This window comes from Callorhinus ursinus, unplaced genomic scaffold (genome assembly GCF_003265705.2).
Source record: "Callorhinus ursinus isolate GAN/ISIS: 27379988/994484 unplaced genomic scaffold, GSC_fseal_2.0 scaffold71, whole genome shotgun sequence".
NCBI classification, from domain to species: Eukaryota; Metazoa; Chordata; class Mammalia; order Carnivora; family Otariidae; genus Callorhinus; species Callorhinus ursinus.
In genome coordinates, this window is record NW_027397133.1 from 5231059 (window position 1) to 5302303 (window position 71245).

At 45.9% G+C, this 71245-nt stretch overlaps 2 protein-coding genes and 1 pseudogene across 4 annotated transcripts; 2 read left to right on the forward strand and 1 right to left on the reverse strand.

The window, feature by feature from the left end:
- Positions 1-1690: 1690 nt before the first annotated feature.
- LOC112807091 (phosphatidylinositol-3-phosphate phosphatase MTMR1 pseudogene) lies at positions 1691-3235 on the reverse strand (annotated as a pseudogene).
- Positions 3236-12421: 9186 nt separating this feature from the next.
- On the forward strand, positions 12422-32068 carry CEACAM20 (CEA cell adhesion molecule 20). Its single transcript, XM_073886512.1, is given in 13 exon segments — positions 12422-12554; positions 14682-14759; positions 15346-15624; positions 16089-16188; positions 16190-16368; positions 17390-17668; positions 20376-20654; positions 23156-23270; positions 23477-23562; positions 24320-24415; positions 24780-24808; positions 25303-25425; positions 29873-32068. Coding segments are annotated over 13 exon segments (1743 nt in total). The 5' UTR covers positions 12422-12502; the 3' UTR covers positions 29921-32068.
- A 2992-nt stretch (positions 32069-35060) lies between these two features.
- On the forward strand, positions 35061-57986 carry ZNF180 (zinc finger protein 180). Of its 3 annotated transcripts, XM_073886652.1 has the most exons (5): positions 35061-35798; positions 37766-37856; positions 44711-44785; positions 49131-49257; positions 50323-57986. In XM_073886652.1, exons 1-5 carry the CDS (start codon positions 35779-35781, stop codon positions 52062-52064), a joined length of 2055 nt encoding a protein of 684 aa, XP_073742753.1. In that variant the 5' UTR covers positions 35061-35778; the 3' UTR covers positions 52065-57986. The 3 variants fall into 3 exon arrangements, with proteins under 3 accessions (XP_073742753.1, XP_073742754.1, XP_025705361.2); XM_025849576.2 differs by lacking the exons at positions 35061-35798; positions 37766-37856 and adding an exon at positions 45037-45174 and having other exon boundaries at positions 44742-44785; XM_073886653.1 differs by lacking the exons at positions 35061-35798; positions 44711-44785; positions 49131-49257 and having other exon boundaries at positions 37791-37856.
- The last annotated feature ends 13259 nt before the right edge of the window (positions 57987-71245 follow it).

Sequence of the window (71245 nt, forward strand, 5' to 3'; positions counted from 1 at the left end):
CCCACCGTGACCTCACCAGACCCAGATTTTTTAAAAAAAGATTTTCTTTTTTTATTTGACAGAGAGACACACAACGAAAGAGGGAACACAAGCAGGGGGAGTGGGAGAGGGAGAAGCAGACTCCCCGCTGAGCAGGGAGCCCGATGCGGGGCTCGATCCTAGGACCCCGGGATCGTGACCTGAGCTGAAGGCAGACGCTTAACGATGAGCCACCCAGGTGCCCCATAGACCCAGGTTCTGTGATTTGTTCCAACCTCACCCTAGTCTGCTTGGCTGACTCCCAGCCCCCCTACCCAGTACATATGGAGCATGTACTGATGGCCAGACCCTCTTTATTCCCAGTCTCTCCAGGGCACATTCAGAGGTCTATACCTGCAAGGCCTCAAACTCCACTTCCAGCTTGCACAGCAGTGTGGATGCCAGCATCACTGTCTCAACTATTGCTATGGTCTGAATGTTTGTGTCCCCTGCAAATTTAGATGTTGAAATCCTAACCCCCAAAGTGATAGTGTTGGGAGGTGGGGCCTTTGGGAGGTAAGAAGGTCATGAGGTCGGAGCCTCGTGAATGGGATAAGTGCTTTTTATAAAAGAGGCTCCAGAGAGATTCCCTAGCCCCTTCCGCCATGTGAGGACACAGTGGGAACCAGGAAGAGGGCCCTCTCTAGAACCTGCCCATGGTGGCCAGGACCATGAGATATAAATTTTTGTTGCTTGTAAGCTACCTAGTCTGTGTTTTCTTACAGCAGCTCAAACGGACTAAGACAAGTATGATGCTAGGTTTGAGGGTTATTGGTTAAAAGGGAAACCCCCAAAATTAAAAATAGAGAAAGAAATCAAGAGAAAAATCATTCCCTGCCCCAGAACTTTATTGGTGGAGACTGGTTTTATTTTCTTTTTAGGATTCACTTCCTGGCTGTTGCACGTCTCTATACATCCAGCAAGATTTTTCTAACCCGTGTTAGGCAAAATGAGTTTTTACATTCTTAAACCAACAAACTGACTCTTAGTTGTAGGGACTGCTTTTTTAAAATATTGTATGCTACCTTTTCATGTATATATATATTTTTAAAAGGTTCTATTTATTTATTTGACAGAGAGATAAAGAGCACAAGTAGGCAGTGCAGCAGGAAGAGGCAGAGGGAGAAGCAGGCTTCCCGCCGAGCAGGGAGCCGACACCGGGCTTGATCCCAGGACCCTGGGATCATGACCTGAGCTTAACCATCTGAGCCACCCAGGCACGCCTTTTCATATATTTTTGAAATATTTATTTATTTGAGAGAACGTGCGAGAGAGTGCACAAGCATTGGGGAGGGGCAGAGGGAGAGGGAGAAGCAGACTCCCCGCTGAGCAGAAAGCCCAACACTGACACAGCCACTTAACCCACTGAGCCACCCAGGCGCCCTCTACCTTTTCATATTTTAAATAAATTTCACAATAGTTGTAGGAAAAGTAAAGTATACAGATAAGCAAGAAGGAGCAAAAACTTGTCTACAGTTAAGCCTCCCAAATACAATGATGTGGCTTTTCTAATTCCCTTATTTTAGTAACTATATTTAAATATATATATTTAAAGATTTTATTTATTTGAGAGAGAGTGAGCATGAGCAGGAGGGAGGGGCAGAGGGAGAGGGAGAAGCAGACTCCTTGCTAGCAGGGAGCCTGATGAGGGACTCAATCCCATCCTGAGCAGAAGGCAGACGTTTAAGCAACTGAGCCACCCAGGCACCCTAAATATATGGTTTTTTTTTTTTTTTTGGCAGTAAATGCAGTCGTTTATTACAGGGCCACAAAGTACATTCCAAACCTGATCTGACGCAAGCAGTATCCCTCAACAAAGACCACAGTCTGAATGTTGCCTGTGGAAACTATGAGAGCCTAGAATACTGCAAAGATGTGCTTCTTTACAGTGCTGAGAAACCACATGGAGACACAGATTTATGGCAGGTACACAGAGAAATCTTAACCAGAAAGCATGTCAAGGACCAGCCCCCTTTACCCTTATATACTCCAGCCAGTGCGTCCCATCCACGTTGGAGAGCCACCGCGCCTCATCTATCGAAGGGTACATGATCTCTTTCAATTTACGCAAGGACTCTCTCATCACGTGGATGTTGTGGATCTCCAAGAACACGAGCTCCGCGTTGGGGTAAGCACTTTCCCTCTCGTACCCTCCACCCTTGGCCTTGTTGGTATCAGCGACACTGTTTTGTCGGGCATCGAAGATGATAAGTTTGTGAGACTGTGCGTTAGCATCCATTATCGTTTGCAAGTATTTTTCATCTTCTTTGCAGCGTTTATCACTGGGACCCACAAGTAGCTGGCTGCAACGGGTAATTGTTGCCTGACTTTCTGGATGAATCCACGATAACACCGGGACTCTGCCTTTTGCTCGAAAGGCTGCCACTTTTGAAAGGTCAGCATCTTTCACACTAGTTGGCACGACAATGACAGCAGGGTAGGTGTCACAGAGCTCATAGTTACTGTTCACTTTGGATATTTTCCAGCTCTCATTTGGCAAGCCCTGTCTCTTATATTCAGATACAGGATCATAAACTTTCCACCCATTCGTTGGAAATTTTTCTTTGTAGTTGAATGCAAAGAGTGTCTGCCCATTGGAAAGAGGAAATGCAAGTTTGTTGAGGTTTTCAAATATCCCAAGTTTACTCTGTTCTTCCTGCTTATAAGCAAGTCGCAAGTTCCTCATATCCTTGCACACAATCTCTATGCCACAGGAACTGTCCCCGTGGCTCTGCGCTCCAGTCTTCTCAACTCTGCTAATCACCCCAAGGGGAACATCGAGGACAAACTTCGGGTCCCTTTCTACATTCTTGAAGTACACCTTAAAGTCAGTCACCGACAGGCTTCCACTCACTGCTCCCATAAATGGGCAGATGTACATGACGTCTTTCACAGTGGCCTTGATGGATTCTCCTGGAAAGAGTGGCGTTTCTTCCATCTGTGCCAGCTTATTTCCGTCTCTTAGAGCCTTGTAGTCTCTGGATATTTTCGGATGTCACTGAACCTGAAATCTGACTAGAAATTGTAGCAGCTATAAGCTGTTTACACCATTCAACATGTGATCCTGTAGGACTGTCCAGAGTCTCCACGCTGGGCTGCCAGGAGCCGGCGGCAGGAGGTCCCCAGCGCCCTGAGGGGGCCTCCTGCCGCCCGCTGGGCCGGGACCCAGGCCCCCGCCGCCCTCGCTGCCAGCCGCCGCCGCCACCGGCCTGTCCATGGCGCGCCGGGCCCGCCGCCACAAGTAAGCCGCAGCGAGAGGGGAGCGGCGCCCGGAAGGGCAATATATATATTTTAAACAAAAATAGTACCATACTCTATTTGCCATTCTTTTACCTGTTTTTAAACTTTAATCTAATCTTTAATATTCTTCTATGTTAATATAGAGCCACATTACATCCTACATTTGGGGTCTTTAATGAACGCAGGCTGTATATTTGGTGTTGAAAAATTAGACAGTGAAGATATTTTTTGAAAGGAAAATAAAAAAAACCCTGTAATTCCAGAGATGACCACAGTTAATATTTTGGTATATGCTCTTATAGAGTCATTCCTGTGCCTATTTATTATAAATTAATAAAAACGTGTGCATTTTCTCTTACACAAGGAGAATGTACTATGCGTGCTATTTTGCAACCAGTTTATCAGTTTAACAAAATTTCATGAATATTGATTGAGAACAACACACATCAATCCACAGTGCAGCCTTTAATGACCCCGTGTATCTGCTTTATGGATGTGGGGTAACCAGCTTGGCCAGTGTCCTGTGGCAGAGCATATAGGCCCCTCCTGTGGGCTTTGTCTGGTCTTTTCCCATTCACGCGAAAAATATTCCAAATACCTGGTTTTGAAAGGGACTTTCCAGTCCTAAGACTCAGGCCTAATCTGCTTTACCTCCAATTTTGTGTTTATTCAGTGTTTTTAAATTTCCAGGAAATATTTGCTTTTAAGAGTCATACCACTCTGATCTCTTAAAAATGTATTTACAATAGTAACATTGTATGTCAGCTATACTTCAATTAAAAAATGTAAAAAAGTACATAATTACATAAAATCTAGAAGAAATCATATCAGGTTCTAGACCTCTGTCTTCTTTGTGGAGTGGGGTTGACCATGCGTATACCAGGGGAGGACTAGAAACTACCAGAAGGAGATTTCTCTTATTTCCAGATCAGAAGTTTCCCATTCACCCTGTGGGTTTATTGGGAAAGAGATGGGGCATCTCAGACTTCTTGTAGGGTCAGCTGGTCTTGGAGTCTTTCTCTTTAGAAGGGAGGGACCCTAATGCAGAGCTGGGATTGGGGAAGGTAGCCAGGATTGTGATGGGCAGATTGGAGATGCAGACTCCAGAGCCTGAGAGGCTGACACAGTTTCACAGGTGAGTTTCGCAGACAGGTGAGGCAGTGGTGCAGAGAGAAGGGACCAGAGAACAGAGTTAATTAAAACATGGAACCCACAGGATTTGGTGACTGACTGGGTGTTGGAGGTGAGTTAGGGAAAGGAGGGCATCCAGGAGGATGTCTAGGTGTTTGAATTTTAGAGGGAAAAAAGAAAATGGAGGGAGGGAGGCCTGCTCACCCTGAGTGAGGAATTGGGTGTCTGTCCCACAGCCGGAGGAGGCTGAGGCATTTCTGGATTGTGGAAACTCCTTCTGTGGGTAGGGTTTGTCAAGGTTTCATTTTGTTTTTGTTTTCTTTTTCTTTTCTTTTCTTTTTTTTTTTTTTTACAGTGAGGGCAAGGATTTTATTAATAAATGATACTGATTAATTAGATCTCTATATGAAAAAAAATTCATCTCTACCTCACTGCACACAAAATTTTCAATTCCAGGTATATCATACATCCAAATGTGAAAGATAAAACAGGTAGCGACTTCTTTCTAGATACGTCTCCTGAGGCAAGGGGAACAAAAGCGAAAATAAACTACTGGGACTTGATCAAAATATCGTGTAATGCTTCTTCTGGCCAGTAATCTCCTTTAAGGTTTCTTATTTTTCAGGGAGGTGGAGGTGTCGTCCGCATCATAACAGCCTTCAAGACCCTGCCCAGAGGTGCCACATCCTTCCAAATCCAAGAGGAGAAACTGAGGCTTGTGGCAGAGGTCAGCTATTTCAACAGATGTGAGGTTATTTGCATAGTAAAGTAGAAGACTGCAATCATTCCCCGGTCACTTTCATTTAAAAAAAAAATGCGTTAGAGAAAGTCAATTATCATATGGTTTCACTTATTTGTGGAACATCAGGAATAGCAGGGAGGACATTAGGAGAAGGAAGGGAGAAATGAAGGGGGGGGAATCGGAGGGAGCGATGAACCATGAGAGACTATGGACTGAGAAACAAACAGGGTGTTAGAGGGGAGGGGCTGAGGGGCGGGTTAGCCCGGTGACGGGTAGTAAGGAGGGCGCGTGCTGCGTGGAGCGCTGGGGGTTAATGAAAACAACGAAGCGTGGATCACTACATCAAAAACTAATGACGTATGGTGACTAACATACATAATAAAATAAAATTAAAAAAAATTTAAAAATGCAGGGCGCCTGGGTGGCTCAGTTGGTTAAGCGACTGCCTTCCGCTCAGGTCATGATCCTGGAGTCCCGGGATCGAGTCCCGCATCGGGCTCCCTGCTCAGCAGGGAGTCTGCTTCTCCCTCTGACCCTCTTCCCTCTCGTGCTCTCTCTCTCTCATTCTCTCTCTCTCTCAAATAAATAAATAAAATCTTTAAAAAAATTTAAAAATGCATTAGAGATTTTCATGATGAGTAAGACTTCCATGTGGGTTAATAGACTACCTCCACAACATTTATCCAACAATTAAGGTGTGTTAGGATGAAGAACACCCTCTTCCGGGTTTCATGCTTTCTTTCCATACCATGGGTTACCCTATAGAAACCATGGCTTGTGTGGCTTGGTTCCAGAGTGGAATTGCATTGAAAAATTCATGGTCCAAATGGGAATTCCAGGCTTAATCCCCTTTCTCAAAGGACATACAGGGGTACGAACATGGTCCCTGGCAACTTTGGCCAGTGTCCTCACGTCATCAGTTTGTCTCTAACATCCTACCATTCCTGAGGGCCTCTCGCTTTCCACCACAGAGCTCTCCCTCTCCCTCATCCATGCTTTCCTGTCTCCACCACCTCCGTCAGATGGAGTTTTCATGGCTGGCCTGATTATGGAAGACTGGGAACTCTTTTCTTCCTTGTTGCTGGATAAGAGCGAGGTAACGTACAAAATTGTTGGTGCATGATCTGAAGGTGAACTTAAAGCATCCTCTAGGCAACAGGCTACATATAAAGAAGATCTGAAGCATTTTGCTATCTAATTGGTGGTGCCCCAGGTTCTAGAGGTCATGGCTCAGACTCAGTGTGGTGGGGTGCAGATTGTTATGGTGATAGAGGGGGTAGGACTGGGAGAGTGTTGGTGAGTTATCCTGGTGGCCAGGGGAGAATATCTCAGCTAGAGAAGCTTCTGGGAAGGTTTCCTCCTTTGAACTGTGGCTGAGAAGTGATGTGTCCATTCCTATGTTGCCTGTGGGCGTTGTAAGCTCAGTAAAATGCCTGAGTGTCTGTGGGCTAACCTTTTGTCTGTCATCTCTGTTGTCCTAAAAATTTACAGTCATGGCAACAAGTATGGTATAGTGGTCCTGGTGGTGCAGGATGATTGTGTGTGTGTGTGTGTGTGTGTAGAGGTTCTTAGGGATTTTTCCAATCATGTCTTTGAGATGTTGGGATGATATCACCTGGGCCCTTGTATACACTATCCTTTCCCTTCTCCTTTATACTTCTCCTGCTTTTCCTACACCATGGGCCCAAAGAGTCAATGGTACAAAATTGAGTTTCCCAGGTGCTCCAAGAAGACTCAGCGCTATGACCCTGGAGAAAAACTTCACCTTCTCCTCTGGGCCTCAGTTTCTCCATGTAGAATAGAAGGGAACTAGATAGAAATCTCTTTTTAAATGGAGTAATAGTGTTGAGTAGACTCCTCAAAGTGAGTTTTACAAGTTTTACTATCCTTTAAGACAAAGGACACAAACCCCATTAAAGTTTCTAAAAGATCAGGGTTCTGATCCCAAGGTAAGCAATTCAAATAAACATTTCCAATGGTGATGGAACAAGATACCAACTGGGGGGCATTAAGCTACAAAAACCATAACTGTTACTTTACAAGGTGCCCCAGGCTTATTTCATGGCTCAGCGAAATCCTTCTGCCCATCCCTCCATCCTTAATTTATTGAATATCTTCCCCAGGATTCTACCTCATGGTCTCAAGATGGCTGCCTCAACTCTAGATATCCGGCCCTCGTACCACATCATGGTGATAAGCAGAAGAGATGCCCATGCTCCAATCTGTAAATATGTTACAAATCTGTGGATATGTTACGTGACATAGCAAGAGGAACTTTGCAGACGTAATTAGGGTTGCGTACTTCAAGATAGGCAGGTAGCCTGGATTATCCAGGTGGGCCCAGTTGAACAACACCACCCTTCAAAGCAAAGAACTTGTTCCAGCTGGGAGCAATAGAGAGATGCAGCAGAAAGAGAAGCCAGAGAAATTCCAAGCATGAGACAGATTTGTCGTGCGTTGCCGGCCCTGAGATGCAGGGCTCTTGTGCTAGGACTGGGTGGGGGGAGGCAGGAGCCAAGGGTGGCCCTCTGCTGGGTCACCAGCAAGGGAACAGGGACCTCAGTCTTACAACTCCAAGGAACTGGGTCCTGCCAACACCCTGAATGAGCTTGCGAGTGGATTCTTCCCACTCACAAGGGGGCCCAGCCGGGGACACCTTGATGTCAGTGGTGAAACTTGCAGAGCCAGGCTGGACTTCTGACCCACAGATCTGTGACATAATGAATTTATGTTGTTATAAACCACTGAGTTTGTGGTGGTTTGTTATGATCTGTTATGGCAGCAATAGGGAACTCACACAGTTATTCATTCATTCATTCATTCATTCATACATTTGATAGAGAGCACAAGTGGGGGGGGAGCAGGAGAGGGAAAAGCAGACTCCCTGCTGAGCAAGGAGCCCCATGCAGGGCTCGATCCCAGGACCCTGAGATCACGACCTGAGCCCAAAGCAGACGCTTCACTGACTGAGCCACCCAGGCGCACCACACAGTTATTTAATTACAGGAAGCAGGTGATGGCTCTTTGGGACACCGCCTCTGTTTTTTCAGAAGTGAATGAATTCCCAGGAGCCCCCAGACACGTGCTTGATTCACCTTGTCACTTCCTTCAAGTTGTTGCTTGAGACTCGGTGAGTCTCCCAGGGTTGTCCTGCGTCCTGCATGTCCGTCCATCCGGTGGCCCCTTGCCCTGACCCCTCATGTCATGCAGCACTTTCTAACATAGATGATTCAGTTTTTTAATCACATGTCCTGCCTGTTGTCTGTCTCCCTCTGCCTCTGCCCATCCTTGCATCAAAGGTGATTTCTTTTGTTTGTTTGTTTTGGTTTGGTTTTTTAAATTTTATTATGTTAATTGCCATACATTACATCATTAGTTTTTGATGTAGTGTTCCATGATTCATTGTTTGCATATAACACCCAGTGCTCCATGCAGTACGTGCCGTCCTTAATACCCGTCACCAGGCTAACCCATCCCCCCACCCCCTCCCCTCTAGAACCCTCCGTTTGTTTCTCAGAGCCCATCGTCTCTTATGGTTCCTCTCCCCCTCCAATTCTCCCCCTTCATTTTTCCCTTCCTACTATCTTCTTTTTTTAAAAAACATATAATGTATTATTTGTTTCAGAGGTACAGGTCTGTGATTCATCAGTCTTACACAACTCACAGCGCTCGCCATAGCACACACCCTCCCCAATGTCCATCACCCAGCCACCCCATCCCTCCCGCCCCCAACCACTCCAGCAACCCTCAGACTGTTTCCTGAGATTAAGAGTGTCTTACGGTTTGTCTCCCTCTCTGGTTCCATCTTGTTTCATTTTTTCCTCCCTTCCCCCATGCTCCTCTGTCTTGTTTCTCAAATTCCTCATATCAATGAGATCATATGATACTTGTTAAAAGGTGATTTCTTTAAGGGCAGAGGTCTGTATTTGTTTCCTTTGCTGGTGTGCTTTAAGCACCTAAAACAGTGCCTGGCACAGAGTAGGGCCAAATAAATCTTTGCTGAGTGAAGTGGGGTGGGGGAGGGCAGCCATCGGGAGGCAGTATGGGTTGGGACGTCAGTGGAGGCCATGCCTGGCAAGACACGGCCTTGAACCAGCCTGCATGAGGCTGGTAGGTGAGGGTGTGCGGGCAGGAGGGCCCTGGGTTTATTTTCACCTGTCAGAAACAAAGCGAAAGTTGTACGACAGGGAGGGGCCTGGAAGTTCCTCTTTCTTGTTGGGGCAAGAAAACACAGAACCTGCCCTGGGGAGGGTGAGGAGGGGATTTTGGGAGAGAAAACCCCGCTCTTGTGTGAAGGGGCAGATTTGAGGAGAAGTCCACTGCAGTGGCGGCTCTCTCCTCTTGGGTGGGGTGGAGGGGAGGCAGGGGGAGGGCCTCGGGATGGGAGCAGGACTGAGCAGAGGGGTCAGGAGGGAAGCCCAGCTGAGGGGTGGGTGGGTGGTCAGAAGACCCAGAAACCCCAGGAAGAACAAGATGGGAAACAGAGGGGGTGCCTGGGTGGCTCAGTCGTTAGGCGTCTGCCTTCGGCTCGGGTCATGATCCCGAGGGCCTGGGATCGAGCCCCGCATCGGGCTCCCTGATCTGCGGGGAAGCCTGCTTCTCCCTCTCCCACTCCCACTGCTTGTGTTCCCTCTCTCGCTGTGTCTCTCTCTGTCAAATAAATAAAATCTTTAAAAAAAAAAAAAAAAGATGGGAAACAGAGGCCTTGAGTGCCAGGTGCGCCTGGCACAGGGAGCTGCAGACAGTGGGAGCGTGGTGGGCTGATGTGGCCACAGGTGTTAATTGAGTTGGGGGTGCTGAGGAGATGAGGCTGGGGGTAGCCAGAAGCCACATTAGGACCTTGGAAGGCAGGACAGATGGCGGTTGAGAGCCAGGTAGACCAGAACCTGTGGCCTGACCTTAGGCAAGTCATCTCCCCTCCCTGAGCTTTGGTGTTTTTAACTACGAGATGGAATAAAACTATCCCCTAACCTACTTGACTTTTCATTTTTCTTTATAAAGATTTTTCTTTTTTTTAATAATTTTTTATTGTTATGTTAATCACCATACATTACATCATTAGTTTTGGATGTAGTGTTCCATGATTCATTGTTTGTGCATAACCCCCAGTGCTCCACGCAGAACGTGCCCTCCTTAATACCTGTCACCAGGCTAACCCATCCCCCCACCCCCCTCCCCTCTAGAACCCTCCGTTTGTTTCTCAGAGTCCATCGTCTCTAATGGTTCGTCTTCTTTATAAAGATTTTATTAATTTATTTGACAGAGAGCAGGAGCAGAGGCAGAGGGAGAAGCAGGCTCCCCACTGATCAGGGAGCCCAACATGGGGCTCGATCCCAGGACCCCGAGATCATGACCTGAGCCAAAGGCAGATGCTCAACCAACTGAGCCACCCAGGTGCCCGACTTGTCATTTTTCCTTAGCCTGTATCACTTGATATTTCACATAGCTTACCTACTTATTACGCTCATTGTTTATCATCTCTCTCCGCCCTGGAACCAGGTTTTCTGTCCATTTTGTCCCGAGCACCTGGAGCAGGCCCAGGAGGTGCTCAGGACGTGTGTGTTGAATGACTGAGTGAGGGCGCACGTCCTCCCAGGGGCTGCTGTCATCACAGTCCCACCGCCTAGTGGAGATTCACACGGACTGAACGCTTACTCCGGGCCAGGCACTTTCCCAGCATTAAGTCATTTCATCCTCACAGACGTCTTGTTTGTCCCCGTCTGCAGATGGGACAAGGAAGCTCACAGGTGACGTAACCTTCCCGACAAACCACAGCTGGGGCATGGCGAACTCAGACACAGCCTCGCTCTCATAGCTGTAGAGCCTCTGAAGAGCCAAAAACATCCCCACCCCATCTTAGAACCGAGGAAAGTGGTCACGAGGGAGGCAGATTGACATGCCCAGGGCCACACGGCTGGCAAGTGGAGGGGCCAGGGTTTGCATCCCTGCAGTTTGTCTCCAGAGCCGGTTTGCTCAGCCTCATGTGTCCCTGAAGCAGGTACTTGGTGACTGCCTGCGGCACGAAGGAGACCCAGACAAGCAGAAAGCTGAGGCAGCTGGGTGACCGAGTTCTCCTCGTGATGCCGAGGTGCCTCTCTTGCCCTAGGTAATCATTTTAGAGTTTTCTCAGCCTTCCCTTGAACCACCCACCCTCTCACTTCCTCTGTTCTGGGGCCTGAACTTCCTTCTGTGCCTCAAGCTCAGCAGTCTCCCGCATGCTGCCCCCTCTGCCCACCGGACTCTCGCCTTACCCTCTCCTGCATCTTCCAGGTCTCCTGCTTGATGTCCTCTCCTCCAGGAAGTCCTCCCTGACCTCCAGTCTGGGTCAGGCGCCTCCTCTGGGCTCCCCCAGCTCAGCCCTGTGCACGCTGGGTTGGCACTGACTGAGGACAGGCATGTGAGCTCATACTGGTAGGGCTGGGGATGTTTTGGTCACTACCGTGCCCCCAACGCTACTAAGTCACAGGGATCGGCACAAAAGAGGAGTTCAGGGAATGTTTGTTAATGAATGAAGGAGTACATGGATTGACGGTTGTTAATGGTGTTCCCTAACCCAGTTGATCACATTAAATCTTCCTGGTCTGGGTGCTCCCAAAGTCCAATAGCTTGTCTTGCCCATAGGGGATTAAAAAAAAAAAAAAAAAAAAAGCAACTCTCCTGTATTGAACCTTGACTGTGTGCCCAGGTCTCAGCTCAGATGTCTGCTCTTTCAGGAAACCCTCCTTGCCCCTTCTCCCCAGGCGGGGTCAGGCACCCCCCGGGGCTCTCCCAGCCCAGCTCACTCTGCGCTTCCTGCTGTTTGTTTATGGCCAGTATCATTTCAGCTCACTTACTATTTCCAGGCTGCTATGGCGAGCTTGGCACCGAGCCTGATTTTATTAAGCTCTCAACAACCGGGAGCTACCATCATTGTTTTGTTATCATCACTATTGACTTTCATTATCTCGGTTCCTGGTCTCCTTAACTCTAACATTCTGCAGTCGTCCCTGCCTGGCACCCCTTCTCCCCAGATTGCTCCTGCATCCTGGCAAAGAGGCGGGGAGGGGGGCTTAGGAGGAGGGGGCCGTAATTCTCAAGGGGACTCAGGGCAGGGATTTCTTCTTTTCCACCCTGGCGGAAACCCCAGGATTCCTGGGGCGCTCATACTCTGTGCTGGACAGAGGAAGGAAAGAGAGCCCTGGGGTAGAGTGGGGGGGTGGGTCCAAAGTTCCTCCCCACTGCCACCACCCCTGTCTGTCCTGGGAGCCACTCTCATCACAGTGAGGTTGCAGCAGGGCAGAGGGGAGGAAGAAGGAGCTGGCGGGGTGCGGCTGGAGCAAAGACAGCGTTCGTGTGTGCAAGCCGGGGCACACTGGTCAGGTGCCAGGACCCATGGGGCTCGCTGACTTATGGGGCCACCACTGGGCGGGAATCCTGCTTGCAGGTGAGTGCACTGCTCCCTTCAGAGGGGGCTGGGGATGGTGTGTGTGTGTGTGTGTGTGTGTGTGTGTGTGTGTGTGCGCGCGCGCGCACAAAAGAGAGACAGAGACACAAAGAGAAATAGAGATACACACACACACAGAAATATAGATAAATACAAAAGAGATTGACAAAGGTAAAGAGAGACCAGAGATAATGACATATATACAGAAAGAGAACCACAGAATCAGAGACCTAGAGAGAAATAGGGGGACACAGGCAGAGCATGAAAATGACAGGAGAAACTATAGCAGAGGGAAGAACAGGGAGGGACAGATAGGAGAGAGGAAGACAGAGGACAGACAGAGACAGAAAGAAAAATGTACAGTCACACAGAGAGAGAGAATTCGGGGGAGTCGTGGAGAGAGAGAGATCCAGAGAAAGGTATGGAAAGAGCTGGAACATAGCAGACAGGAGAAGATGGGCAGACGGAGGATGTGCCAGCCCCGCGTGGCCAGGTCACACCTCAGTCAGGACAGGGGATGGATGTGACACTGATGCTTAGAGTCTTGGAGGCAAAAGGAAGAAACGAGACTATTTTGATAAGAAAAAGCATTTTGGAGGCAAAGAAATGATTTTGCAATGCGTGGTGTACAAAATGCAGCCCTGCTTTGCTGTGTCGTCCTGAGACCAGCTCTTCCCCCCTGGCTGACCCTGGCAGGCTTGCGGGGGTTCCGGGGTCCCCCGAGGGGCTGTGAGTTTGCTTCCCCCTGTGCACAGAAGGCAGGACCCTGTGGGGAGGAGGCGGGAGGGAAGGGGCCAGGTAACGGCTGTCTGCAGAGGGAGGTGTATCTCAAATGGGTGTGATGAGATGCAACGTTGATGCTTTCACTCAGTATTTCTGTTATCCTTACGATAGTTATGTGAGGTGGGAACTATTATTACTCCATTTTACAGATGGGGAGAAACTGAGACTCAGGGGACATGACTTGCCAAAAAAAAAAAAAAAAGACAAAGCTGGTATTCACATATAGGCAGTCAGGCTTTGAGCCTGTGGACTTAACCTCTAGCAATATTACAGGCAGAAAATACAAACATAGAAATAATCATCATAATAATAGTGACTAGCACTTACTATCAACTGTTTTAAGCACATCACATCTGATATCTCAGCGAGCCTCACAACAACCCCATGAACTAAGTTCTGTTCTCCCCATTTTGCTGTTGAAGAAACTGAGGCTCACAAAGAGAGAGAAGCATTAGAGTCAGTATTTTTTTCCAACTATCCTAAGAGCCCATGCCCTTAACCACGGACTGAGCAGGGAATGGGGCGGGGCTCGGGCCAGACTGGGGTCCAGTGAGGGCTGGAGAGAAACATGGCTGCCGGCCTCTGTGAATTGCGCTGAGGCGAGGCTTGGGGGGATGTCAAGGTCAGCTGCACATGAGCACGGGGGCAGGGGGTGGGGGGTCCACGGTCTCTTCAAGCCTGAATGTAGATTGGCCAAATGGAACACCCACAACTCTTGCTATCTTGTTCCTTTTTCCCCCAGACGGGAGGGAAATCTCCGCCCGAGGGCAAGTCTGCAGAAGTACCAGAGATTAATTTCCCCCACCAGAGATAACAAAGTTCCCGTTTATCAGGGATAAGCTCTGTACCCATCCCTGGGCTGACAGGAGGAATTATGCAGTGTTAAGAACACACTGTTTAGGTGCTGGCCGGCCAGGTTCGAGTTTGGCTTCTGCCACTTAGTATAATGGTCTTGGAAAGGGACTCCGCCTCTCTGAGCATCTCTTTCCCTCTGTGTGGAGTGAGGAGACTGATCATGTATCTCCTGCAGGGTGAGCATCAATGGAGAGAGCACAGTGACCCTCAGGGGGCCCCTTTACAACTTGCCAGTATTCATCACCTCAACGCAACAACCCTGGAATGCAGGTGATATTATGTCCATTCTACAGCTGGACAAATTGAGGCTCAAGAAGATTAAAAACATGCCACAAGTCACATGGCCAGTGAGTAGTGGCCAGGAGTCAAGCCTCTAGGGGTGAAGTGCCATGTCCATGACCTAGACTTCTCTCTCTTTATGAAGACCATAACTGGACATCCCCAAAACACTGCCCCCTCTCTGAATGCCTCTTCTCTCTTCCCCACCAGCCTTGCTTTTGACCATGTGGAGCCCACCAGCTGCAGTCCAGTTCACCCTTGATGCCAACCCACTTACCACCACCGAAGGTGAGCAGGATGTTGTTCCATCTAGGTCTGGGACCCCCTGGGCACCCCAGACTCATGGCAGATTCAGAGATGTGGGCACATTCTGATCCCTGCCTTCATACCTAAAGCACCCATCGGGATTCCATGCCCAAAGTCCCAACAGGACAAATCAGATTGGCCCAGCCAGGGTCGGGCGACAACTGGACAGATCAGTTGTACTGGGGGCAGGAGTAGAAGGGTGGACTGTGGCTGGCATGGTTGTGGGTGGGAAAGGTTGGCTAAGAAGTGGGCAGTGGGATCTGGCTGGCATCCCTGTTACAAACGTGATTCTCCTTACAGCTGAAATTAATTGACCCATTGTCATATACCAGATCCTTCTGCTTTATTTGTACAATCCCCTTTAGTGAGGCTCAGAGAGGGGAAGTAAGTTGCCCGTGATCACACTTAAAATGAGCAGTAGATCTAGCATTTGAGTCCAGGCACTGAGCTCATTTGTCTTCTGGCAATTCCAGTCCAGTCTCTCTGGGTCCCTCTGTGGCTACGTTTGGCTTGGTGGTCTGTCTGTGTCTCTGCCTCTGTCTCCTTCTCTCTCTTTCTCCCTGTGCAGCACTGCCGGGCAGGCCCACCATTTCAATCAGCCAGGACACTGCCATAGAGCAGAGGGAACAGGTGACCCTCTACTGTGACACCAAGGATGCCAACGTTACCATCCACTGGTTCTCCAACGATCTCCCCCTGGTGTTCCATGAGCGCATGCTGCTGTCTACAGATGGCAAGAAACTCACCATCCTCACTGTGCAGCGGGAGGACTCTGCGACTTACAAATGCAAAGCTCAGGGTTTCTACCAGGTCCAGAGCAGTGATCCCACCTTCCTGACTGTAAACTGTGAGTCCCTTTCCATTCTCCCCAGCCCCTCACTGACACCCCCTTTCTTGATGATTTCATTCAGTCTCACAGCTTCAGATACCATCCTGTTATGGACTTGTCTACCCTTGGCCTCTCGACGTATAAGTAACCCTTTGATGTCTCTACTTGGACTCTCCTGGGAATATCCAGGTTAAGATATCTAAAACTAAGTTCCTTAGTTCAGATGTTTGCTACAAAATCTTGCCTGGGTAGGGGCAAGGAAAGAGCATTTTCTGGCATACTTCAGATGTGTCTTCCAATCCCGCTTTCCCCAGGGACAAGGCTGACATTTAATTTCCATTAGACTCCTGTATCTCCTTTGTAATTGATCCAGACCTTGGATGCGGAGAAGAGAAATATTAATATTTACTGACTCCGGAGGTCTCCCTAAGAGAGCCTTTGCTGATGTGATCATCCTGCTGTGACTGTTCTTGTCCTCCCAGACGGTCCTGACCCGTTTGAAATCAAGTTGGATTCTGGTGTATCCAGCGGGGAGGTGGTTGAGGTGATAGAAGGCTCCCATGTGACCTTCTCTGCGGAAACAGTCTCACCCACCTCCTGCCTGTTCCTGGCTTCTCAACAATAACTTCACTCTGTCTTTCACCACGAGAACACTCACCATCCAGGCTGTGTCCACGGAACACGAAGGCACGTACAGGTGCTTGGTGTCCAACCGTGCCACCCAGCTGCTCCGCCTGGGTGCTCTTGAAGTCCGAGTCCTTGGTGAGGCTCTTTTTCCTGCTCCTCTCCTTTGTTCCTCTGGGAATCAGAGCTACACCAATATCCCAGAGGTTGAGGAGGACACAGAAGAGTGGGGATTTCCTACGTGGCTGGTGGCAGAACGGGGCTCTGACCACAGGGAAGGACCTGGCTCCTGGCTTGGCCCATCTTCCACAAGACCTTGTTGGCTGGCTGTGGGTTGTCCATTCTTTGATTCTCTGAAAGTTGGTGGTGGGGGGGGTTGATTCTCTATACATACAAACCCTAACACAATATTCACACATCTCAGCACACAAATAACCACCACATATGCACAGCACACTCACACACATGCACAGCACACACAAGACACATGTAATTCACATACAGTAAACACGCACAGCCCTACCAACGTACAACATACACACAAAGCACATACAAAATGCACACAACAGAAATGTTTAACACACAGTACCTAACACAGCGTTGACCTACATCCCATGCTCAGACTGTTCACACAAACCCCCAACACATATACAGCAAACAATACCGCAAACGCACAACACACTCTCATATGAAACATATATACACAATATAAACATACACACATTACAGTCACTCAACATCCTCACATACGACACAGAAAATACCCACATACTGTACGTTCAATACCCTCAGCACATGTACATATAACTGACACACATTACACATCCTCAGGATATACATACAACCACACGACACAGTCATACACAAAGCATCTAGAACACCATACAACACATATGCATAACACACACATAAAACAGACACAAACTTAAAACACACACAACATGTCCATATGCCACACCCTCATCATACACACACTCGCATAATTGTCACACAGCACACACTCGTACCTCCCATATGATGCAGTCATAGGCAAAGAACACACACACACCATCCACAACACATACACACGTGTCCCTGGAAAGCCCGATGGCGCCTGCTTGGGCAGGAGACTGGGGAAGGGTCCCTGAACCGCACCCCGTGTCCCTGTGTGTGTTTCCAGAAATGCTGACCAAGCCTCACATTGTGTCCCCAAGCCTAAATCTCGTGGAAAGTGCCAGCTCCGTGGCCCTGACCTGCCAGACCTCCCACAAGGGGGCTGGAGTCCTGTGGTTCCTGAGGGGCCGGGCCCTCCTGCCTAGCAAGCACCTGGTGCTGTCGGCCGACAACAGGAGCCTGGTCATCCACGGCCTCCAGCGAGACGACACAGGCCCCTACGAGTGTGAAGTCTGGCACTGGGGCAGCCAGGCACGAAGTGAGCCCCTCACGCTCACCATCAGCTGTGAGTCACCCAAGCTGGACTTGGTCCTCCTCTCCCTTCCTCCTTCCCTTTCGGTGGTTCCTTCCAGCCATTCGTGCCACAATTATTGAATCCTGCTCTGTGCCAGGCATGTCTGGGCACGGGACAAGGCAAAGCACCTGCCCTTGTGGGGCTTAATGTTCTAGTGGAGAGACGCACCTTAAACAGCTAAGCAAGGGAGAGGCATGGTGTGTCGGGCAGGGCTGAGGAGAAACACGAGGGCAGCAGGAGGGGCAGGGAAGGCTGGGAGCGGAAGGTGTTGCAGTCTTAGTCACGCTGGGCAGTCAGGGGAGGCCTCCCTGAGGAGGAACACTGCAGGCTGCTAAGGAAAGAGAGAGCCAGGGGGAGGGAGCAGCGTGTGAGGTGGGTGGTGAGCGGGAACCCAAGGAGGCCAAGGTGACCAGACAGGTGAATTAGGGGGGGGACAGAATAGGAGAGGTCTGCAGGTAAAAGGGTGGGGGCAGATCCTGCAGGGCCCCGTGAGCCACGGCGAGGGCACTGGGAGCAACAGAAGGCTCTGGGGGGAGGGAGAGGAGCGTCAGACTCAGGTTCTCACAGGGCATCCTGGGCCCTTGTCTATGGGGTGGAAGCAGGGGAGAGGGAGGAGGTTGAGACAGTGTTGGGTTTGTTCGGGTCCTTGGAGAGGCAGACCCCAAGGTAGGATTAAAGGGGTGACACGTGCAAGGGCTTTAGTAGGAGGAATGCTCCTGTGCAGAAACGTAGGGAGGGAGCCTTGGAAGGCTGGGGGAGCCACTGACCGAGATGCCTGTCCCACCCTGAGCAAGCAGGGGAGGGGAGGGAGAGAAGGTTGGATGGAAGTGTGGAAACCACCGTGCGGTCTGAAGAACATCAGCAAGGCTGTCGGGGAGCCCCGTATCTCCCAGGAAGGGGCCTGCCTCAGTTTCCCCAACATGCTCAGGTACAGGTCGGGTGCAGCCCGTGGGAGAGCAGGCAGTGGATTTCAGGGGCTGGGCACTTGGTAATTGAAACGCCTGCCATCGGAAATCTGCAAGCCACCTTCTCGGGATGGCCCACAGTCGTCCGTCTGGGGAATGAGAAGTGGTCGGACCATGGGACCATGGATTCATTTGGAATCTAGAACTCAGGATTTGCTGCCATTGACACAAGTGAAAGAGAAAGGGACTGACTCCAAGGTTTTTTGCCTGAGCTACTCACATGGTTTAACGGCCGCGAGCTGAAGTGGAGAAGAGGCACCTGCAGGGAGAGAAAGTAGGGTCCACGTGTATACGTGTTAAATAATGGGGCGTATGGGGGTGGGGGTTACGTGCACTGCTGCTCTCTTCTTCCGTTCCCACTTCAGTCATGGAACCAAAAACTGCTCTTTTGCTCTCCCTCTCTGCTGAGCAAATGTGGGGTGCTTGGTAAGTAACAGTTGTGACTTTTGGAGCTCCCAGCCTACTTGGGATGGGGAGGTCAGCAGTCAGGCCAAGAAAAAAAAAAAAAAACAGCATCAAGAGTGCTGCCATGGGACGACAGGATTTGGGGAACCCAAAGGAAGCCCCCCACCAGTCTGGGGGATGTAAGGCTCATCCTGAGAGGCGGTGTCTTCCATGAGATCCAGAGTAAGTTAGCTAGGTAGAGCAGACTCAGGGAAGAGCATTCCAGAGAAGGAAGAGAATATGTGAAGGCTCTGAAGTAAGAGGAAACATGAGAAAGAGGGAACTTCCGAGTGGGATCTTATTTCTGAATCGAGAGTGGGAAGTGTGGAGAGGTGAGAGGTGAGGCTGGAGGGGTCTGCAAGGGCAAGGTTGTGAATGAGCTCTTCAGCCATGGCCTTTGTCCTACGGGTACTGGGGAGCCATGGAGGGCTCTGAGCACGGGAAGGATAGTGTCAAGTTTGTACTTCGGGAGCCCCTCTGGCTGCTGTGTGGAAGATTTGACACTGGTATGGGAAGACCCTGAGGGGTCCTGGCGGCCACGGGGTTTGGATGAATATCAAAGGATACCTAGAAGGGGGTGAGGCCAGGACTTTCCTCCTTTCCCGGAGTGTCCCAACTAGAAACTCTTCGCGTCCTTCTTTCCAGTAGTTCACGTTAATTTAAATAAGACAGAGACTCAACCCTTGGTTAGCATGGAAAACTCAACAGCCATTTCGTTTGTTTCCTTCATGTTTGCGGGAGGAGGGCCAAGTGCCAATGACCTCCTTCTGGCTTTAGGAGGGAACTCTGAAAGTGTCTCTGCTTTGGAGAATACATGGATGTAAATTTAAATATCGCAACAGGGCCATTTGCTCTTCAGTAAGGAAGTCCATCAGAACGGTAAAGGTTTTGGAAGTGTGGGGCTATGGTCACAGGACACAGCAACAATTTGGGAAGCCTGGATGCGTTATGAGGCTCCCAGTTGAGAGCTCGCTTTTGCAAGGGCAGGGGGTTTGTTTTTTATTTTGATGTTGTTTTGCTTTGGGTTTCTCCCCTCCATGCTGTGAACTACAGTCTGCCTGCTTGGCAGCTAAGGAGGAAAAGGGAACATCTTGCCGAGATTCCTTTCAATGGCGGGTTAGAAGAGCCTTTGTTCTCCAGGCTATAACCTAGAATTCTGTTAGTTAGAATCGAGAAGGGGCGGCGGGGGGGGGGGGAAGGGGTAAAGCTTCCAATGTGGACGCAGGGCGGGCAGAACAGGAAAACTCACCAGTGGAGGGTGGGTGCTTGATGTTTGGCTTTGCACACAGATGGCCCCGATCGAGTGGACATCACCAGAGGGGCAGCGTCTGGGGTGGTCAGCACCATCAGGGTGGAGCTCAACTCCAGCCTGACCCTGCAGTGTCAGGCGGAGTCCCAGCCGGGCGCCAAGTTTCACCGGACCCTTGAACACTCCACCACTGTGTATATAGGCAAGCACTTAATCATCGGGGCCCTGACCTGGGAACACCAGGGCATCTACAACTGCACGGCCTCCAACCCGCTGACCCACCTGGCCCGCTCTGCCTCCGTCCTGGTCAGAGTGGTAGGTGAGTGCCTCAGTGTCCCTTCCCCTGGGGTCCAAACGGCTTTCCCTGATGCCAGCCTCACTATCTAGTCTTCTAGTGTGACAAGTGTACTGCGTGGGGCAGAGTCCCAGTCTGGAGCTGCCGAATCCCAGCCTGTAATGCTTGGGAGCCAGAACCTCTCCTTCCTAGCTGTGTGCCCTGGAAAACCCTCCAGGCTGCTCTGAGCCTCAGCTTTTTTTTTTTTTTAACCTGGAAATGGGGGTTGTCATGCCTTACCTTCCAGAGTTGTTTAGAAGCACAGTGCGTCAGGGAGATAGTCAATGAGCGGAGGAGTGAACCGGTAGGAATTATATTAATTATAGGAATTATATATATTTTAAAGATTCTATTTGTTTGAGAGAGAGAGAAAGAGAGAGAGAGAGCACGAGCAAGCAGGGGGAAGGGCAAAAGGAGAGGGAGAAGTAGACTTCCCGCTGAGCAGGGAGCCAGACATGGGGCTCGATCCCAGAACCCTGAGATCATTACCGGAGCTGAAGGCAGATGCTTAACTGACTGAGCCACCCAGGTGCCCCTAATTATAGGAATTATATCACTAACAGCTTGGTGTGACTGGCCGCGAGTCCCTGTATTTCTATCTTGAGTTATTTAGAGGGCAGCACGGTGTCGCTATCAGCCAGAGTTTTGTATCCCAGCTCTAATGCTTATTGGCTGTGTGATCTTGGGCATGTTGCTTAACCTCTCTGGACCTCTGATTGCTTGTGGGTGCAAAAACATAACAGTTGTGCTTATATCATAGGGTCACTGAAATTAACCAACATTTGTAAGGTTTTTATGGCAGTGCCTGGCATATTGTGTTTATTAAACAAATAAAATTATTATTTTTTAAAATATTTTATTTATTTATTTATTTGACAGAGAAAGACACAGTGAGAGAGGGAACACAAGGAGGGGAAGTGGGAGAGGGAGAAGCAGGCTCCCCGCGAAGCAGGGAGCCTGATGCGGGGCTCCATCCCAGGACCCTGGGATCATGACCTGAGCCAAAGGCAGACGCTTAATGACTGAGCCACCCAGGTGCCCCACAAATAAAATTATTCTTTATTGAGCCTATGCTGCATGCCCGAAACAAACCTTTCCATATACAGTATCAGCAAACACTTCTTGGGTGCCCACTGCCAACCAGCTCTGAGTTAGGCTTCCTGGCATCTCTGTTGTGTAGGAGAGACTGAGACCCGTCCTAGGGTTTGAAACCAGGCTGGCCACCTCAGGAGTCAAGTTCTTAGTTGTCACCGAGTAGAGGACCCTATGCACATTCCCAAACTACCTTATTTAATCTTCAAAACAACTCTCTGGTCTTGTTAAGACCATTTGGTGAATGGAGAAACAGAGGCTCAGAGAGGAAGCAGTGAGTACGGTTGATGGTCATGGGGGCATTGTAGGATTTGAATGAGATCATGTATGACAGGCTCTTGGAGCTTAGAGCTTGGTGGATGGCAGCTTCTATCATCATCATCATCATCAGATCATATCATGGTCTTTTATCAAGTACTGACGCTGTGTCAGGCATGGTGCTTTTACTCCTATGTGGGATCTCACTTAATGCCCTCAAAGCCTATAGGGTTATGAATGGCTGTGCTTGTTTGACATAGAAAGAAATGAAGGCTCAAAGAATGAAACTAAGAACCCCCAACACATCCTGGAGGCCCCCTCCTGCCCCTCCAAAGCAGAGAGCCCCCTCCTCTCACCCCTGATCCTCATGGCTGCCTTCCTCATCCCTGTGGCTGGACTTCACCCCTTTGGGAAGGCTTCTGGGCAGAAGCTGGATGGGAAAACACAGGCCCACGTTAATGATTACAGCTGCTATTTATTAATCACCTGTGGTGTGTGCAGCATGAACATTCACGATCTCATTTCATCTTCACATCATCATTGTGTGGTGGGTAGCATTTCACTCACTTTACAGATGAGGACATCAGACTCAGAAGGGGATGTCACTTGTCCGTGGTCCCAGGGCCCCAGAGAGTCGAAGGTGACTCAGGTATGAAAATGAGGAGGAAAATGGGGGAAAGCCAGGTTTCTGGTTTTCAAGGCCCTTTCCTCTGAAAGCCATATTTCATCCATTATCCCGAGCAGTATTGTCATCCCACCAACATTTACTGATCACTTTCCATGGGTCTAAATATTGTCCTATCTTGAGCATGTTGAACATTCCATATTTTGAACATGAATGCTCTTATGCTGAATCTTTTCAGCAACCACTGACACTATTATCCCTGTCTTACGGAGGAGACAACTGAAGCACAGAGTGGTTAAGTAGCATGGTCAAAGTCGCACAGCTGAGACATGAATAGGCCACTGGACACCAGAAATGATGCTATTAATGACCACAAAATGCTGCCTCCCGGTGACTGGAAAACACATGTTCATCACGTGACAGTAGAGATAAAGCCACAGTTTGGGAATGGGGACGGGGGCAGGCATGAGGGTGTGTCAGACCAGGGCCCTGATTCTTTCTCCTTGCCCAGGTCCCAGATCATCCCTGTCTGCAAGAGTCATTACTGGCATTGCTCTGGGGATCTTGACTGTCATTGGCCTATCCACAGGGCTGGGCTATTTCCTCTACAACAGAAACGCCAGACGGTAAAGCTGGGAATGGGGTAAGGGAGGTGGCCTGCAGGGGGCCTGCCTGGCCGAAGTGTTGCTGACCATGGTGCTGAGCTGTGTCTGTAGCAACTGGGGAACTCAGGGGGGTTGGGACATTGCCCAAGAATGGATGTGGGAGATGGGTAGGGCCTGTGAAGATGGCAAGGACTGGAGGCAGAAGAATGAGGGATTTGGGGTTTCAGGTTCTCAAGGAAAAAAGCAGAGGACCCCATCCAGGAGGGAACAACACCCACCTCTGCGGAGGGGCCCCATGCAGAGTCCTGTTCCAGTAAGTGACTTCATAGCTGGTGCCCAGGGCAGCAGTGGGGGCTGGGGAAGGGGCTGTTCCTGGGAGCCTGGGCCTCTGCTCCCAGCTCTGCCACTAGTGATCATGGTTGAGATTGGAGCCAAGAACTCTTGAGTTCTGCCTGTTCCAACAACCACAGCAAAATATAGGGAAAAAATAGGTTGCTATTCTCTCCTTCCTCACCCTCAGAAAAATTTGCTAGTTGATTGCTGTAGGAAGAGGGAATCAATCACAACACTCATCCCTGCTGAACCCAAAGTCAGCCTTATAACCCACCTCAGCACAGTGCTTCATGCATGCTCTACATGGGATGGATGGGAGCTGACTAAAGGCAAAATGAAAACATCTTTGACATCTCTGGGCTAGGATTCTGGAAGGATTCCCACCCCCCCGGAAATGGAAGCCCTAGAGATTGTCTGATCCAGCTCAGTTTTGCAGAGGGGAAATCCACGCCCAGGAAAGAGAAAGGATAAACTCCACGCTACAGAGGGCCCACTGGGGCTAGGTCTTAGATTTCTGTCCTCATCCATCTTATCAAACAGCCGTATCTAACCCAGAACTAGATTTCCAGGACATTTAGTCATCTAGTCTAGACACTGACATCTAGTCAGTGTCACTAGAGATGCAATGGGGAGTCCTGGGGTGGAAGGAAGGAAGGTAGGTTTCTGCCACTACCTTTCTGGGGATAGGCGTGACCTGGAGAAACAGCCCCTTCCCTCACATCTCTTCCTAACTCCAGCCCCAGGCTGGCACTCCCTTTCTCTAGACTGGCCAAGGCCCATGTATGCCAACTTACCTGAACCTCAAGGACAGGCTGGAGTCAAAACGGTGAGCAGTGCTCCAGAGGGACCCTCCCTGCTCCCCTGACTACCTGGTCCTTCCCCAGCCCAGCAGGGCCGTTCCAGTCCCACCTCTTGGGTTGGGGAGCGAGGCGTGTTCTCTTGAGGATGCCCAGTGCTAGTTTTAGTCTCTTTGCATCTCCTCCCCTTCCTCCTCTGGGGATCCCAAGATCCTCCCTGGCTTTCCATCTCTTCTCCTTGTTTTCTTGCCCTTCAACAATGCCTTGAGCTCCTCTGGGAACCAGGAGGGATGTAACTGCCTCTGAGGCCAAAACTGTTTCTGAGAATTTCTGGGAATGGTCCCCATCCCAAGCCCATGACCTCTTAACTACTTTCTTTTCCCCTAGGCGATGTCACCAGCCCCCCCCCCCCCCGAGCAGTTTTATGAGGTATGTTGGCCCTGCTGGGTTTGATTTTAAAAAGCTGCAGTGGGAATACAATCTGAGAATGTTGTGTTTGACAAGTCTGAGAAACCATCCTGTATAAATCTTTATTGTACATTGCAAGGCCAGGGATGAGGAGAAAGTGGCCCGAGGCTTCAGAGGCAGCTGGGTCAGATTCTAGGTCTCTGGCTCCTAATGTGTTCCTTTTACCTCCAGGGCTCTGAATTGGCTTGCAAACGAGATGGCTCTAGCTAGCACGTGCTGGAGTGCAAAGGAAGTTTTGGGGGTAGAGGTTGCAAAGATAGCCGGGTGAAATGACAGAGTTCTAGAGCAGGGGCTGCGCCCTGGATCCTAAACTTATATCCACTTCTGATTCTTTGTAAGGACTTGGTGAAATCTGTTCCTCTCGGGGATCACTGAAGATTGCAGGCTGACACTTCCTGTGATTTTAAGGCAGTCTGTTCCCGTGGCCCCTAACTGATCTCTCCATTCACCTGCAGAAGGATCCACCATCAGGAAGCCCCAGGAACTCTTCTCATGGCCCCAGAAAACCAATGCCCAAAGTTGCATTGGATCCATTGGTCCCTACTCTACCAAAAGGAAACACAGAGTCAAGCTATGAGGTAATTTTATGCCACTCTGAATCTTTGGACAGGTTGAGAGCTGTCACCAACCTGCTTCTTCCTCCTTGCTGGAAAGTCTGTAGGATAAACTATAAGAGAATTTTCCCTTCATTATTTTTCAGTTCCATTCCTTTCATTCCCTCCTATCCTGTTCTACTTCATTTCATCCTGTTCCTTTCCAGTCCACCCGTTTTTACTCCGTTTCATGTTTCCATCACATTTATTTTCACCCCACCTGTTAGAAGGTGGAGGAGGGGCAGGAATGTATCCCCCAAATTGAGAAGGCACTCTGAGACCAGAGAACAAATTGCTGCAGTGCGGCAATTCTCCATAAAGTCCTGATTTTAGTCCACAGATTTTAGAGTGAAGTCACAGGGTCTAACGCTTAACAGACCTCTTGCCACCACCTGTGCACCAGAAGAAACTATGTTATCTCTACCAGTTATCTGAACAACTTTAGGGAAGACCAGAACAAGCCTTCCCCTATTCGGTGGGGGCATACCCTCACCTGCAAGGGGCCTGGAACACGTAGCCCCAAGCAAGGTCATCTCGCAGAGTTGAACAAGATGGAGTCAGTGCTGTGGGCACTCTTACACCACCCATTTCCTCTCTATCCATTTCACTTTACTCCATTTTTTTTTTTGAGAGAGAGAGGGAGAGAACATCCCCAAGAGCTTGAGAGGAGGAGGGGCAGAGGGAGAGAATCTCCAGCAGAGACCCCCAGCACTGTTGAGTGCAGAGCCCAGCGTGGGGCTCAATCTCACAACCCCGAGATCACCCCCTGAGCGGAAACCAAGAGTTGGGTGCTCAACTGACTGAGCCACCCAGGCTTTGCTCCATTTCCCCCCCACTTTATTCCAACCATTTGCTTGCCATGCTATTTACTTCCATTCCACTCCATCCCTCCACACTCCATTTCTTTTGTTTCTTTCTATAAAATTCCTTCTTTTCCTCCTGTGTCATCCCGTTCCATTCCTTTCCACCTCTTCCTTATGTCCATTCCATTCTTTCCCACTCATTTCTGTTGAATTTCCTTCATTTTTATTTTTTCCCTTAACTCGCCCTGGTTCATCCCCTCCGTCCTACACATTCTGGCTCCCACCACCCCACTCCTTTCCGTTCGGTATCTCTGTTTACACAGTGCCAGGCACCTGGCTTTCCTTTCATTCCAGAGCACTCCCTTTCTTCTCCCTCCATACAGTACCTCCCCACTCTCTTCCTTTCCCTTCCACTTCTCTCCTTCTTCTCCCTCCACTTCCTTTCCACTGTGCCTCCCTCTTCTGCTCAATTCTGCTCACTGCTTCCCGTGCCCATCCATTCTGCCCTCTTCCACCCCTTCCCTGCTCCCCTCCATCGGATCCCATCCCACGCTCCCATCCTTCTCTCCCGTCACATTCCCTTCCAGCAGCCCATGCTGCTTTCCTTCCCATCTAGCTCCCTGCTTTCTGGTCCTCTCCTTCCGTGCCTTCCCTTCCACGCCACCGCATGAGCTGCATTCAACTCCATCTCTTCATCCTAGATTCCGCAGCGCTCCAGTTTCGTTCCTGAGTTGCCATTCCTGAACTCCCAGTTGCCCTTTGTCATATTACGTTTTTGTCACTTGCCTTCTATTCTTTTCCTCTCCTCAGATGCCTTCCCCTGACATTCTTGTCCGTTCAGTTCTAATCCTATGCTCCATGTCATTCCTCTCCTTTCCACACCAGCTTATTTTACTTCATTCTTTTCCTTTTCATTCCTTTCCACTATTATTTTTAAAAGATGTTACTTATTTGAGAGAGAGAGAGAAAGTGAGCATGAGCGGGGGGGGGAGGGTCAGATGGAGAGGGAGAAGCAGACTCCCCGCTGAGCAGGGAGCCCGATGCGGGACTCGATCCCAGGACCCCAGGATCATGGCCTGAGCCAAAGGCAGACGCTTAACTGACTGAGCCACCCAGACACCCCCGATTTTTCTATTTATTCCATTTCTTTCATTTACATTTTTTTGGACCCTGTGCCATTTATTCCTTTCCACTCCCTGACTTCAGTTTCTGTTCCATATTTCATTTCTCTCCATTCCCACCCCTTTCAGTGCATTGATAACTATCTATCCCTTTTGATTTGTTTCCTTTTCTAATCTTTTTTTTTTTCCATATTTACCTCTCTGTATTTCTCCCATGGGGGACTTGAGGCAATTCACAGCAAGCTTATATACCATACTATATAATGGTGCTAAATTACAAATAGGAACCACAATTAGGAAAATACTTTTAATAATAGCAGCAAGTCAAGGCATGGATAAGAAAGTTAATCTGCTGGACCAACAATAGTATCTGTCCCTATATTTCTCATTTGTCTTTGACTTTCTTCGTAGCCAAATTAAAAAAAAAAATCATCAGTTTTATCACCCAAAAGGAAGAAAACTATTAGCTCATTCAGGCAAATGGGAAGCAGAGCTTCCTACTGGAAGTTGAGATAACTCAGGTAATGGCTTCCTGGTTCTAAGGATTAGTGAAGTTTTTTCAGAGAACACAAGTGATAACTTCCACGTTCAGGACTAGCCAGACTGCTCCATGCCCAGGGATGGACTTTAGACAGTATCCTCTGAAGGAGTCAGTGACCATTCAGACTTTTAGGAGGCAAAAGAGGGAGGCCAGGACAGATTTGGAAAAGAGAAAGTTTAGGGACACAGAACTCCAATAATTTAGTGTCTGAAGTCCTTCCTTTCAGTAGAGAAACAAATGTGTTCCCTGTTCTTCCAGAGGGCAGACCAGTTACTGTGGAGGGTATATTGGAGGGTGGCTGGCAGTAGTCTAACTGACAGATGAACCATCCTCAAAAGATGTGAATGTCTTATATATCATAGCCAGGGATTTTAAACATTATCTTTTTTTTTTTTTTTAAAGTAGGCTCCACACCCAATGTGGGGCTTGGACTCATGACCCCGAGATCAAGAGTCTCATGCTCTTCCAACTAAGCCAGCCAGGCACCTCCATAGTCAGGGATTTTAATAAAAAGACAACCCTCTGAAAGTAATTGAGAGAACAGTGGGGAATCTCAGATAACTCCATTTCAGAAATTATGTGTGGGTGTCCAAGGACTGGAATGTTATCAGGAAGCTTTTCTCTCTTATGCAGTTGCTCGTAATTGCTGAGCAACGAATTTGCTCCATTGTTCTCAGTCCAGATTGAATTCCTATGCAAGCTTCCTGGTCACTATTACTCTATAACTTCAAATTACATATAACACCATCCTCTCTTACTATTTAAGAGTTTCCAGGTTCAAATTCTACGGAGGAGAATCAGACTGGCTCAGGCCACTGTATGGATTGTGTCTAGGCTTGTCAGCTCTTCAGTCAGCTATGAACTGGTACAGTCAGGCTTTTGGGTCCCTCTCTTCATCAGGGTCTGGGGCGGAGAGCTACATTTGTTCCCTTTTATCAATAAAGCAAAAGCTCTTCCTAGAAGTCTCACTCAGGGAAATTCCTCTTCTATCTCCTTGGCCAGAATTCTGTCACATGGTATTCCTTGTTGCAAAGAAGGCCGAGAGAGTGAGGTATTATGTTTCCTAGTCTTGTGGATAGAAGTAGACAAGGGATAAGATATGGGGAAGAGTGTTGGGTCAGCAAACTGAATGTGTGCTATATTCTGGAGGGATGAGAAGGAGCAAACCATGCAAAGGGTATGGAGTGGAGCATTCCAAGTCGAGGGGCATCAAGTGAAAAGGCTCTGAGGTGGGCGTATTATAACCTGTTGCTGCATAACAAATTACCACAAACATAGTAGCTTAACACAGCATATGTTATTGTCTCAAAGTTTCTGTCGGGAGTCCAAGCACTGCTTAGATGGGCCTTCTGCAAGGCTGTAATCAAGGTGTTGGCCCAGGCTCAGGTCTCATCTGAGGCTTGACTGGGGAAGGAGCCACTTCCAAGCTCGCGTGGTTATTTGGCAGCCTTCAGTTCCTTGCAGACTGTCATAACAAGGGCCTCATTTTCTTATTTGCTGTCAGCTGGAGGCTGCCCTCAGTCCTTTGCCATGTGGCCCTCTCCATAGGCAGCTCACACCATTGCATCTTGCTTTTTCAAAGCCAAGACAGAAGTTGCAATCTTACATAACAGAATCAATACCTGCCATCATGCACATCCTGCCATTTTGCCATATTCTATTGGTTAGGTGCAAGTCACAGGTCTTGCCCTCAAGGGAAGGGGATGACATAAGGGCATGAATACCAGGAGGTGAGGATTATGGGGGACACTTTAGAGTGTGTCCTCTGTGGTAGGGAAGCATATGGGCCATTATAGGAACACAGAGGTGCCAATGTGACTGAAGTGTAGTGATATAGGAGAAAGATCTTTGGAATTTCCAAGGATGGAGAACAGTGCCAGAATACCTGGCCCTTGGACTAAATATAGCAAGTAGACCAGGAAGGCCTACCCAGAAAATGGAACTCATCTTTTCTCTTTGTGTAACAGGTGCTTGTGAATCCAGAACACAGCATTTACTGCCAAGTGAACCCCTGAGTCTAATGGAAGCAGATTTCCTTTCTCCAGAAATCCTAGAGGAATCACGCTCAATCACATATTCAATGAAATTTATTGGGTGCCTATTATATTCCAGCCATTCTCTTTGTAGACCTTGCGACATTCTGTTTTAATGTGTTTTTCAAGCTCTGGACCCTAGCTCCCACCAAATCTTGGGCTTTTGATTCATGTTTCTTTAAAAGCAATAAAGACAGGGAGAAAGTGACCCAGAATTAGCGGGCCAAGGTTCGAGACCCAGCAGCTGGAGATGCCATAGCTATATCACGAGGATGGGCAAACACTGGGGATGGACACAGCAGCCGGGTGTGGGGGGTGTGAGCCAGCCAAAGATGAGCAGGGGATGTATACGGGGGCCAGTCTTTTCAAATCATGGCAGAGGATGAGAGACAAGGAGCTATTAAGAGATGATGACAGGAAAAAACAGAATGACACAAGAGACTGAGGCACCTGGGGGAGGAGCAGATGCAAGGTGCTTAGAATCCCAAGGGATTTGGGGGTGGAGGTGATGAGAGTCAGATCTGGTGAAGACAGAGTGAGGAGTCAAGGACTCCTTTCTGGCCAGAGCACCTGAATGACTGGCTGACCGCTTTCTGAGGCAACGATGAGGGAGGGGCACGTTTGGGATAAAGAAGGAAAATCAAGAATTTGCTTTAGGCATGTCAAAAATAGATTAGCTGGAGAATAAAACAGGCAGTTGTTCATAAAAGTCTAGATAGAACAGGGTGGGAGAGAGAAACATCTGGGAGTTGTTGGTGGGGCTTAAAGTTATGAGGCTGTAGGAGATCTTGTGTCAGGGTTCTCCAAGACCAGCCTCAGGCTCGATGATTTGCTAGACGGATTCACAGGACCCAAGAAGTTGTTATACTCATGGTTGTGGTTTATTATAGCAAAAAGAGAGAGAATAAAGTCAGCAAAGGGAAAGGTGCATGGGGTGAAGTCTGGAGGACACTACACGCAAACTTCCAGTGTCCTTTCTCAGAGTCACTGGAGAATTCCCCAGCAATGATGTATGACAACACTTGTGAAGGGTTGCCAACCTGGGAAGCTCACCCTGAACCTGAGTGTTCAGGGTTTTTATAGGAGGTCTAAGACTGACCTGTCACCAAAGCTCCAGACCCCTATAGAAGAAAAGTTGGTGTTCACCATAGAGCACGTTGTTTGTATAAACTATGGACAAGCTGGTACAGCATGGCTCAAGGCCTCAGGCCTGCAAAAACCCTTTATCAGATAGAACATTACAAGAGCTCAGTTCCTGGAAGCCAACCAAGAGCTAGTCATGGAAATAGGCCCTTCTTGGGTTTGAATACCCTAGGCCTGTTGAGTTAACCCTTTCCCCTACAGATTGCAAAGAAAGTGGATAAAGACAGAGAAGAGTAGGGGCTAATAACTAAGCCCTGGGTCCCTCCAATGTTTATAGTTTGAGAAGAGGCTTGAGCAAAGGAAAAGGGCTTTTTTTCTCCCCACTGCCGCGAATCTGCCACCCCCCCAGTATCCCAGGGACAGGTTATACTCCCCCTCTAGTGACTCTTGCCTTTATCATCCAGCATTTAGAGCAAATGGATTCATGACCTCCTTGTTTCTCAGTGTGTGTTGTGTCCTCACCCAAATCCTGGCCAATAGAACCTCAATATGAAACTTGGCTGATAGAGAAACCTCTGGGTTCGATGAGCATCTCCCTAGAATGAGTTCCTGTTTCTCAGTAGTAGCTGTTCTGAAGTCTCTGTAACATTCAGGTTAGGTCAGGATTTGGGTGCTCCTGGAAGTAAAACTTACCATCTTGTTCATTTTGAAAGAAGAAGAAAAGAAGAGCAAGCAAAAGCTGAAGTCAGCTTTAAATCATATATTACTAATGCATTAATGTCTGAATATCTTAAATTTTTTTTAAAAATGGAAAAATACAGAAAAAAGGGGAAGATGAGCTCATGGTCAAAGCATCCCATCATGATTTTCTCATATTTGCATACTGAATCTGTAGATCGTTCTGCAATATTTGACATCTTTACAACACAGCTTGTAGTATGGTGATTCTATGTCTTTTATGTCTGTCATTGGGGTTTTGAAGATTTCTTCTTATGCTTCCTTTTTTTTGCTTCTATTATGAATAAATATAAACTGTCCTGTCTTGTTTGCAAACTTAGTATGGCTCATGTAGAGGAAAGATATTGATAGGTGGGCAAGGGGCAATATAATGTAAGAGTTAAGATCATGAACTCTAGCATCAGACTCCTTGGACTCAATCCCAGCTCTGTCCTCACAATACAATCCAGGGTAAGTAACTTAACACTTCTGGGCCTCAGTGTCATCTTCCATAAAATGGAAATAACAGTCCAACCTTGTATGAATTACTATGAGGACTAAGTGAGAAACGTTTATAAGGATGTTACAGCAGTACCTGGCATAGAGTGGTACATAAATATTTACCATTATCTGTTTCACATTCGATGCCTTTCTAGCCTCTCTTTGATGTTCATTTCTTTTAGTTAATTCTCTTGGGTCTTGTGGTTTGTAATCATATCTGCTAATCATAGTAATTTTGCATTCTCTGTGCCTAACGGTATGACGCATATCTATTTTTTTTTTTTTGAGAGATAGAGTGTCCTAGCAGGTGGGGAAGAGCAGAGGGAGAGAGAGGATCTCCACTGGATGTGGAGCCAGATGTGAGGCTGGATCTCATGACCCTGAGATCAAGACCTGAGCTGAAATCTCGAGTTGGATGCTCAACCAACTGAGCCACCTGGGTACCCCATGATGCATATCAATTTTGTACTGAAGTTTTGGTTTTAAAACCAGTCCCTGTTTTTCGAACACATACTGAAACACAGATGAAATGAAATAATGTGTAGGAGTTGCTTCAAAACCACTGGAGGAGGAGGACAGTGGTAAGCACAGGTGGGGCTAGAGATGAGAAAAGGTCCAGTGGACAATTAAGTTGCATGACAGGCCAAAGAGGGTGCCCTTTAACTAGTCTCTCTACTTTCGTGCTGGAAATTTATGTAACAAAAAGTTAAAAAAAAAAAAACCAATAAGTTACCTACTTCCATTTAAAAAAACAACTATATTTAACCCTCAACATTAGAGTGATGCCCATTAAAAAGAGAACACAATCAAGAATGTCACTTCTACTGTGAAAATGATAGCCAACACAATCCAAATGCAAGGAACTATCTGGCTAAACATATTGGCAAGGAAGAGATGAAATAATTATCTGTAGATGATTGTCTCACTAGAAAAGCCAAGAGTATCAAAGGAAATACAATAAAAATTCCTAACATTTCAGGGGTGCCAGGGTGGCTTAGTCAGTTAAGCATCTACCTTCAGCTCAGGTTATGACCTTGGGGTCCAGGGACTGAGCCCCGTGTTGGGCTCTCTGCTAAGCAGGGAGTCTGCCTCTCTCTCTCTCTCTCACTTTCTCTCTCGCGTGCGTGCACGTTCATGCTCTCAAAGAGATAAGTAAAAATCTTTAAAAGAATAAAAAATCAACCACAATAACCAATCATAAGAAATTTGGGGGGTAGAGATTACATTTCAAATAGCAATAATTTGTTGTTAGAAGTTATGTGAAGAAAACTACAGGAGTATTTTGACAGTAATAAAAAAGAAAACCTTTAAAATGTCATATTTTCATACAGCAGGGCTCCAATTATCAGCTTCTCCCTGGTGGGGTGGAAATAAACATCACTGTTTTCTCACAGGGTGATTGCACCAATTAACGAGATGTTAAGGTGTTTAACAAAGGGCCAAGAACCTTTATTTATTCAAAACAAACCAAGTATTTATTGAGCATCTATTATGTGCTAGGTACCTTAGGATGCTGGGGATACGGCACTAATCAAGGTAGATACAAATCCTTTCCCTCATGGAGTTGACAGTCTAGTGGTGAAGGCAGGTAACAGACCAAATAAATACCGACAACATATGATTATGTTAGTGAAAAGTTCTCTAGAGAATAAAGATGAGGGAAGCAGGGAGTACGTGGGGAGTGAAGGGTTTGTTTGCGAGCTTTCAACGGTTGATGGGGGAATGCCTCATGAGAAGGTGACATCTACCTAAAGACTTAGATGGCTGGAATCCAGGGGAATCCTCAAAGTAAGAGCCTGCCGGCAGCATGAATAGCACATGCAAAGGTCCCAAGGTGGGAGCCTAAGGGAGGTGCTGGAGAAGGTGGAAAGGCCAGCGTGGCTGGAACTGAGAGAGAAAAATGGTCAGATGAGGCAAAAAGCGAAGGGGAGGGATAGAGAACAGATCCTTAAAGCCTTACAGGCAGAGAAAGAACTCAATTTAAAAAAACGAAAGGATTCTTGCTATTTTACCATCATGAGCTACAAAAACATAATCAGCAAGTCAGATTCTTGAAGGACTTGACAGGAGCTCCCCAGACTGTGTAGCGGGCTTGTAGCCACTATCTTTGGGCTCGAGGACCAAAAAGGAAACCGCGCGCGCGAAGCGTCTGACAAAGCAGTGGGCGCCCGGGAGGGGTCCCCGCCCTTCCATCGGATCCCGTTTTCACGGCCGCTCCTGGGCGTCCAGCCGGTCCCAGGCCAGCCTTTCCCAAGTTAGCCACTGCCTACGCATCGGGGCCCAGACCTGGCCCTCCAGGTCCTGCTCCTTGTCTCGGCGCCCCGCAAAAGCTCGGGCACACAACAGTCACAGCCCCCAGCAGCTACCCCAACCGGGCGCGCCTGGCCGTAATCCCCACGCTCGCCTCCGGGAGGAGCTGTACTCCCGCCTAATCGCCGCCGGCGCCGCTGAGGCTTCTGGGAATTGTAGTCCCGGCTCGCCGAGCCCAAACGCACTTCCGGGTTCGGCCAGAAACGCAGCCATTGTCCCGCGCGCGCTGGCGCCTGCAGTCGCCGCGTGCCTGGGGTCGGACATTAGTCGAGCGGCCCTGCGGATGCCGACTAGGGGAGGGGGGCCGAACTAACTTAACCCGAGTCTGTAGTGTGCAGAATCGGCGCCGGGGGTTGTTTAACCCGACCTCGTCCTGCCGCAGAGCCGTGCCGGGCCCTGAAGCTGGGACAGGCCCGGCCTCGGCCGCGAGCCCGTGGACGCCCAGGTCGGTGAGGGGCGGGGCGGCGCTGGGTGTCCCGTGCGCGCATGCGCAGGGTGTAGGCGGGAAACGGGTTGGGAGTGTTGGGTGGGCGATCTGGTACCTTCGCGGGCGGCGCTTTAGCCTTGCGTCCCCGAAGTAGGTGGAGATACTGGTGCAGCTGCAGATTCGGGACCGAGGGCCTGCGCGAGTGCTTGATCGGGTAGTGCTCTTGTCCCAGGCCTGAGAATGCCCAGGTTGGTGAAAACAGGCCATACGCTGGGATGTGGGGAGATCCTGAGAACCCCGCCTTCCCCTCCACCAGTGCTAGGCCGGTTTAGTGCAGGCTCAGAGGACTGAAGCCCGGGTTGATGGAGTACTCAACAGCAGATTTGGAGGAGAGGAGCTCTGCCACTATCCCTGTATTTTGAGCAGGCGTTTGAGTAGGAAGCATGGAGTGGGAGGTGAGATTCTGGGCGATTGGCTTGGGGACCCGAGGGGCGCCCTAGGTAGTGGAGAGACCAGGTTTGAGCTGCTGATTCTTGCTCCAGAAGAGGCAGTGCTGCTTGAGCGAACCCTCTGAGAATCGTTGATGGGCTGCAGACTGCTAGGTTGAAGGAGGGACCAGGGCCAGGGGGTGGGTTCTAGGCAGACCGCTCCCTGCACGTGCTGGGGGTGTTTGAATGGGAAGCAAGAATTTGGACTGGTAATCCTGGAATAGCTCAAGGCGCTAGGGCATTCAGGTTTGGTGGAGACTTTGGGTTAGAGGTGCAGAATTGGCGTCCAGGAAGAACAGAACTGCAGCATCTGCATGAAATTGACAGCACTTTGGTAAGGAAGCAGGGTGCTACGAGCATGATCTCAAAGTAGGCATTCTCAGGACCTTTGCTCAGGGGCTGCTCTGCTTGCAGGCACGAGAATGCCCAGGGACAGAGGGACAGAGTCTGGGCTGCATATTTGGACCTGGAGGGGGCTGTACTCTGTGGCATTCAGGGGCTCACATTTGTACTGGAGGAAGCAAAAGGGCCTGGTTCCCATGGGAGCTGCTCTATCATGAGCTTGAGAACCCCCAGATGGTGAGTGCTCAAGTCCCGGGGCTGACTCTGGAATTCTTTGCTCAAGCTACTGTTTGGGTGTTCTGATATTCTGGTGTGTGAGCAGGCAGTGCGGCAGGTGACCCTAGAATCCTCCAGAGGCTTGTGGGTACTTGAGGTATCTCGGGTATTGAGGTGCAGAGTGGGAGATGCAGCTTCTTATCTCAGGAGCAGGGACTGCACAGTACTCTCGGGCTGGTGGAAGGCCCAGGTCCTGCGTGCAGATTCTGGGAGTGAGCCTGCTCTGTGTTGTGCCAGCAGGAGGAGGGAACCTAGGTGGGTGGCCTGGGGCAGTCGCTGCTGGAGCTGCAGGTTCTGGTCTTGGGACACCTGGCATTTGGGCAGAATGGGGAGGCATGGGCAGTCCTAGGACCCTGGTACTGCCTGAGGATGCCCAAATGAGTGGAGGGAGCACCTGCAGATTCGGGGCTATGGAGGATTAGGGCTGCTCCGTGTCCCCTTGTGCTCACACACTGGTATTTGGATGGGGAAGAGGAGGCTGGAGGTGGGAATTAGAGGGTACTGGGGGTCTTTGTGCCGAGGGTGCATTAATCACAGCCTGGCGGTACCCAGGTTGGTGGGAAGACAGGATCTCCCTAAGCAGCAGGTGCCCAGAAGGACATTTGGGCAGGTGTGGCTCAAGTAGGGGCCTATGGATGTTGGTGGAGGAAATGGTGTGTGTGCAAGTTCAGGACACAGCTGCATTGGGAACCCACACTGTACTGTTGGAGTGAGACTCCGGTGGGGGTAAGGGGGTGTGGATAGGAGGGGGAGGATGGGGTAGGGTTGGTAAGATGGTGTGTGGGCTTGGATTTGCCAGGGGCTGTTCTAGTCTCAGACCCAGAAATATTGAGCCAGCACAAAGACAGCCGAGGTCCACATTCTGGGCCTCAGAGCAGGTGGCATGTGCTGGAGTTTGTCAGGAAGCTCCCAGGCCCATGCCGGCTCCGTTGCTGATTCAGGCCTGAGGATACCCATGTTGGTGGAGGGACCAGGTCTGAGCTACATGTTCGGGGCTCAGGAGAGTTTGGGGCTGGGGATCCGGCTGGTGCTGTTCTGGTAGGGGCCAGTAGACCGCAGGATGGTGCAGCCAAGCTCCATGAATATGCTTGGTTATTTGAGCAGGAAGTGGGAGGTGATTCATGACAGGTTGCGAGAGGGTCAGGCCAGGTTAATGGAGGGGTCGGATCCTGGGAGGGGTGGGGCTGTGTCACGAGCTTCATGCATTCAGTCGGGGAGTGTGATTCTGGGTGGTCAGTCCCAGAAGCCCAGCTCCTTGCCCAAGGAAGGGGTGCTGGTTTAGGGCTGCAGATTCGGGTCATGGTGGGGGAGGAGTGCGCCCTAGGGGGTCCTCAATGTGCTGGGCATTTGTGAGGATTCCACAGCCCAGTGGGGCAGGGAGGGACTGACGTGTACTGCAGATTTTGGTGGTGGGCAGAAGGCTTTGTTTGGGCATGACTTATAGTTAGGGGGTCCAGAGGCCTGTGATAGTAGTGGGGGTACCCGTTTGTACCAGAGCTGCAGAGTCTTGGCCTGGGAGAGGGACTGAGGGACTCTACGTGCATGCACAGCTTTTCAGGTAGAAACCTCTAGAGGCAAGCTTGCCACGGGGAATGCGTCCTGGAAGTGGAGACTAATCCAGGGAGGGGGGCGCCACGGTGGAGCTGCGCCAGGTTGCTCTTCTAAGGGCTTCTACCCTTGCAGCTCAGGACCCTCAGGCCTCTGCCTGTGCCTGGAGGAGAGCATGGAAGAGCAGGATGAGAAGCCCCCAGAGCCCCTGAAGACCTGTGCACAGGTGAGTGGAACTTTCCTTCCTCGAGGAGACCCAGAGCTTAGAGCTTGCTCCCCACCCCACCCCACCCCTGGCCCCACAGCCCAACCCTCCAGGCTTGGGAGCTGACCTGGCTCTCTTTGCAGTGTTTTGGGGGCTTTTGGTCTCTCCTGACTTGAGACACTCTACATTTTAGGAGGCTCCCTGCATTTCCTCACCATTTTAACCCAGATAATTCTTCCCGGGAGGAGTTTCGCACCCTGTATCAGAGGCCCTTAGAGTACTGATTCCCCTGGGGCAGCAACTCCCAGTTTTGCTTGGGAACGAGCAATTGGAAAAAATTGAGAATGGGCCATGCAGGAGAAATGTTAAAAGAGTTATGGGGAGACCATGAAATGGAATATGCTGTGGACATTGATGTGAGAATGCGTATTTCCCAACATACAAAGATATGTAGGATCTATGTTAAGTAAATAAGGTTTAGAAACGATCATCTTTTTTTTTTTTTTAAAGATTATTTATTTAGAGAGAGGGAGAGAGAGAATCCCAGGCAGACTCTGCTGAGTGTGGAGCCCGACATGGGGCTTGATCTCATGACCATGAGATCACGACCCAAGCTGAAACCAAGAGTCAGATGCTTAACCGACTGCACCACCCAGGTTCCCCCAGGAATGATCATCTTTTTAAAAAGGGATGTAGTTTGTGTGTGTATAGAAAATGTGTTAGAAGAGTATAAATATGCCAGTTAACAAAGATTATGTGCAAGTTACATCCCGAGTGACTTTATGTTTTCATTTCTTGTCTATCGTTTTCTGCTTCTGTAGAGCACATTTTAAGGTTAAGAAATCAACAACTTAAAGCATTTCCCTACGACAAATATTCTTTGAAAACATTTAACTTCTTAAAAATGTTCCGTTAGAATTTCACTCCCCCTTCCTAAACCGTTCAATCCTGAAGCCGTTCGGTGGGTCACAGCCGGGTAGGGGTCTGTGGTTGAGGGAGGGCTCCATCCTGTGGGGTGAGAAGGGTGTCCGTGTGTGGGGGCATCAGTGACCAAACAGGGTGAGGAAGGTGGCATTGAGAGCCGGAGCCCAGGTGGGGTGAGGTGAGTGTCCGTCTGGTGGGGGGGGATCTGCTTTGGGATGAGAGAGCCAGAGCAGGTGAGAAGGGCGTCCACAGAGGGGACAGCCCAAGTGCGGTCAGTCCATGCGAAGGGTGACCCGTGTGGTGTAAGATCAGGTGAGAAGGGCGACCACAGAGGGGACAGCCCAAGTGCGGTCAGTCCATGCGAAGGGTGACCCGTGTGGTGTAAGATGCTGGGGCCGGGGGCACCTCTCGGTGTGGTGCGTGTGTGGTGCGTCACACCCGAAGCAGGTTGAGGTCATCAACGCATGAGGGAAGCCCCGCGTGGGGTATGACAGCCCGAGCCCAGGCCAGAAGTCAAGGTCATCCATGTGGAGTCCAAGTCCAAACGGCATGAGAGTGAGTCCCTAAGAAGAAGCCACCTGCCTGCAGAGTCAGAGGCTGAGGAGGCGGAGGAGGCGGAGGAGGGCCAAGTCCAGGGGGGCCGGGGAGCATCTGTGTGGGAGAGGGAGTGGCAGTGGGGATGGGAGATGAGTTATCTGCAGGGGCGGAGGCTGGCCAGGTGAGTAAATACCGTAAGGCTCATGGAAGCCGGGGTTCCCACAATCACATGTGGCTAGAGCAGCAGTGGAATGCACTTTAGTGTTCAGTGGGGACTGTGGGGATTGCTGTGGCTCGTGGTTTTCGTATGATCCTATTTCTGTCCACCGTCAGGGCCTGGGAACAGTGACATTCTGATACCAATATGCACGCCTGGCACCCAGATTTCCGCAGAGATAACCCCAGAATTTATGGGCATACTGTTAATAGATATTTAGTGTTCCGTGTTTTGCTGGTACAAATAGCACTTTTGTAAATGTTTTTGTGTATGATTCCCTGTTCAGTTGACCCTTGAACAAGGCAGGGGTTAGGAACACCTACCCTCTTGTATAGTTGAAAATCCATGTGTAACTTTTGACTTCCCCAAAATTTAACTACTAATAGTGCAAGAGTTTTAGAGGGAGTTATGCATTTAAATTTAGATAAGTACATTCACACTTTGTCAAAACTACCAGTAAAGTGTGCTTTGATTGTGACCATTGGCATTCTACTTTAAGCTAGTGACCGGGTATTTTTCTGGAACCTTCATAGTTCTTTTGCCATTTTTTTCTGTTACATGACTGAACTAGCAATCTGTTCATTATAATTTTTACCTTCATCACATATTCATTGACTGCTTAGCCAGTGTAAGGCCCCATGTGAGGTGCTAGGGAGAAAGCTGACCTAGTTCTCAGACGTGAATGCTCTTCTTGTATATTCCAAGGCTACACAGGAAAAGAAGAAACATCTTCCTTCTTGTATTAGTCATCTGTGGTTTCATACCCCAAAACTCAGCAGCTTAAAACAACCAAAATTTTCGATCGCACACAGTTTCTTAGGGTCAGGAACCTGGGAGCAGCTTCTCTGGATGTTTCTGGTGCTCAGCGTCTCTGACAAGGTTGCGGCAAATTGTCGGCCTGGGCTGCTCTCTTCAGAAGGCTTGACTGGGTAGGAGGACCCCCTTGCCAGCTCACTCACATGGCTGTTGACAAGAGGCCTTAGTTCCACACCACACAGACCTCTCCCCAGGGCTGCTGGTTTCTCCTGGAGCAAAGGACCTGAGAAAGAGAGAGAGAAGAGAGAGAGCGCTTAATTGCACACAGCCAAGATGGAAACCACAGTGTCTTTTACCATCTGATCTCAGAAGTGACACAGCATCACTTTTTCTTTTTCTTTTTTCTTTTTTTAAAGATTTATTTGTATGAGAGAGAGAGAAAGAGCATGAGTGGGGGTGGGGAGGAGCAGAGGGAGAAGCAGACTCCCCACTGAGCAGGGAGCCTGACTTGGGGCTCGATCTGAGGACCCTGAGATCATGACCTGAGCCGAAGGTAGACACTTAACCGACTGAGCCACCCAGGCGTCCCAGCATCACTTCTTCTGTAATCTGTCAGTCACACAGACCCGCTGGTATCGTGTGGGCAAGGACTGCAGAGGGTGTAAATTCCAGGAGGGTGGGGGCCATTGGAGGCCATCTTAGAGGCTGGCTGGCACACTTCTCAACTCTGAGTGTCCTCTAGTAAGTTTTAATCATTATCAGAAGATGCACAAGTACTTTGTTTGGGCCTGATGGATACCAGTTAAAGCCCCAGCAGGAAGAGAAATCAGGGGAGCCCAAGTCTTGGTGCTAAGTGAGGGAGGTGAGTCCAGTGAGCCAGCCTGCTGGACATCACCTGAGAGATTTTAATCTCTCAAATATTGGTAGTAGCTGGGCCAGGGAAGGCCCTGCCTGCTGTCGGGGGCTGAGACCAGAACCTTGCCACACGGGTGGTAGAGCCTCATCTGTCCCCTGTCAGTCTCAACATGCAGAATTAATTTTAAGTGTTCTCATCATACCCCCCCCCAAAAAAAATCGTAACTGTGTGAGGTGCTGGACACGTTAATTAGCTTGATTGTGATACTCATTTCATAGTGTCCACATATCTAAAAAAAATCATGTTGTTCACCTTAAATAATAGATAGTTTTTGTCAACCATACCTCAGTAAAGCTGTAAATAAATAGTTAATAGTGAAAAAAAAATAAAAGGCTTTTAATTCCATTCATATTCCCCAAACCCTGCCCATATGTCTAATCCTTTCAAATTCTGATAACTCACATGTGCTCCTACTCAATACTGAGGTACAAAGATGAAAAATAGTTCTTTACAGCACCCAGCTCGTGACCCAGGGGAGAGGTGTAGAAATGGAAGCAATAATACAAGGAGAGAGTGATTTTACTGTTACAGTAAAGGTAAAAGAGCTAAGAAATCCTAAGGGAAGAAGAGACTGTGTGCTGTCCGGGAACGCTTCCTGGAAGAGGTGGCCTGAATGATGAGAGTTTGAGCCATGGGGCAGAGGAAAGGGGCAGAGTTTGGATCAGGCAATTGGCGCTTGGACCATCTCTGGTGAACTTGGTGGACTTAAAAAGTTTGCTAAACATTATTACCATTAATCTCTGCGTTGGTGAAAGAGACATATTACTCCTCCCTTCAAAAATGTTTAGATAATTGGGGCACCTGGTGGGGGGGCTTAGTCATTAAGTGTCTGACTCTTGATTCGGCTCAGGTTATGATCTCAGGGTGCTGGGATCGAGCCCTGTGTCGGGCTCCACGCTCACTGGGGAGTCTGCTTGAGGATTCTCTCTCTCTCTCCCTCTCCCTGTGCCCCTCCCCCTGCTCTCTCTCTCTCTCAGATAAATAAATAAATCTTTTTAAAAAAATTTATGAGATATTCTATGTTGAATACTCTGTGGTTGTTGAAACATACCTGGCAGGTGACCGGTGACATTATCTGGAGGAAACTGCACCAGCTAAGATACAAATACAGGGGACGTTCCTAAAATAGTAATCCAGTGTGGGTGGGTGTTCACACACTTTTGTGACAAGGTGGTTTTTGAACATTTAGTTTGAATAAGTCAGTAGGAGTAGGTTCTGGAGGCTGGTGCTTTGAATTTTAGAGGAACAAGGGTACCCATCAGAGGTTTCTTCTAACCAGCAGAGCAGCTGGGATCTCCGCAGTGATTTGGTGCCTCCCGGGACCACGTTCCATGTACCTTCTCTCGGTGGTGGTTTTATTGTCCGCACGCGTGTACGAAGTGCCCACTCTGTGTCAGTACTGATTTAAGCACAGTGAAGCCGTGTTGAACAGGAGACAAGAGCCAGCTCTTACGGAGCCCGCTCTAGTGGAAGTGGACAAAACCCAGAGGTGTGAGGACATGGTGATGCAAAGGAGCGAAAGCAGGGGACAGGGATGGCTTCGGCTGCTTGGGTGGGGGCGGGGAAGGACATTGAGGCAGAATTGACTCTGAGCAGACTGGTCTCCCTTTTGTTTTTCTTCCGAAGAGAACTTTTAACTCAAAAGGTGTTGGAAACAGTCTTGATGAAAGAGAAGGCGCACCCATATTCCCCAAGTAAGATTGTCTCAGCAGTTGTAGCAGACAAGGAACATGCTGGAGTTTAGTTTCTACCAAGTACCCGCTGAGTTAGAAACATTAGCTTGTTCAGTTCTTGGCATCATTTCTTAACTTATCTCAGCTGTTTCAAGACAAAACACAGCAACAACAACAAAACCCAGAAAGAGGATAATAATTTAAAATACAGTCTAGTGTTTGTAAGTTTCCCTTTTTTGAAAAATTCTCATTTCCTTGGGCATTTGCTTATTTATATTACAGGATGCATTAACTTCTGGCTCTTATGTCATTAGAATTTAATGTCAACCACTTTTGTAGCAAGGGAAGACTTGTTTGGCGTTGTTGCGCATCAGGAATATCATTTCTCTCCGCAGCCGAGTTCCCATGATACACGAGTCAAAACTTGGTGGCTCCCCTGGATCATGTTTTGAAGTTTTGAAATTGTTATTGTGGCCTTGTGAGTGTGGTTTCTTCGTTCGTTTGGCACCTGGAGCTCTTTAGCAATGCCCACGTGGCCACTGTAAGGTGGATGAACCATCCTGCTGTTTATGCTGGGCAGTAACACAGGCAAATTAGCAGCTGAACTTTCTCCTCGGGGCTTCTTTTTTTTCTTTTTTTTTTAAAGATTTTATTTATTTATTTGACAGAGACACAGCAAGAGGGGGAACACAAGCAGGGGGAGTGGGAGAGGGAGAAGCAGGCTCCCCGTAGCAGGGAGCCCGATGTGGGGCTCGATCCCAGGACCCTGGGATCCTGACGTGAGTCAAAAGCAGATGCTTAATGACCGAGCCACCCAGGCGCCCCTCCTCGGGCCTTCTTTACATTGAGGCAGCTCCAGCACACAAAGCAGGGAAGGAGAGGGGAAAAGGAGGGGGAGAGGGAGGGAGAGCGTGGGCATGTGGGTGCAACCCTGCAGGAAGGTTGTAGCAACGTAAACCCCCGCTGATGGAGTATGATGCTCTTGACTGGCGGGCCACCAGGGTGGGAGTCCTTAGCAACAGGCAGAAGAACTAGTCCACGCAGTCGGGATTTTGGTTACACAGAGCGGTCTGAGCAAATAAGTAAATAGAAAGAGGATAATGGGAGCTGGTTAAGGCACAAAAACGGAAAGCAGGAAGGCTAGAATAAAATGCGCTGTTGAACGGTCATTGGAGGCATCAGCGTGAACTGATAGCCTCTAATAGAGAGAGATAAGTAGTTACAGAAATAGAGCTTTGATATTATCTGACTTAAAGAGGTGAGCATCTTTTGGTGTATTCGCTGGCCATTTTATTTCTTCATGGTTGAGTTGCATGTGCATAGCCCTTTGTCCCTTGTACTGTTAAAGGTACCTTTTTCTTACTGATTTAGACCAAGTCTTAATAGTATGGATTCTTGTTGATGGTGCCTTTGTTGTGTGTGTTGGCTTTCTGCCAAACGTTTTATGAAGTTACATTTTGGACCTTTTCTCTTTATGATTCTTTGGTCATGCTGTGTTCTTTTTTATTTTCTTATAATTCTGTGATCCAGGAATTCCGACAACATGGTTGTACAGTTCTTTTTGCCCACATTGTGTCGAGTCACTCAGTTCCATGTAACTGGTAGCTGGGCTGGCCTAGAAGATCCACAAGGACCTCATGCCCATGTCCGGTGCCTCATTGCCCCTTCAGATGTCCCCTGTCTCTCCACATGGCTAGCTTGAGCTTACCAACGGGAGGGAGCAGAAGTACTGTAGGTGGGATGTGTTAAAACAGGTGGTTTTTCAAATCCTAGCCTACTCACAGTGGGAGTTTTGCATCACAACTTAGCTTCCTGGTTATTTTCCTTTTCCTCATCTGTTTTGCTTCCTCAGGACTCTCTCCTTCCTCCAGAGATTATCGTCAAGGTCGAGAGAGAAGATGCTGGGTCACTGGCCCTTCCATCCCAGGTGAGTTGGCCTCTCTCCATAGAGAAATGTGCATAGCCACTTGGCAGCGGGGACTATCTTGAAGTGAGCCGGGAGGTGAGCAGAAAGGGAGGAAACGGAGGTACAAGCGGACAGCTTTTACAAAAACGTGGTCAGTTCTCATGCTAAAGATTGAAGAGAGTGATGGCTGCAAGGAGGTTTGAAGTTGAGGGCTTCTTTTTTTTTTTTTTTTCCTCCCTTTAAAGGATTGAAAAGATTTGACTCTATTTCAGTGGTTGCAGAAAGACATAAGTGGAGAGAGGAGTTAAAACGACAAAGCAGAGTGCTTGATTAGCACCAGAGGAGATCTTTCAGGTGAACGTGTTGGCTCTGCCGAGGAGGGAGGACCGACCCGTACAGGAAGAATGAGGGTGAGGGAATTCTTGGAATGCTCAGATTCTTCTCTGGGAGCAGTCAGGTGGTTATCTGTTGGGCATGGGACTGGAAATTGGAATGGAGAGGTGCTTGACATGGGTGGAGAGGGCTGAAAAACAGTACCATTGGATTATGAGAGACAAGCAGCTCCAGGAGGTATGACAGGGTTGCCGGTCAGTCCAAAAAGATCATTCCAGGTAGTGACCACTGACAGTACTCTATATAGCTGCTCTTGGGAGTTTTCTTTCTCAGTGGCATTCCGGAACCTACTTTCTGTAGATCGTAGATTGACATTCAGGTTCGTTCTTGTAGCCAGGTACATTCAGTGAAAAGCCCCATAGGGCAAGGTACTATTTGAAAGAGGATTTTTGAATAGAACAAATAGAAAGATTAAAATGAACGATCTAATTACTCTAAACGGAATAATTAAGATGGAAAAGATAAGAGGGGCATTAAATGGGAAGGAAAAGAATACAGACCAGTGGATAGTAATAGTAGATACTTGAGTAATGGCCCCAAACCATAGAGGATGAGACGAGTAAGGGAGAGCAGTCTGATGTTGTAGAGCGTTCTGTCTGTGTGACATGAGAGGTGGAGTACTTTCTGGTGATTTCAAGGTCTGGGGTCTCACCGTAAGAGCAGGGTGCTGAGGAGCAATTCTAGGGGCTGGGAGTTGGGCTAGCGCTAGGCATTGATGACTGAGAACGCATGTTAGGCGAAGTTGGAGGCTGCATCCCAGCCACTGACTTCAGACATATGTGTTAATTTCTCCTTCTAGCTCTTCATCTGAAAAAAGAAAAAAAAGGTGCTGCTACTAGTATTTTCTCTCAGGGACCTTGTGAGAATTCAATGAATGATAGTTCATGCAACATGCTTAGCTCACAGACTGATAGCACACAGAAAGTGCCTCATTAAAGTCAGTCAGTTTTAGGGGCTTCTGGGTGGGGCAGTCAGTTAAGCATTTGACTCTTGGCTTCGGCTCAGGTCCTGATCTCAGGGTCACGAGATCGAGCCCTGCGTTGGGTTCTGTGCTCAGCACGGAGTCTGCTTAAAATTCTATCTCCCTTTCCCTCTACCCCTCCCCTCTAAAATAAGTAAATAAATCTTTGAAAAATTTTTTCAATTTTTTAAAAAAATTAAAAAGTCAATTAGTTTTATATTATTATCAGAGAACTTTACAAATGGATGCTAGAGACAGTGCAAGACAAGACAAGTTCTTAAAGTAGAGGATGCATCCGAGGTATTATACATTTCCCTTGGATTGGGGTTAGTGTTCAGGTGGTTGGTAGGACAAAGGTCCAAGAAGTAAGGTAAATGGCGTGAGTTTCAGTGTAACTGGGAGGACACACACCCTCCCCCTTTGATGCTGAGTGACTGTGAGCCTGTGGGGCCTGCAGAGGAGGGGGTCACTGGGGGGAAATGTAGGTTTCCATTAACACGAGGATATAGAGGGAATATTTGGTGATGATGTTGAAGCTGTAGGGTTTCGTTATTTAGAAGTAGAGTGCCCAAGGACAAAGTTGAAGGGTCTGGGAAGGAATTTTGAGGAGTGGGGAGTTGGGGCAGGTGAGAAGAAGGATAGAATAAATGGAGATAAAAGTGGAGAAAAACCAGTATCCACACATTGAAGGGACTTTTCAGATAGGTGTGTGATAGGCCTCTGAGATTCAGGTGAGAGAGAGGACTTAAAACAGAATTTGGACCAAAAATCAGATTATTTTGAGATATTACGAAGTCTGTTGATACTATGGATTCACTCATTGAAATCATTTGCCAAATATATATATTTCATAACTACTGTACTATGCTGAGCACTGGAGTTAATAGTTACAAACAGTCACTACCTTACCCCTGCCCTCATGGATTGCAGCCTAGTGACAAAGATGACCATTATGCAAATGAACAGAACGTGTGGTGAGTCTTAGGATAGAAATCCATGGAACTTTCAGAACATATAACTGGGGGTGGAGTCAGAGGGAGGCGTGCTAATCTAGTTCGGTATTATTTATTTGACATTTGAATAAGCCAGATATATTTTTTAATGTTTTATTTATTTATCTGAGAGAGAGAGAGCGAGGACAAGCGGGGGGAGGGGCGGAGGGACAAGCAGACTCCCTCCTGAACAGGGAGCCTGATGCAGGGACCTGAGATCATGACCTGAACTGAAGTCAGACACTTAACCGACTGAGCCACCCAGGCGCCCCTGGACAAGCTTGATATTAAAGGGACCTGTGTTAAACAGTGAAGGGGAGTGTTTATGAAAAGGAAGTAGGAATTGGAGCTTGGAAAACAGTACCTGTAGATCCATGTTCAACATAGGTGGCAGTGTGCAAATGATATTTCTGAATCCCGTTTTGTGCTAATCATGAAAACTTCTGAGGCTTCAGTGAAATTTATGGGTCCCAACTTAGAAAAATGCAGGTACAGCAGCATTTTGCATGGACTTACATGGGACTCAGGGACTTTGTCCTGTTCATGCACCACAGCTCAGGAACACCAGGTCTACTTAAAAAGCCTTTAGTGACAAGTGGCATTCCACTTCCCCAGCCTTTGCTGCCTTTGGGTAAGGACAGATCACCCCCAGCACTTTATTGGATCAAAATTCCTGCCCAGTAGTCTTGGAAACGGATCCTTTCTCGCTGAGAGGAGGCAGTCCAAGAGACCCCCTCTGCATGTCAGTAGCGACAGTGTGTCTCCTGAAGGCTTTACAATGCAGCTCTGAGTGTGGACAAAATGGAACTGTCCTCTCAAGCTTGAGAGTTCAAGATAAAGGTCACATTGGCTGTCACTTAATTTTTCAGAGTTCTCAGATCTAATAATCCTTTCTTAAAATTTCCTCACTTACATACAACACCCAGCGCTTATCATCACAAGTGCCTTCCTTGATACCCATCACCCTTCGATCCCATTTGCCAGCGTTTGTCTTTTTGTTCAGTGAATTGCTAATAGCTTTACATATATCGTACAATAAATTCACCAAACAACCCAATGAGTTGGGTATGATTAAGCCTAATAAATACAAATGGGATAAACTGACCTTAGAAGACAGATGGTCAGATTAGATATATATATTTTTAAAATTCAGACCTTTGCTCTTTTTTTTTTTTTTAGATTTTTAAGTAAATTTATTTACGAGAGAGAGCATGAGCCAGGGGCGGGGGGAGGGGCAGAGGGAGAAGCAGACTCCCTGCTGAGCCCAAAGTGGGGCTCCATCCCAGGACCCTGGGATCATGACCTGAGCTGAGGGCAGACACTTAACCTACTGAGCCACCCAGGTGTCCTGACCTTTGCTCTTAATAGATGAGAAAACGCATCCCTTTTCCAAATCCAGTGCTCTTAACCTATACACACTGCCTTTCATTAAGACCTACATTTCATCTTCTATTTCAGGCATCAGTAAAGTAAAGCCTGTGGGCCAAATATGGCCCACCGCCTGCTTTTGTAAATAAAACTTTATTGTAATACAGCCACACCCATTTGTTTATATATTTTCTGTGCCTGCTTTCTTGCTGCAGGAGAGCTGAGTAGTTGTGATAGAGACTGTATGGCTTGCCAAGCCTAAAATGTTGACTCTCTGACCTTTTCACAGAAAAAGTGTGCTGACCCTGTTTTGTTAGCTTCTTGGGAATTTGGAGGGAATTCCTAAGTGGGAATTTTATATTCACCAGGGCAAAAATCAGAATAAGCATTTTCTTCAAGGTGAACAAGAGAGAAAACAATTCCTATCTGTTCTGACCCGGTGTTCCTCTCTGGGGTATAAACAGGTCCAGCATCCAAAACCCAAAGGGCCTTACATAAAAGGCACCTGTACACCTTGACTGGCTCTTCCTTTGGACAGTCAGGACAATTTCCAGGCCAAGTTTTCCTTCTACCGTTTGTCAGACTTTTCCTCCTTTGTGAACACTGGAAGAAAATGATACCCAGCTGAGCAGGAATGTGTGTCCTGTTTTAGGAAGGAGTGAACTTCAAAATTGTGACTGTGGACTTCACTCAGAAGGAAGAGGGCACTTTGAACCCTAATCAGAGGTGTGATCCTAGAGATGTGATCCTAGAGAACTACAGGGACCTGGTCTCTTGGGGTAAGAATTAATGAAGTTTGTATATTGAAATGATTCCAATTGATTAAGAGCTGTGGAGTTCAGAGGTCAGGATGATTTTGACCACACATAGATTACCTGTGTCCTTTTTATTCCCCAATGAAGATTTAATTTTAATTCGTAGAGTAGCAAAGGTACAGCTTCTTGGGTTTGAGCTTGTTCAGTTTTCATAGTTCCTAAAGGCCAAAGACTGGGACCAAATTCTGCAGTGATTTTCTTTTGTCCCCAGCCCAAACACCCCAAGTCCTATATTGGTCCCTATCAGCTTTTCAAACCAGATGCAATCTCCTTGTGGGAGCAAGGGGATGAGTATTAACATTTCCCAACATACATATCCAGGTGAGAAACAGACACTTAGGAATCATTACAGGTATTGAAGGTTAATTTCAGAAATCCCCATAGGGCATACTACATATTTCTCCATGTCCCACTCCTAATGGACTGTATACATTGCCACTTTTTCCAGATGTACTCTCTGTGCTTGACCTAGTAGCCACACAGGCTTCTGCTTCTGAGCTAATCTCCATTCTCTCTCACTTGGAACCATAGGAATCCATCACGCCTTAATAGCTGCTAAGGCATTTAGGGAACCTGGGATATTCTTTTTCTTGGTTCACAAGGTCGTTTGCCCATGTCTTACTGACCCATGCCTCCAGAAATTCCTAGAAATGTAGATACTGTTCTCTACTTCAGTGAACATGTGTCTAGCACTAAAGAGGGTAGAAAGGACTCTGGTGTTTTTGCTAAGACTTGCAAAATTGTTATTCTGTAGATTCTGCACAGGTGATCTTATTTTGGAATATGGAGATATTTGGCATCTAAAGTCTTTTTATTCGGAAACACTGAATTTTAATGTCGTTATATTGTTGGGCTGTGTACTTCTCTGCTTACTGCTTCATCCCACCCTTCTGTTTTCTTAATCCAGGTTATAGGTCCATAGCGGAAAACAAATCTATATATATTCTGCATATTTGTTTGTCAGCTTCTTTCCCAGTATTCTAACTCTAACATTCTTCAGCTAGAATGTTTTATTTTGCTTTCTTCTAGACTTGGCAACGGCACTTGGAAGAAGAGAATCAACATCAAAGCAGAACATTTTTGATGATGAACCATCCCGTGGAGTGAAGGTAGAAAGGTTGACAAGAGATGATCCTTGGTTATCTTCGTGTGAAGAAGTTCAGGATTGTAAGGACCAGTTTGAAAAGCAACAGGAGAAACAAGAGAGACTTTTGAAAGAAATGGCATTTACTCACAGGAAAGCGATTACTTATGAGAGAGTCCATAAAAGTGATGAACTTGAAGAGAAAAGTGGTCTGAATTCCAGTCTTTTTTCACCCCAGATGATACCCATAAGAAACCATTTTCATAAACATGCCTCACATGTTAAAAAATTGCATTATAATTCCATTGTAAACACTAATGAGACGATTAATGACAGTGAGAAACTCTGTGAGAATAATGAATGTGGAAACCCTCGCCAGAACATTCACCTTATTCAGTTTACAAGAACTCAAACAGAAGATAAATCCTATGGATTTAGTGACAGTATTCAATCTTTTAGCCATGATGTACCCCTAAATATACATCAGAAAATACACGCAAGAGGGAGATCCTTAGATTTTAAGGAATGTGGGCAAGTTTTGAACCACAGTATATCCCGTAATGAACAACAGAGAATACCTGTTGAAGAGAGTCAATATAACTGTAGTCAAACCTCCCAGAGTTCTCTTGCTCAAAACATGAGAAACCATTCTGAAGAGAAACCCTTTGAATGTAATCAGTGTGGGAAATCCTTCAGCTGGAGTTCTCATCTTGTTGCACATCAGAGAACTCACACCGGGGAGAAACCTTATGAATGTAGCGAGTGTGGGAAATCCTTCAGCCGGAGTTCTCATCTTGTTTCTCACCAGAGAACTCATACTGGAGAGAAACCTTACAGATGTAATCAGTGTGGGAAATCTTTTAGCCAGAGCTATGTTCTTGTGGTGCATCAGAGAACTCATACTGGAGAGAAGCCCTATGAGTGCAACCAGTGTGGGAAATCGTTCAGGCAGAGCTATAAACTTATTGCCCATCAAAGAACTCACACTGGAGAGAAGCCCTACGAATGCAATCAATGTGGGAAATCCTTTATCCAGAGCTATAAACTTATTGCACATCAAAGAATTCATACTGGAGAGAAGCCCTACGAGTGCAATCAGTGTGGAAAGTCCTTTAGTCAGAGTTACAAACTTGTCGCCCATCAGAGAACTCACACAGGAGAAAAACCCTTTGAATGTAATCAGTGTGGAAAATCCTTCAGCTGGAGCTCTCAGCTTGTTGCACATCAGAGAACTCATACTGGAGAGAAACCCTATGAATGTAATGAGTGTGGAAAATCTTTCAACCGCAGTTCTCACCTTGTTATGCATCAGAGAACTCATACCGGAGAAAAACCCTATGAATGTAACCAGTGTGGGAAGTCCTTTAGCCAGAGTTATGTTCTTGTTGTGCATCAGAGAACTCATACTGGAGAAAAGCCCTATGAGTGCAATCAGTGTGGAAAGTCCTTCAGGCAGAGTTCATGCCTTACTCAACATCAAAGAACTCATACTGGAGAGAAACCTTATGAATGTAATCAGTGTGGGAAAACATTCAGCTTGAGTGCTCGACTTATTGTACATCAAAGAACTCATACTGGAGAAAAGCCCTTTACATGTAATCAGTGTGGGAAGGCTTTCATTAATAGTTCTAAACTTATTAGGCATCAGGCAACTCATACTGAGGAGAAACCCTATGAATGTAACTAGTTTGGAAATCTTTCAGCCAGAGTATATTTCTTTTTTTTTTTTTCCTTTTTCTTGCATTTCTTTCTCCTTTCTTCCTTCTTTCTTTTCCTTCTTTTTTTTTTTTTTTCTTTTCTCCTCTTTTCTTTCAAATGTTAACCTTCTCTTATTGTGTATCTGGAAGTTCGTTCTGGAGAAGAAAGAAAAACAATGAATCACATATTTACTTCAACAATTTTCTATTAAAAAATCAAACTTGGCCCTTATGACACATTGCCACATAAGTAATAAATATTGGCACTTTTCCTTGCAGAAAGCACTCTGACCGGAATCTGAGGAAATTACCATGAAATGGACAACTTACTGTGCAGTGATTGCGAGTGAGGTAGACCTCTTTAACAATAAAGAGTGAGAATGCAAACACTGGTGGGCTTGTTGAGAAGATTGGAAAATTGCTATAGTTATTGGAACCTAGGCTGGGAAACGGTATTTCAGTACCATTTTATGACATGATTTCCCCAGTAGCTACTTTGTAATCTCTTTTATTCAGCACTTTCTATTATATGTGAAGATTTCATAAAGATAGGAAAATGGCTATGATATGAAGTGAAAAAAAAAAAGCAGGCCAAGAGTATAGAACAGCAATTTCCAGAACCATTGTGATACTTGTGTATGGATCAGAATTGAAAGGGTTTCTGGGTGTATCTATTTGATTTTTAGGTTTATGCCTGGCTTTCTCTTTTGGAATGTGTGCTGTTTTACTATAGTAAGTAATATGAGAAGTAAAAATTAGACAAAAACAAAAACTAAACCAAAGATTTCCATCTTTGACCATTTAGGAAAGACTAGGTTGCTAGATAAGAGATCCCTCAGGGTTCTGAGATTTCCATTTGGATTAGTTTGAGTAGGTCACTCCTTCGGACTTAGATTCCCAGGGATTTTCCTCATTGAAAATATTTCCCTGAGAATGGGGAACTTGAAATTTAGGCCAGAAGGGGTTCTATATGAAAGATTGAGGATATGCAGGCTGTGTAGAGGGCATATTTTTATATTTACAAAGTAGTATAAAGGAGCTCTATTTTTAAGGTTCTGCCTTCCCCCATGTAGTCTTTTTTCCCCCCCTCTGGAATATGTTTCCTAATGTGAGAGTTTTCTGAGTGAGAGAGCATTGTCATGGCTAAGTGCTCATCACCTAAATTAAGCTTGCAAGAATGATTTTAGGTAAGATTTGTAGCTATTTGTTGGTTTCTAAGATGCGGTTCATATGTCTTTCTGGCCTTTGCCCCTAAATCATAAATTCTAATCCTATGGATTATCACGGACCTGAAACCTTTGATCCTAGAGAGGTAATAAAAAGTAAGCTCAGAGCTGAAATGGGAGACCAGAGAACAGAGCTGAATTCCCTGGAGGAAGAAAGAGAAACCAAAAGTGACATCTGGGGGCACCCGGGTGGCTCAGTCGGTTAAGCGGCTGCCTTCGGCTCAGGTCATGATCCCAGGGTCCTGGGATTGAGCCCCCGCATCGGGCTCCCTGCTCGGCAGAGAGCCTGCTTCTCCCTTTCCCTCTGCCTGCCGTTCTGTCTACTTGTGCTCTCTCTGTGAAAATAAATAAAAATTTTAAAAATCTTAAAGAAAAAAGTGACATCTGATAGTGGTCACCCTCAGTAAAATTCTGTCCCCATGAGATGACCCTAAGAGGAGCCATCTCTCTGAGGATTAAGCCAGAGTACAGCACACATGCCAGTGATCAAATTTCTGGGCAACAGTTACTGATGGCTGAAAACTAGCTCCACACACACCCTGAGACATCTTCACTCAGTCGATGAATGCACAGATAGACGAATAGCAGGGTTCTCCATGCATTGTCTTTTGGGGAAGACATAAGATGGTGAAAAGTCCTAATTTTGCAACAGGACCTGAATAGGCTTCTTCCCCTCCCCCCAAATTATAGATAAAACCAATACCGCTGGGTGGCTCAGTCATTAAGCGTCTGCCTTTGGCTCAGGTCATGATCCCAGGGTCCTGGGATCGAGCCCCGCATCGGGCTCCCTGCTCAGCGGGAAGCCTGCTTTTCCCTCTCCCGCTCCCCCTGCTTGTGTTCCCTCTCTCGCTGTCTCTCTCTGTCAAATAAATAAATAAAATCTTAAAAAAAAAAAAAACGAAACAATACCAGTGCTAGGATGATTTTCATTGGGCATGTTGAATCTTACTTTGAAGGCAAGAAGCCGTGATTGTACAAATGAGTATAAAGCCAACTGGGTGAAGAACGAGGGCTCTGAATATTTCAAGTTTGGGAAGTGATTTATTGCAAAGTAATCTCTTCAGTAAACATTGAAAATATTTCATTGAAAGTGAAATTTTTAAAACTGCAAAATTTTTGAAGCATGTGTGTATTTCTGGCCAGCTTGAATATGTAAGTCTGTGTGCACTACGTCATAAATATTATATCAGTTTCTGAGTGGGGATTAAGATTGCCAAGTGCATTGAAATAAGATAGATTCAATTAATAAAAATGTTAATTTATATTATTTGCTCAAAAATTTCCTTTGTAGGAAAAATACTCTTAATTTAAAGATAGTCGACCAAAAATTCCTGTATCAATAATAAGTTTAAGGCATGTGACAACATGCCAAAAATATGTAATTAAACTTCTGAACCTAAAATTTAAGGTTAAAAAGGGGACTCGATAGCTTGATTTTAATGACATATGTATGGCGTGTATATATATATACACACATATATATGTATATACACATATATATGTGTGTATATATATGTGTGTGTGTGTGTGTGTGTGTATGTATAATGACATATGTCCCTAGCATAAACATTTTTTGTCTGTGTAAAATCCACAAAAATAAAGCTGTACTTTGCCATGGAAGAATTTATAGTGATTTTACAAACCAAATTTCTTTCACCATACTCCAGTAAAATTAGAAATAAATAGAAAGTGACCGAAATGTTTTTAACTACCTAGATGTTAGGAAATACTCTCCTAGAACTAATTTTTCATTTCCCCAGGGTTCCTGAGATATAGTTGACATACGGCACTGTGTAAGTTTAGGGTATACAGCCTGACTTGATTTACATATAGTGTGAAATGGTTATCACAGTTAACATTCATCATTTCATATAAAGACAGAACCATGGGGTTTTTTGTTTTCCCTGCTGATGAGAACCCTTAAGATTTACTCTCTAGCATCTTTCAAATGTACCATATAGCAGTGTTAACTATAGTTATGTGTCCTCTCACACGCCTCAGCTTTTACTGCTTTTGTACTCTCCCCACCTCATTTTGTGGTTTGATGTTTCAGCTTACTTCTAGGCTTGAAAAGATAAATGTGTTTTATTGTTTTTTGATTTTTTTTTTTGAGAGATTTCAGCTAGGAGAGGGGAGACTCAGATTTTTAAATACTGTTTTCAGATACACTTTTGTATTTTTAAATTTCATTTGGATTTTGTGCTCAATCAATAGCATCTATTCTGTGTGTCTTACTTAACATACCTGACAAGACCAGTTAAATTACCTATGCTTTTAGAACTTTATCTTGAAAAATAAATATTTTTTTTTCCAGTTTGTTGACAGAGGTTGCCCCCGGACTGTTTCACTGTAGAAGACTCAATGGATCACATCAGTGAATAGCACATTATTCTTTACAAATTGTAGCAACCTGGGTTCTTAGTTGGGAAGCACGTGAGCCAACGCTAGCCAATTGATTCAGAAAAAGGAGTTTATTGAATGGATATTAGGTGGGTCCAAGAATTGGCAAGAAGCGGTAAGATCATGTTCAGGGATTTATAGAAACGATTGCCAGACTTATGCTGTGGAGCCCTATGAGAGTTCCTTAACGTTCCCATTAATTTTCTTAATATATCTCTACATTGATTTTATTTTGATTCCAAGTCTGAGGTGAGTGTCTAGGTCTGGTGGATCTGAAGCTGTGCCTGTATCTGAGCTACGTGGTAGTTTGAGAATTAGAGGCACTGGCCCTTGTATTTCCTGGAGTCTGTAGTGGTAGGTGAACTTGACCTTCCACTCATACTAATTAAGTAGAGAATTCGTCATTTGTAGAATTTTGTTCATTTGCAAAGCAGCAGCAAAGAAAATTTCCAGTATATAGCCCTCTCTTCTGCCTAACCCATAAGTCAACATTTTCTTCACCTTCTGTACTTTGATTTGAACATGTATATAGAGCCTCCTATGTAACATAATACAGCTATCTTAAAATCAAAGACATGCTCACTCTCTTCCCCATGTAGGGATAACCCAGAGCTTCACATCATTACATCCACTTCTAAGTCTGGGATCTCTGGGTGATATCCATTCGTTTTCTAGTGAAAAAATTGTCATGTAAAAAGAGGGTTCAGATGCTGGGAATGAGAAACGGAGAGAGATCATAAAGCGAGGTCAAATTAGCAAGCTACTATTAAGTAACTGGTTGTTGCCGGTAGAGAGTCAAAAGCTCTAAAACTTTTTTGTAAAACTAGGAACAAGTCCCCAGTGACAGTTTTTACTGCTTAGGTTAATTTAATCCTTATTTGGATTAGCTTGAGGTGTAACCGAATTAACGAATTTTATAGATTCTGCTGTAAAAATAGTACTGTTCCCTTTAAAATATCGATGTTGGCATTTGCCAAGCAGATGTTCATGTTGAAACAGTAAAGTTGGATTTTCTGTCTTATCGCCAATGTGGTATTGATTTGTGGTCCACTGAGGATGGTATTTAGGTGGAAATGGGTTAGTGATTGATAAACCTTTCTGTACTAATATCACCTGTCTGGACTCTTTAACAACTTTTATGTTCTATTGAATGAATGTTCATTCTGAGGTCATGACAATCTTCATGATCATTTCCTCAGTCCTTCAGGGAGCATTCCTCGAATTTAGATGTTGGATCAAGTTCTTGAAATTTGGATATTTGCTTGGATGTTGTTCCTTTTTCTTGCCCAGGTTCTACTGTCATTCTCTGACAGTGTTTGTTCAGGTCTGGATTGTTGATACCTCTGCCTTTAGTTCATCGCAGATCAGACAGGTTCCTGAATCTTCTGACTATAAACTCTTTCTCTTGTTTTCTATTTGGTTTGTCCACATTTTCCTCCACCATTACTCACTTTCTGAACCGACAAGGACCACGCTACTCCTATGGGACATTTTGTGGCAGGCTGGAACTTTCTATGGGTGTAAGTACATGATTTTTCTGTACTTTTGAAAAACCTTAAGGACATGCCAGTAACCTGAATTGGCTATTTTTTAAATGGAAGTATAATTAACATACAGTGTTACATTAGTTTTAGGTGTACAGCGTATTGATGAGACAATTCTATACATTATTCAATGCTCATCGTAAGTGTAGTCACCACCTGTCACTATACAATGTAAAATAGTAATATGTGATATGATCATAAGTGGAATGTGCTGAAATTTTAGTAGCGGGGATTAGGTTAAAAAAGAACCAAACCTATAGAAAAGCCAAAGGATATTTTTCTGATAAAATACCAAAGCCGTTTATTTGTATTCTCTGATATTACTATTCTCTACTAATTGTATCGGGATTCCACCGTTGATACTAGGTGTACTCTCTGCTTTAGTATTTATGTTGCACTGGGGTAGAGGGAGTTGAAATCTCTTTTTGTAATCTGGTGGATAGATTTTAGGTGTTGCTGATAGCATTTGTCATTTGACCCGTATACAATACAGCTAATTCCAAGATGTGCTCCCAAGAAGTTGGATACCCAGTCACCACAGATCCCCATGTAGTGCAGCTTCTACCTGTGTATGAGTGTCCAAGTATGACTTCTCTGCCCAAATGGGCAGAGGGGATGACTACTGTGTGTGTGTGGGGGGGGGGTATTGTTCTCTGTTATTCCTGGATCAAATCCAGTTGTATTTTTTTAATAAAAGGAAAACTAAAGTTTCTAGCTTTAAATGAAACTAAAATTGTGGATTTGTGTTCATGAGACATTCAAATTGGTCAGAAAACACTGAACTAGAATAAAAATGTTTAAGTAGGAGATGGAGACTAGGTTAAAACTAGCATTAAATTGGAATCAGCAGCATTAGCACCATGAAAGGCTGCACAACTTCTTGGGTTACACATTTATCCCAGGGAGCCAGCAATCATGCAGCAGCGATATAGAACAAGGACTTGGTGAGTAGCTTAGCTTAAGGCAGAAAAATAGAAATGGGCTTATAATATCTTGTGGATAATATGTAAAAACATGTTCAGACACTTTGGTGGTGTTACAGAGGCTGTAGGGACCCCTAACCCAAGTGGAATTCCTACCAGCCAGGCAGGAACACTGAGCATTGAGAAACCATTAGTCACGGACCGCTAGACCAAGGTAGGTCTATATGGATCCATTGTGAGATGCAGTATCAAGAGTGCCTAAGGAAGGCCTATCTTAGTCCGTTTAGGCTGGTATAACAAAAAAACTGTAGACTGGATGGTTTACACAATAAGAGCAAAGCACCAGCAGATTCAGTGACTGGTGAGGACTCACTTCCTTGTTCACAGACGGTCATTTTCTTGCTGTGTTTTCATATGGCAGGAGGACAAGAGAGGTCTCTGGAATCTCTTGTATAAGAGCACTAATCCCATTTGTGGCAAATTCACCTTCATGAACTAATCACGGCCCAAAGGCTCGCATCTCCTAATACCATCACATTGGGGGTTAGGATTTCAACCTATGATTTTGGGTGGCGGTGGTGGGGGGGGAACATAAACATTCAGTCCATGACAGGACCAAACTTATAATACAAAAGATGTTTTATGTTGATCAGTCCAAATTTCCTGCAGGCAAGTGTCGGTCAACATCAAAGTTTTGGACGAATGATAAAAAAAGCTTAATGTAGGTCCATACAGAAAACAGAATCTTCACTAGACTGATGACCTGGAAACTGTTTGATCTCACATCTAAAATTCCAGCTCAGGCCTCTCACTGACACTCAGAAGTTGGAGTTTTATTACTTGCCTCTCTGGTGGGTAGGCCCACGGGCTGTGTAAGAACATATAAAGCCATTAATAAATGGGCCCAACCTCAGGTGTATTTGGTCATATTTATCACTGAAGGGACAAGATTTTCAAAAAGTGATTGGACTTATTGGCAATTCACCTTCAGCAAGAGCCCTTATTTGCTCTTTGTTAAAACTTAGGAAGAAAACAAGAAAAAAAGGTTTTAATTATTGGTCCACCTCATCACATGGAGGTGGGGAGTGGGGAAGGCAAAGTGTGGATTAATCATCCAGGAGATAAGCTATAAAGGGGAGAAATACAAACGCCAACTCTAAAGTACACATTAAATATATGGACTTGGAACCAAATATCTAAATGGGATTCCAGTTGATATTTCTCTTTCCAGAATGGTTTCCTTAATCCCCCGGCTTCTAACAGTTGCTCCCATTGTTCAAGGTTGGAGGACCTCATATCACCCAGCCAGATATGCAAGAACCTGACTAAAATATGGGTTTACTTCCTCTTGTGGAAAACAGCATCCCATCTACCACCCTCTGGAACAAATTAGATGATAATTGGTTTTCTACTACCCCATCCTGGGTTGGAGCATATGTGGTTAGCATCTCTTCCCAGTACAGCCAGCTGACTCTCAGTGTAATTTTACTGGCAAAGTTTGCACCCTTTGAATCTAGGTCACCACAGCATTGATAAAAACATTTAATGTACCCTAAAAGATTCATGTTATTACTGGGAAGGGGAAAAGACTGGGCATTTTTATAAAGATTTGTATCTGTTCATCTAAATAAATCAGTAGGGGTACTTGCAATGCCTTCTAGAGCCACTGTAATCACGATGCTGAAACTTACTAATGAAAGCAACTTACAAATGAATCTCCCATCTCAAGGTCTCCTTGCTCCATAATTTTTGTCCTTAAAATCTACTGGATAGAGTAAGTGAGGGTATCTCCTAGCCAACACCCCAGGAATTGGAGAGAAAAATTACCCCCCCTTTTTAAGATTTTACTTACTTATTTTTAAAATTTTGTATTTAAACTCACTTTAGTCAACATATAGTTTATTATTAGTTTCAGGGATAGAATTTAGTGATTCATCAGTGGCATATAACACCCAGTGCTCATTACATCATGTGCTCTCCTCAATGCCCATCACCCAGTTACCCCATCCCCCCACCTACCTCCCCTCCAGCAACCCTCAGTTTGTTTCCTATAGTTAAGGGTCTCTCCGTTTTTATCTTATTTATCTTAGAGAGCATGGATGCGGGCAAGCAGGGTGGGGAGAGGCACAGCGGGAGAGAGAGAGAATCCTAAGCAGACTGCACTGAATGCAGAGCCTGATGTGAGGATGGGTCTCATGATCCTGAGATGATGAGCTGAGCTAAAATAGAGTCAGTTCCTGAGCCACCCAGGCACTCTAAAATAAGCCCCTTTGAGGACCTTCAACAGGTGGGGCCAGAACCTGTCTTGTATGATCACCAAAGATGACTCTCCAGGGAAGTTTTGCTTCAGAGATGAGCCCAAAAGGCTTTTCTCGACACCATTTTCTACAATGAAAATATCACCTATCCACCTTCCTCACACACATATATGCATATACACACAAAACTGACTCAGTGATAAGTGCTTTCATCACCAAGCACTTCACCCACATCACTTAGAGAATCTCCCAAGTCACCTATCTACTCTCCAACCATCTCCAGATTTCTGTGAGAGTCAGCCTGTTACCCACAGGAAACACTTTTACTAACTCATGGACCTCACCGGGTTCCTCCCTCATGTCCCTTATCTCTTCACCCCCAGCGCTCAGAGAATCTCCTGTGTTATCTGCTCTCCCAAGTCACCTAGCTACTCTCCCACCATCCCCAGATTTATGGGACAGTCAGCCCATCACCCACAGGAAACACTTCCTAACTCACAGACCTCACTAGGTCTCTCCCAATGTCTCCCCTCTTCACAGCAATGACTCTCAGATATCCCCCTGGGTCCCCACACTCAAATCATGTCTCACTTGGACATAGGCATGGCCTTCCAGCCACTCTGCATTATTGTCCTTTTATTGCAAGATGTGGCCAAACCACTGACCAGCATGATGTACTTACTGGCCATATCTCCCAAGTCAGAGGGGAAGAGAGGAAAAAATAAAACAAGATGAAACAAGTGAGGGAGACAAACCTTAAGAGACTCTTAACTATAGGAAACAAACTGGGGGTTGCTGGAGGGGAGGGGGTTGGGGAGTTGGGGTAAGTGGGTGAGGGGCATTAAGGAGGGCACGTGATGTAATGAGCACTGGGTGTTATATGCAACTAATGAATCACTGAACTCTACCTCTGAAACTAATGATACACTATATGTTAATTAATTGAATTTAAATAAAATAAGATAAAAAAGTGCACAATTTGGTGGTTTTGTGTGTATTCACACAGTTGTGCACCATCACAACAATCAAGTTTAGAACATTTTTATCACTCCCAAAAGAAACCCTGTAAACATTAGCAGTCACTTCTCACCTTGTGTCCAACATTCACCCCCACCCTCAGCCCTAGGTAACCAGTAATCTCTCTGTCTCTAAGTCTCTGCCTATTCTGGACATTTCATATAAATGTAATCATACAATATGTGAACTTTTGCTATTGATTTTTTCATTTAGCGTAATGTTTTCAAGGCTTATCCATATTATAGAGTGTACCACAACTCCATTCCTTTTTATTATTGAATAATAATCCACTGTATGAATATATCACATTTTTCTCTCTCCATTCATCAGTTAATGGACATTGGCTTATTTGTACTTTTTAGCTATTATAAATAATGTTTCTGTGAACATTCATGTATGAGTTTTTGTGTGAACATGCTTTCTCTCTGGTACCTACCTATAGAGTAGGATTTCCAAGTGTATGGAAACTTTATGGTTAAATATCTGAGGAGCAGCCACACTGTTTTCCAGAGTGACTGAAGCATTTTACACCTCCAGCAGTGTGCAAGGGTTACAATTTCTTTACATCCTTAATGACATTTGTTATTATCTGTATTTTTTGTTCTAGCCATCCTAGTGAATGTGAGGTGGTATCTCTTTGTGGCTTTGATTTACATTTCCCTGTGGGCTAATGACACTGAGCATCCTTTAATGGGCTTATTGTCCACTTGTATTTCTTCTTTGAAGAAATGTGTATTCAAATCATTTGCCTGTTTTAAAATTCGGTTGTCTTTATTATTGAGTTGTAAGCACTATTTTTGTATTCAAGATATAAACTCCTTATCAGATGCATGATTTACACATGACATTTTTCCTAGTATTTTGTTGAGAATGTTTGCATCGATATTCATGAAAGACATTGGCATATAGTTTTCTTGAGATATATCATTCCCTGATTTTGGTGTCATGGCAATATTGGCCTTATAAATGAATTAGGATGTGTTTCCTTGTCTTCTATTTTTTGGAAAAGTTTGTGAAGAATTACCAGTAATTCTGGAGTTTTCTTTGTGCTTTTAAAAAATTATTAATTTTCTTCTCATAAGTCTATTCTGATTTTCTATTTCTTCTTGAGTCAGTTCTGATTATTTGTGTCTTTCTAGGGATTTGTTAATTATCAAATTTGTTGACATATAGTTGTTAGTAGTATTCCCATATAATCCTTTTTTTTGACTTTCCAGAACTTTTTAAAAAAAAAATTATTATGTTATGTTAGTCACCATACAATACATCATTAGTTTTTGATGTGGTGATCCACGATCCATTGTTTTCATATAACACCCAGTGCTCCATGCATTACGTGCCCTCCTTAATACCCATCACCGGGCTAACCAATTCCCCCTCCCCCCTCCCCTCTAACACCCTCAGTTTGTTTCTCAGTCCATAGTCTCTCATGGTTCATCTCTCCCTCCAATTCCCCCCCCCATTTTTCCCTTCCTTCTCCTAATGTCCTCCCTGCTATTCCTTAGGTTCCACAAATAAGTGAAACCATATGATAATTGACTTTCTCTGCTTGACTTATTTCACTTAGCATAATCTCCTCCAGTCTCATCCATGTTGATGTAAAAGTTGGGTATTCATCCTTTCTGATGGCTTAGTAATATTCCATTGTATATACGGACCACATCTTCTTTATCCATTCATCTGTTGAAGGGCATCTCAGCTCTTTCCACAGTTTGGCTATTGCGGACATTGCTGCTATGAACGTTAGGGTGCATATGGCCCTTCTTTTCACTACATCTGTGTCTTTGGGGTAAATACCCAGGAGTGCAATTGCTGGGTCATAGGGTAGCTCTATTTTTAAATTTTTGAGGAACCTCCACACTGTTTTCCAAAGTGGCTGTACCAACTTGCATTCCCACCAACAGTGTAAGAGGGTTCCCCTTTCTCCACAACCTCTCCAACATTGGTTGTTTCTTGCCTTGTCCATTTTTGGCATTCTAACTGGTGTAAGGTGGTATCTCAATGTGGTTTTGATTTGAATTTCCCTGATGGCTAATGATGATGAACCTTTTTTCATGTGTCTGTTAGCCATTTGTATGTCTTCTTCAGAGAAGTGTCTTTTCATATCTTCTGCCAACTTTTTGACTTGATTATTTGTTTTTTGGATGTTGAGTTTGAGAAGTTCTTTATAGATCTTGGATACCAGCCCTTTATCTGTAGTGTCATTTGCAAATATCTTCTCCCATTCTGTGGGTTGCCTCTTTGTTTTGTTGACTGTTTCCTTTGCTGTGCAGAAGTTTTTATCTTGATGAAGTCCCAAAAGTTCATTTTTGCTTTTGTTTCACTAGCTTTTGGAGATGTATCTTGAAAGAAGTTGCTGTGGGCGATGTCAAAGAGGTTACTGCCTATGTTCTCCTCTAGGATTTTGATGGATTCCTGTCTCACATTGAGGTCTTTCATCCACTTTGAGTTTATCTTTGTGAATGGTGTTAGAGAATGGTCGAGTTTCATTCTTCTGCATGTGGCTGTCCAATTTTCCCAGCACCATTTATTGAAGAGACTGTCTCTTTTCCATTGCATGTTTTTTCCTGCTTTGTCAAAGATTATTTGACCATAGAGTTGAGAGTCCATATCTGCGTTCTCTATTCTGTTCCATTGGTCTATATGTCTGTTTTTGTGCCAGTACCATGCTGTGTTGGTGATCACAGCTTTGTAATATAGCTTGAAATTGGGCAACGTGATGCCCCAGCTCTGTTTTTCTTTTTCAACATTGGCAATCCGCGGTCTTTTCTGATTCCATACAAATTTTAGGATTGTTTGTTCCAACACTTTGAAAAATGTCATTGGAGGGGCGCCTGGGTGGCTCAGATGGTTAAGCTTCTGCCTTCGGCTCGGGTCATGATCCCGGGGTCCTGGGATCTAGTCCCGCATTGGGCTCCCTACTCAGTGGGGAGCCTGCTTCTCCCTCTGCCTCTCTCTCTCTCTCTCTGTATCTCATGAATATATAAATAAAACATTTTAAAAAATGTCATTGGAATTTTGATCAGGATGGCATTGAAGGTATAGATTGCTCTGGGTAGCATAGACATCTTACCAATGTTTATTCTTCCAGTCCATAAGCATGGAATATTTTTCCATTTTTTTGTGTCTTCTTCAATTTCTTTCATGAGTTTTCTGTAGTTCCTAGAGTATAGATCCTTTACCTCTTTGGTTAGGTTTATTCTGAGGTATCTTATGGGTTTTGGTGCTATTGTAAATGGAATCGTTTCTCTAATTTCTCTTTCTACAGTTGCGTTGTTAGTGTATAAGTAAGCAACTGATTTCTGTGCATTGATTTTGTATCCTGCCACATTACTGAATTGCTGTATGAGTTCTAGTAATTTGGGGGTGGAGTCTTTTGGGTTTTCCACATAAAGTATCATGTCGTCTGCAAAAAGAGAGAGTTTGACTTCTTCTTTGCCAATTTGAATACATTTTATTTCTTTTTGTTGTCTGATTGCTGTTGCTAGGACTTCTAGTACTATGTTGAATAATAGTGGCAAGAGTGGGCATCTTTGACATGTTTCTGATTTTAAGGGAAGGCTCTCAGCTTTTCCCCATTGAGGATGATATTCGCTGTGGGTTTTTCATAGATGGATTTTATGAACTTGAGGAATGTTCCCTCTATCCCTATACTCTGAAGAGTTTTAATCATGAAAGGATGTTGTATTTTGTCAAATGCTTTTTCTGCATCAATTGAGAGGACCATATGGCTCTTCTCCCTCCTCTTATTAATGTGTTCTATCCCATTGATTGATTTGCGAATGTTGAACAACGCTTGCATCCCGGGGATAAATCCCACTTGGTCAAGGTGGATGATCCTTTTAATGTATTGTTGGATCATATTAGCTAGGATTTTGTTGAGGATTTTGGAATCCATATTCATCAGGGATATCAGTCTGAAATTCTCCTTTTTGATGGGGTCTCTGCCTGGTTTGGGGATTAAGGTAATGCTGGCCTCATAGAATGAGTTTGGAAGTTTTCCTTCTGTTTCTATTTTTTGAAACAGTTGCAGTAGAATAGATATTATTTCTTCTTTGAATGTTTGGTAGAATTCCCCAGGGACTCCATCAGGCCCTGGACTCTTGTTTTTTGGGAGGTTTTTGATCACTGCTTCAATCTCGTTACTGGTTATTGGCCTATTCAGGTTGTCAATTTCTTCCTGTTTCAGTCTTGGCAGCTTATAGGTTTCCAGGAAGGCATCCATTTCATCCAGATTGCTCAGTTTATTGGCATATAGTTGTTAATAATTTCTAATAATTGTTTCTATTTCCTTGGTGTTAGTCGTGATCTCTCCCCTTTCATTCATAATTTTATTACTTTGGGTCCTTTCTCTTTTCTTTTGGATAAGTCTGGCCAGTGGTTTATCAATCTTATTAATTCTTTCAAAGAACCAACTTTTAGTTTTGTTGATCTGATCTACTGTGTTTCTGGTTTCTAATTCATTGATCTCTGCTTTAATTTTAATTATTTCTCTTCTAATGCGTGGCTTAGGCATCGTTTGTTGCTTTTTCTCTAGTTCTTTAAGGTGTAGAGTTAGTTGGTGAATTCGGGATTTTTTTATGTTTTTGAGTGAGGCTTGGATGGCTATGTATTTCCCCCTTAGGACTGCCTTTGCAGTATCCCATAGGTTTTGGACCAATGTGTTTTTGTTCTCATTGATTTCCATGAATTGTTTAAGTTCTTCTTTGATTTCCTGGTGGACCCAAACATTCTTGAGCAGAGTGGTCTTTAGCTTCCAAGTATTTGAATTTCTGCCAATTTTTTCTTGTGATTGAGTTCCAGTTTTAAAGCATTGTGGTCTGAGAATATGCAGGGAATAATCTCAATCTTTTGGTATAGGTTGAGACCTGATTTGTGACCCAGTCTGTGGTCTATTCTGGAGAAAGTTCCATGTGCGCTTGAGAAGAATGAGTATTCTGTTGTTTTAGGGTGGAATGTTCTGTAAATATCTATGAGGTCCATCTGGTCCAATGTATCATTCAAAGTTCTTGTTTCCTTGTTGATTTTTGGCTTATATGATCTGTCCACTGCTGAGAGTGGAGTATTGAGGTCTCCTACAATTAACGTATTGTTATCAATATGACTCTTTATTCTGGTTAACAGTTGGCTTATGTAGATGGCTGCTCCCATATTGGGGGCATAGATATTTACAATTGTTAGATCTTCTTGTTGGATAGACCCTTTAAGAATGATACAGTGTCCTTCTGTGTCTCTAACTACAGACTTTAGTTTAAAATCTAATTTGTCTGATATAAGAATTGCTACCCCAGCTTTCTTTTGAGGTCTGCTGGCATGGAAGATTGATCTCCATCCCTTCACTTTCAGTCTGGATGTATCTTTAGGTTCAAAATGAGTCTCTTGTAGGCAGCATATAGATGGGTCCTGTCTTTTTATCCAATCTGCAACCCTGTGCCATTTTATGGGAACATTTAGGCCATTCACGTTGAGAGTGATTATTGAAAGATATGAATTAATTGTCATCATGTTGCCTGTGAAGACGTTGTTTTTATAGATTGTCCCTGTAAATTTCTGTTGTATATCACTCTTGGGGTCTTTCTCCTTTTATAGAACCTTCCTTAATATTACTTGCAGGGCCGGCTTAGTGGTCACATATTCTTTCAGTTTCTGCTGGTCATGGAAGCTCTGCATCCCTCCATCCATTCTAAATGGAAGCCTTGCTGGATAAAGTATTCTTGGCTGCATGTTCTTCTCATTTAGTACCCTGAATATGTCTTGCCAGGCCTTTCTGGCTTGCCAGGTCTCTGTGGATAGGTCTGACGTTATTCTGATGTTCCTCCCTCTGTGTGTAAGGAATCTCTTCCCCCTAACTGCCCTTAAGATGGTTTCCTTGGTTCTAAGATTTGCAAGTTTTACTATTACATGCCGGGGTGTTGGCCTGTTTTCCTTGATCTTGGGAGGGGTCCTCTCTGCCTCTGGGACGCGAATGTTTGTTTCATTCCCCAGATTAGGGAAGTTCTCAGCTACGATTTGCTGAAATACATCTTCTAGTCCTCTCTCTCTCCCCACTTCCTCCAGGATTCCAATTATTCTGACATTGGAACGCTTCATGGTGTCACTTATTTCTCTGATTCTATTTTCATGGATTCTGAGTTGTTTTTCCCTGGCCTTCTCTTTTCCCTTTTTATTTATTATATTGTCTTCCAGGTCACTTATTCATTCTTCTGCCTCACTTACCCTAGCTGTTAGATTATCTAGATTGGATTGGATCTCACTGATAGCATTTTTAAGTTCTGCCAATTCAGCTTTCATTTCTGCCCTTAGAGACTCTATGTTGCCATTAATTGATTTCTCCATTCTAGCCATTGTCTTCATAATTGCTAGCCTGAATTCCATATCCGACATCTTGGTTAGATCTGCATCCACTTGTAAATCTGCAGCATAAGTCATAATCTCTGAGTCTTTTCTATTTTGGGGGCTCCTCCTCCCAGTCATTCTGTTGATGGGTGTTTGAGGGAATGTATAGAGTCCAAATTATTGACCAGAACCCAAGCAAGATGGACCTGTTTTCTTGGGACCTTAGGGTTGCTGGCCTCTTGTTTTCCCAGCCTGTCTTCTGGGGGAGGGGCCTGCCATGGTGTTACTCAGGCAACCCAGTTTGGGCGGAGTTGCCCTGTCCCCCTGTGGCGGGGGATGGGCTCAGCGGGAATCAGTTTTTGGGGCTTTTGTTCTCTGGGGGCTTTCCCTGGTGGCTTTCCGATCTCTTCCGCGAGTCAGAGCAGAAGAGACCGTTTCCAACCCTCTGCCTCAGAGCAGAGAGACTGCAGTCTGTTTTTCAGTGAGCTCTCCAGGCCACACCGTCTCCGTTTCTGTCCTGCTGCTATAAACTGCAGTGTCCTGGGTTGTGCGCCCCTCCACAGCTTCCCCAGTCCTGCCTCCAGGTGGGAGCACGTCTCTGCCCTTTGTGCTTCTAAAACCGCCAGCCGCAGCCAGATCACAGGGGAGACCCCGCCGCTCCGGGTTTCCACCCCCCGGGGCTGCCCTAAAGTCCTTTCCCCTCAGCTACTGGTCTGCGAGTCTGTCCCTAGTCCTCAGCACACGAGGCTGTCACTCACCAGCGGTGTAGGATCCCCACGGCCAGGCTCCCTCCCGCTGCCGTTTATCCTCCTATATCTGCCCCGGGACTCACCACTCCCAGCTGGTAGCTTGGAAACCAACCGCCAGAGATATTCTGTTTGTAGAGATCCAGATCTTACATATCAGGCTGATTTCATGGGTGCTCAGAGTGGTCTGGTAGATATCCAGCTCAATTCCGGGGACCAGCTGAAATAGGGTCCCCTACTCCTCCGCCATCTTTCCTCTTTCCCATATAATCCTTTTTGTATCAGAAAGGTCGGTAGTAATATTCCCTCTTTAACTTTTGATTTCAGTAATTTGAGTCTTTTTTTTCTTAGTCTAGCTAAATATTTGTACATTTTGTTGATCTTTTCAAAGAACCTACTTTTGGTTTCATTGATTTTTCTCTAATGGTATTCTATTCTATATTTTATTATTTGCTCTAATCTCATTTCCTCCTGATTGCTTTAATTAAAGTTCTTATTTCAATGTCTTTTTTTTTCTTATTTCAGTGTCTTAAAGGAAAAGGTTAGGTTATTAATTTGAGATTCTTTTTGTTTTAATATAGGTATTTACAGCTATAAATTTCCCTGTAAGTCCAGCTTCAGCTACATCCCATAAGTTTGGTATGTTGTGTTTTCATTTTCTTTTCTTTTCTTTTTGTTTCAAGGTTTTTTTTTTAATTCTAGTTAACATATAGTATATTAGTTTCAGGAGAATTTAATGATTCATCACTTACATGTAACACTCAGTGCTCATCACAAGTGCCCACCTTAATTATCCATCACCCATTTAACCCATCCCACTGCCCCCCTTCCCTCCAGCAAGCCTCAGTGTGTCCTCTATAGTTAAGAGTCTGTTTTATGGTTTGCCTCTCTCTTTTTTCCCTGCTATGATCCTGTTTCATTTCTTAAATTCCAGACATGAGTGAAATCATATGGTATTGGTCTTTCTCTGATTTATTTTTCTTAGCATAATACACTTCTAGTTCCATCCACATCATTGCAAATGGCAAGATTTCATTCTTTTTTATGAATGAGCAATATTCCATTGTGTGTGTGTGTGTACATATATATATATATATATATATACATACCACATTTTCTTTATCCATCCATCAATCAATGGACACTTGGACTTCTTCCATAATTTGGCTATTGTTGATAATGCTGCTAGAAATATTAGGATGCATGTGTCTCTTGGAATCAGCACTTTTTATCCTTTGGGTAAATTAGTATATGGTAGTTCTATTTTTAACTTTTTGGGGAACCTCCATACTGTTTTCCAGAGTGGCTGCACCAATTTGCATTCCCACCAACAGTGTAAGAGGGTTCCCCTTTCTCTACATCCTTGCCAACATCTGTTGTTTCCTATGTTATTGATTTTAGCCATTCTGACAGGTGTGAGGTGATATCTCATTGCAATTTTGATTTGTATTTCCCTGATGAGTGATGTTGAGCATCTTTGTGTCTGTGTTTGTTTTGGGGGTGTTGGGGTTCAAGAGTCCAGAATTCAGTAAGGACTGCAAACTGAGACTGTCAGAGAGAAAAACAGCTAGACAGGCCCACCTTTCTCTTCAGAGATGCAGGCAGGGACATTACATCAGACTCTGTGGGCCAAGCCTGGGATATGGGGACAAATGGTGGTGGGTGAGGATGTGAAACTGACATTGATGGAAACCCGGTTAGAGATGTAAGTTCTCAGTGGGATGGAGCTGTGCACGTGCCCACATGTGAAGGAATTTGGGAGGAAATGGTATGGAGAAGCACCGTTCTTGACAGGCAGGTGGGTCCAGGGGCTGACTGAGGTTGTCCAGGGGAAACAGCCTCAATGCAATGCACCTTGTGTAGTGGGAGAGTCCACAGAATATTCAGATGGGTGGAAGGAGGGGGTGGAGGGAGTGGTGGTTTGTGGGCACAAAAATATGTTCCTGGCAGGAATCTGTGATGGCTTTTTCTAGTAAGTAGCCTGCAGACCCAAACTGGTGGAGGCACCAGCTATTGGGTGTAGCTTTCGCATGTTTGGGATGGAATCCTGTACACAGGTGGAATCTGGTGGTGATGAGGTGGGGTGGGGGAGGCAGGGGTGACCTATGCAGCGTGGCTGTAGGTTAGAACAAAATTGAAGTTAGTCAAGGCGTCCTCCTGAGTCTAATCCTGGTATACTTATGTGTTTATTAGGCGTGATGATTTGGGCTTGCTGGTTTCAGGAACCTGGTAGGGGTGGAGGGGTGCTACGTGGGTGTTTAGACAAGGAGGAGTCCCCAAATCCACTGTGAGTCTGCGTGGTGCTTGAGCTGAAGACCCCAGGTCGGTGAAGGTAGCGGTTTGTTGCTGCAGATTCTGCTACTCAACGGGAGTGTGCTCCAAGTTCAGGCCTGGATGTTTCTGTGGGAGGCGGGATTAGGGACAGGCGTCCAGAGGCCCAAGGCCATTTAAAGGACCAGTTAAAGCTGCAGATTGGAACATTTGGAGGGGGACAAGGTTATGGCATAATTCTGGGTGCATGCACATGTGTTGGGCGCAGTCTGGGTGGGAGCCTCAAGTAGCACAGTTCTTGCAGAAGCAGAAAACAGCGCCACCTGTGTGTGTGTGTGTGTGGAGGGTGACCTCGTTTTTGTTTTTGTTTTTGTTTTTGTTTTTTTACCGCCGCGCATGTGCGGCAGTGGGTGGGAGGCTCGCAGCCAATCTAGGTGTCCTGGAAGTGGG

Coding starts and splice junctions, on each gene's coding strand:
- ZNF180 (XM_073886652.1), top strand. CDS start 35,779: ATGAAATTGACAGCACTTTG. Junction 37,857..44,710: donor CCCTGAAGACCTGTGCACAG/GTGAGTGGAACT, acceptor TTGCTTCCTCAG/GACTCTCTCCTTCCTCCAGA. Junction 49,258..50,322: donor CAGGGACCTGGTCTCTTGGG/GTAAGAATTAAT, acceptor GCTTTCTTCTAG/ACTTGGCAACGGCACTTGGA.